Source organism: Nuphar pumila, chromosome 12 (genome assembly GCF_984573655.1).
Source record: "Nuphar pumila chromosome 12, dmNupPumi1.hap1.1, whole genome shotgun sequence".
Lineage (NCBI taxonomy): Eukaryota > Viridiplantae > Streptophyta > Magnoliopsida > Nymphaeales > Nymphaeaceae > Nuphar > Nuphar pumila.
The window spans coordinates 12,033,663-12,105,751 of record NC_143260.1 but is presented as its reverse complement, the minus strand read 5'-3'; the positions used below and the strand labels follow the sequence as shown (position 1 = coordinate 12,105,751).

Genomic DNA, 72,089 nt, shown 5'->3' with positions numbered 1-72,089 from the left:
GACCACGAGAAAGCTTCACCAACATGGGGAACGCGATACAACCGGTTCATCTGAATAAAGTTTTGGAAGCCCCTCATTGAAGCCGAGTAATTAACTGGAATGCTAGAATCGATAGGAGACATAAGGCAGTTGAAATCTTCCATGATAATATGCTGGTCCCCGAATGAAGCAATTACACGATTTAAGTCCAACCAAAACTCCTCCCGACGGCTTTGACGGTGGGGACCATACACCATAGTGACCACTGCTGGAATAGTCTGAGGAGGTAAGGGAAGAGTGATGGATATGGAAAAGGATGCCTCCCGCATATTGAGTCGCAGGCTTGAAGACGAAATTTGCACCACGCCAGATTTCGGAGACGACGGAGCTCGAGATATCTGCCATCTTCGTTTCACAAATTGCAATAAGGTCGGGCTTTTCTTGACGGATCCAACTCGCCAGGAAAAGACGTTTGGTGGGGCAATTCAGTCCCCGAATATTCCAACACAAGATCTTCATAACTGAAAGTCCAGAAATACCCAAGGAGTGCAGATCCTCACAGACCGCCTAGGAGAGACCCCAGACTCGTCGGAAGGAGATAGCGAAGGTCGACGACGACTCCTAATTGGGGGACCACCCCACCCAGGAAGAGTTAACCCCTCGACCGAAGGAGATGTGGAGTTGATGGATGAGATACGCCCATCATCCGCGACCAAGGTTGGTAAACGATCTGCGATCGCGGCAAAGGACTCACACATAACAGAATCGACGCTGAGTAGCTGGGCTTGGGAAAGCGCAAGCTTGAGCCGCCGAGCTGCATCGTCCACAGACAGACCCAAAAAGGATGAGAGTTGACCACTCATAGATGACGAACCCGCAATTGACGGATAGACCAAGTTTGGGGAGCCCTCCAGGCCTGCGAAGTCGCCCTCCCGAATGAAAGAGGAGGTGTTCAATGCAAACGGAGCCCTGCAATACCCGGCTAACAGAGGGGCACTTACCAAACTGATGGAGACCAGGCGAATCGGACAGACGATGCACTCGATGGAGATAGACGAAACCAAGACTGAAAGGCTATCAACCAGCTTGAAGAAAAAATACTGTCGGATCGGGACTCCGAAAGTAGGCGACCTGTGGGCCCGAGCAAGGAGAGAGTCCTCCAAGAGATGAGACCTCTTTCGCGAGAAAGGCCAAAGCTCAGATGCCCCATAGGTCGAAGCAAACGAAATATAGGATAATGCACCTGCCGAGAGGCATAGAGTATCCTTAGACGCCAAGGCGACACCTAACGGTTCCTGATCCCCAACAAGCTCGAAGAAATGATCCACCAACAGGATCCGCAACAACATAGCCCAAGACTTAGACCATCCGGGAAGCCACGACAGCCAACATCTTTCTGATCGAGGCCAAGATGCCTCGTCACACCTGCCATTCCACCTGAAAACCTGCCCCACTTCGAACAACGAGCCCAGAACGGAAGATACAACAGATGATGATGATGATGCCAGCAGACTCGCACCCCGAGGCTGCAAAAAGCCCCTTGCCGACACAGATGCACAAACACAGCCAAGGAGCCGCGGTGGCCCAAACCCCAACGCCCCCGAAGGAGAGCAAGATGACGACAACGGACGAAGAAAATCCCTGCTCACCCAAGAAGACCTCGCAACGTCGATAAAGGGCCCCACGCTATCCACCGATCTCTGTACAACTTGAAAACCGAGTGGCCAGCACGACCACCAAGACAAGGAGAGGCGAGATCTCGATAAATGAATCGGGGAGAGCCTGCTTGCCTCACATCTGGCCTTAACAACTCTTCGCACATCAAAAAGAGCGAAAGAAGAGAAATAGTACCTTCGTCGAACAGAAAAAGGAGAATAAATCGAAGGCACCCCAGAGCGCGCGACATGCATCCCCGATCTACGCCGAGGAGAGAAGGACGGATAAAACACAAGCACCCCAGAGCATGCCGCCTGCACCCCCGAGCATGTCGCAAGCACTCCCTGGCTGCAAAAGTCACCGGACGCAGAGCCCTCAGAGACGGTGGCAACACAATAGACAGGCGGGCCCGACACAGCAGAGCAGAAACTGTCCCGACCCAAGATGGCAGGCGAGCCACAAGTACGGTCACGACAAAGATGGTTGAGATTGAAATGCTTCCCTGCGAAAGACATCGGAGCAGCCGTTGACGGACGCATCGACACCCAAACGGAGCCGATCTTGAATCCCAAAAATGACGACGAAGGATCTTCCAAGATACCGATTTGGACCCAAGGCACGAATGAAGCTTTGCGAGGGCGATGCATACCTCGCGAAGAGGCTCGTCCGATGGAGGGAGGAGGGACTACCGCCCACGAGTGCCTGAGCACTGGGTGCTGCCGAGACTTAAACAACGAGGCACAATGGAGGCAAGCACGACGCCTGCGAAAGTTGAGCGAAAGGTAACCCGCGCACCACCAGTCACCCGGCTTCGCCTTTGATAGATGAGAACGAGAAAGCGTTTTTAGGAAAGACCGCTGCCAGGTAGCTTTCACCTCCTGCCAGCCCCGACCGACAATCGAGCTGGGCGGCCTACGAAAGAAAAACGGAGCCCAAAGAGTGGCGCCAACCGAGCATGCCTGAAGGGATTCCACCCTAACAGCTCTAAGGAATCACCCGACATCACGAGCCAGCAGTGATCCGGCGGTGAGACAGGACGCGAAGGCCTCCGATAAAGAGAAGACCACACGAAAAGATAAGCGAAAAGGCAGGGCAACAGAGGCACCTTGGCAACGAAGGGCGAAAGCGAGCCCCCAATCGTTCAAAGCCACTAGGATAGAGGATAAAGCATGTTGGTTGACCTGCAGGGAGTTGGAGGCTCCTAGGCCCCAGAAGAAGAGGGATGAGGGAGGCATGGGTCACACCCAAAAGACAGAGAGACGCGGATGGAGCTGGCGCTAAAAGCCTGCAGAAGCTAAGTTGGAGAAGGAACAGGGTGGGTGGGGTCACGAGTGGAACCTCACAGAGTGAGGAAGAGGTAGGGTGGGAATCAGGAGAGGAGGCCAAACCAAGAGGAGTCCGCCCTGCAATGGCAGATCAAAAGACAGCGAAGTAAGAGTGATCGTTCTTGGGTGGGTTGGGTCAGTGGTGGAGCCTCAAGGATAGAGGAACATGGTGGGTGGGGTCCAGGGCAGAGGCAGATGGGATCCTTCCGGCAGGCCATACCCGCAGTTGATAGTCGGTGGAGATCGGCAAAGTCACGAAGGCACCACAAAAGGGGATAAGGGTATTGGGAGGGACAGAGGAGAAGCCTTCGATGAGCAACAAAGAGGATGCATTCAAAGAGAGAGAGAGAGAGAGATAAAACATGGAGCATCAGCCTTCTACACCGCCGGGAACGCCCTCCCCATATGCGGCAACACCTTCCCCCTTTGCACTGACGAGTGCTTGCCCTCTGTTCCTGAGAGAGAGAGAGAGAGAGACGAAAAGCGATCAACATTACTTAAAAATGAGAGAGAGAGAGTAGGGATGGCAGTGGGGCGGGGGACAAGGTTTCCACCCCCGCCCCACCTCAAAATTTTATCCTCCACCCCCGCCCCGCCTCCGCGGCGGGGATGGATTTTATCCTCCACCCTCGCCTCCATCCCCGTTTCATACCCTTCATCCCCGGTCCAAACGGGGATGAGGTGGGGCGGAGCGGGGATATTGCAGGGAAAAGTGGTCGGGGCGGGGTTGGGGCGGGGATTAGGCGGGGATCATGGCGGGGACGGGGCGGGGCGGGGAAAAGTGCACGTCCACCCCCGCCCCGCCTCCGCGGCGGGGATGGATTTTATCCTCCACCCCCGCCTCCATCCCCGTTTCATACCCTTCATCCCCGGTCCAAACAGGGCGAGGCGGAGCGGGGCCCCGCTTTCCCCCGGTCCACTGCCATCCCTAAGAGAGAGAGAGAGAGAGAGAGAGATGAAAGTAATTCAACATTACCACTCATGAAGATCAACAAAATGTTGAACCCATGAACTGAACAAGAACAAAAGCCAAAACAAATAAAGAAAGCACAAGAGAAAAGAACATCAGACATATAAAATGGGCTCACGCCGGAGCCGCTTGCCCAGATTGCGACAAAGGATAGGTAGCATCAGCAGGAGGGAGTGGAAGATCACTAAGATGCATACGCAAGATCGCATAAACATCTACCAAGATTTTATGCACCAGGTTTTGAATGTTAACTGGAATATGACGAAAATGAGCATCGTATGAGATGGCGATGGTGGTGGTGTTGGTCTGGTAAAAAAGACTCAAAAGTTGCAGAGAGGTGTTTGGAGGTTAGAACAAGTGGAGTGAGCAACAGTGATACAGGGAGACATCTTGATATCTTAAGATGAATATATATATATATATATATAAAGAGAGAGAGAGAGAGAGAGAGAGAGAGAGAGCAAAGGGTTATACCAGCGAGAGAGGCACAATCAATGCCTGCTGCAAAAAACAGAGGATGGCAGCAGAGAGAGAGAGAGAGAGGTCACTCCTTCGTCCTTTTTAGCTTCGAGTATGGTCGTGCTTTTTCTTGGTAATTTCCCAAACATGCACTTAAGTTTCCAGCATATTTAAAGAAGGCAACCCATTTAATAAACGGGTCGTGTCGGGTTGTCCGTTTAATAAATGAGTCATATTCGTGTTTGCCACATCTGACCCGTTTAGTTTAATAAATGGGTCATGTTCGTGTTGAGGTATTCTGACCAACCAACCCATCGACCCGACCTGATTGCCACCCCGAGGACTAGGACTGGGTGATGGTGTCCTCAGCTCTCGGAGTTTTACTTTTACCTAAGCAGCAGGCCATCAAGTGAACCGACTCTCTATCAATGTTCCTCCGTCATAAAAAAAAGTACATGGTTATTTTTTTCTTAGCTAATCACTAGCCTACATAGTTTGTATGTAGCCGCCTCTTAATTGTCCGGAAAACTAAAAATAAATTGCTATTCTAACCTTTACCAGATTTAAATTGAGGGCCTGCAAAGAAAGTTCTGACGAGATATGATGGCAGTGTATAATTCTTGGGTGAAGGGATACGCATAACGGCTAAGTGCCATGGCTATTTGGCACAGGCAATCACATGACAGTATTTCATGGTGAAAAGATCAGGTGTAATATGATTGCACAAATATTTGTGCATTAAGCACCTTATCACCCTCCATCTTGGGACATGACCGTCAGTTGTGAAGCCCAAGGACTGATGGAGGGCAATCAGGTGCTTAATGCACAAATTTTGTGCCATGTGATTGCATCCGGACTCCCTTTCATGTGAGCCAGGATCTGGTGTCATCACATGGCACATTTTGGCCTTCATCTGTTTGTGGGCGCCATAACGGACAGACTGTCAGCCGAAGATGGAGGGCACCAGCTGGTGCAGCGGCACACTCAAAGTGTGTGTCATGTGATGCACCTGACCCTGGTTTATTTCATGTGGGGCCTGAACTATGTAGCTGCGAGCCCCATGCAATACTGTCATGTGATTAGCCGCTCCTTTGATCTCAAGGACTACTTTTCAGCTAGACCATTTTAAATAAAACAAAAGGACAACATGAAAATTTGGCATATTTTTCATCACTCACAACAGGAAGAAGTAGGAAACAACATAACCGAAGGTTAAATGCAAACTATTGGTCAATATTATTTTATGGGCCTGTTCGCAAATTGAAGGGTTTAAATGTAGACCTAACGAAATTCTAGTCTAGTTATTGGCACAATGTCAAGTTGACAACATTCTAAAATATGAATAGTCCATAATTAATATGTGAAAAGCAATCAATGCATCATCTTTTGCTTGACTGCTTGAGGAAATGCTGAGGACGATCCAAGAGTGGCCTTTTAATTTGTGCCAATGCAACAGTCCAATAAAATGCCATGATCCTAGACTGGCCCTTCTCGTTAGGGCTGGTAAAAGAACTGAGCAGCTCACAACTCGGCTCGGTTAGGCTTGTCCATAGCTCATCCATGTTAGTCAAATGGACTCCGCAAAAATATAAATGACCCAACTACAAACAATGGGTGTTCATCTCGATTGAGCTCATTTAGGCTCGTATAAAGAGTATATATATATATATATATGATATATGTGTAAAATATGCCATAAAAAGTGCCTTAAGATAGGTGGTTGGTTGCATGGCTGTCTTAGAGAAGGTTGAGGTTTGATTCTTGCAGTTGACATTTGCTTTAAAAAGCAATTAATCATTTATTTTAGACGAGCCTGCTCGATTTCGAACTCGGATCGCCTAGATCGGAGCATTAGCATGAGCCTGAGCTGGGTCCACTGGTAAACGAGCTAATCCATGGCATGTTCTTGATGGTGAATGAAAAGTGGAAAAAAAAATAGCCCGTATACAGGGTTGCTAGCACTTTCCTCGTCTTTGCAAAGGCATTCATAGGCTGTTGGATTTGCAAACATTTAATGCATTTGGTAACTCAATAAATAGAGGGACTGTTGAGAGAGAAAGTAGGCCTTCTTGCAAGATAGCTATGCTCATATCTTGCTTCCACATTTCTTCTCATTTCCATGTCCTCCTATTACTGCTAATGCATGGACTTCCCTTGTCACACTGTACGGCAGTTCCACGTCTGGCCAATGTCTCTGCATTCTTTGTGTTGGGTGACTCAAGTGCAGATACTGGCAATAACAACTACGTACCAACTGTATTAAGGAGCAATTTCCCACCATATGGAAGGGATTTTGTGAACCACAGGCCAACTGGAAGGTTTGCAAATGGAAAAGTTGGTGCTGATTTTCTTAGTAAGTTTTTTATTTGTTCTTGCATTTTATGCTCATATTTTTTATGTTGAAGTTTCCTGCCGAAGCCGGTAATCTCCGTGTGGCGTCACTGACACCCAAGCCCTTGCGGAGCTCGCCACTGAAAGGCACCCGCAGACCTGGTGGGAGTCGAACCTGAGAGGAAGGGGTCAGCACCTTCTCCCCAGGCCCGCTACCACTCAGGCAACCTAGGCAGGTGTATTTTATGCTCATATTTCAACCTAAAAAACAAATACATGAGCATAGTATGTTTGGTCTTTTTTTCCGTTTGAGTTTTTGTTGACCCTCTTATCTGCAGTTTCATACTTGGGACTCAAGGAAACTATTCCTCCTTACTTGGATCCCACACTTAGCGAGGATGAGTTGCTAACAGGAGTAAACTTTGCCTCTGCTGGTTCTGGATATGACCCCCTTACATCAGAGCTAAGTGTAAAGCTCTCTCTCTCTCCTTTTCTCTCTCTATAACTGTGGTTTCTTCTAATCCAGCGGATCCTGGTTGAGCTGGCTTTGTTGTTTGTTGCTATCTGTTTGTAGCTTCTTTTTCTTTAGCTTTTGTTTTTTCTATATTTTAGTTTTGTTTTCTATTTTGCTCGGTTCATGGTATATATATATATATATATATATATATATATATATATATATATATATATATATATATATATATATATATATATAGTGCACTACCTGGTGCTGCTAACAGAACCATTAGGATTAGATCAGGAACCTTTCAGACCTGAACAAATCCAGTTATTAAGTTTTTTTTGAATTATACGCCGTCGCGCTGACTTAGCCTGCCATACCTACAGTCGTCATGCCGGTGGCATAAAACTCAAGGGCTATGACCCCTGCGCCCGGATCCTATGTTGGGCGTCAGCTTGGTGCAGAGGGGTGATACCAATGAAAATCGAACCTTGACTGCCCGTCTAGCAGTAAGGCTCCACACCACTATGCCAAGCCCTCTTGGGGCAATCCCGTTATTAAGTTGTTTATGGGAATATTAAGGTAGAGCTGTCATGGGTCAGGTTTGTCTCAAGTACCCAACCCGAACCCGATATCCAGGTACTGGGTTGTTATTTGTGTCGAACCAAACACAACTCAGGTAAAATGTGGGTTGGGTTTGGCTTATGATTTTTGCCAGATATTTGACCTGACCCGGCTGACCCATCTTATATATTTTGGGTGTTTGGTTGCGCGTGAAAAATAGTCACTGACCATTTGTCTCGGGGCAAAAAGTTGGGGCTCCTTACAAAACATAAACATGGACTACTTTTTCCATATTTGCTTGTAAGGTGAGTTGAAAATCGGAAAAATTGTCCGGTAGACTATTTGTCAGTGCAATCAAACACACCCTTTATGTGAAAAAAATTCTACATACCTCTAAATTATGTGAGTGGAGTTGGGGATTCGATTTCTCGTTTGGTCATCGACCCGAAGCAGAAGCTGATTGTCAGTGCTTGTGTGTCGAATCAGAACAATCCACACTGTAAATTCGATTTAAACCAATGGATCATTAAATGAATTCCCAACAGTGTCCAATTTGAAGCTGAGAACCGGTACCTGCATTACATAAATATGGAAGAAAAGTTCCAGTCAGTGGCTTTATATCATAGAGCTGGGCGATTGGTCAGTCACAGTACAGTACACAGGCATGATAAGAATTGGACCATCACTGCGCGTATCGTCAGAGATTCGATACGCATGATCCTTGAATCGGTTATTTTTTGGCCGATACAGAACAGAACGATTCACTTGAGTATCAGTATCGGCCCATATAGCTGAATTGTTGGCCAAACGATTCAGGGCCAATACCGATACTGACAACATTGATATATAGAGCCGATGATAAGGATCATTCTATGAGACTTACCGCACTTTCTAGTTGGGATGGGTTCGGATATACAATTATTGATCTGAACACACATCTAAGACTCCTAGCTAATCTGTGTTTTAAATCCATCCCAACTAGCAAGAACCCAATAGATGCAAATGGTTTGGATCGGTAGATCCAAATACATAGGTGTGTGTGTGTGTGAATTGACAGACGTGCATTGTTGTAGGGTGTGATTCCTGTATACCAGCAACTTGAGTACATGGAAGAATACATCTCCAGAATAGAAAAGATTGTGGGAAAGCAAAGTGCTGCAAAGCTTATAAAAGACTCGGTGGTGATGGTCATTGCTGGGGCTAACGACTTCATTGCAAACTACTATGTGCTGCCTCTTAGGAGTCTAAGCTTCAGTGTGGAGGAATACCAAGATTTTGTACTGGACTTGCTTGGCCAGTGCCTTAGGGTAAGTGCATGTGTGTGATGCATACCAAACATTGTTGCTGTTATTATTATTATTTATTTATCACACCTAGAAACCCAGGCTCGGGTATCTGCTAGATCTTAGATCAATCCTTCAATAAGTAAAACCCTGTGGCTATAGACGTTGCTGTTATTATTGCATGTTAAAAGTTGCATTTAATTTTACTGAGCAATGATAGCCAACTAGCTCAGACTTGAATGGTCACAACAACCCTATGCTGAAGGCATATAGGTGCAACTTACACCCGTAACTAATATGCAGTCCTGGGAGTATAGGTAAAGGTAAATGCAAAGACTGAATCAACCACATGTATGATGTACGTAGGGGTGTCAAAGGGTTTGGTTTGGACTCAGGTGGAACCAGACTTGGCCTCTATTTTTGGATATGGTATCGGGTCTGGACCCAAGTCTAATCAGACCCACCATAAGAGAAACCATATCCGGGCTAGATAAGAACTACATGAACCATACCTGGGTGACATACCCGGTAAAACAAATTTTTTTATCATTTTTTTATTAACAAATTTGCAAGTCTTAATCCGAACTACTCCGGTCAGGCCTGGGTCTGGTATAAAATTTCACAAACTATACCCGGGTCCATGTACTAATCGGACCTTTGAGTCAGGACCCAGGTCTTAATCGAGCCTTCTTATTTATCATCATACCAGGACCCTCTAGGGTTTGGTCCGGGTAAACCCGACCCGTTGACACCCCTACATGTGTGCAACCAAAGTGGTTGTTAGGTAATTAACAATGAGGACTTATGAGATTTCTGAAGTACACTGCAACCTCATGAGTGTCTGCAAGAAAATTTATTTAGAACCATAATGCATGGACATGATCTTGTTTGCATGGATCTAGCGAGAAGTATTGTTCGCCCCTTTTTAAGAGGGGGGCAGTATAGTGAGCACCCTTTTTCTAATAGGGGGCAGTATAGTGTTCTCCCTGATTGGGCAGATATAAAGTGTTCAGACCCGAACACTGGATCTGCTCCGAGATCTAGTTACCAAATGCCAAATCAAATCAGGGGTGTCAGCTGATCAGGTAAGACCCTATCCCAACTAGTATCGGATCCCATACAATCTTGATTTGATAAAAAAACAAAGAAGTCTATCACCTGGGACTCTGCTTGTCTGGTAGGTGTCTGCCTAACCCCAGCTTGCCTTTCATAAAAGAAAAAACATAAAGAAGTCTGATTAAAATTTCAGGTCGAACCCATGGACTTCAATTAGTATACGGTGTTAGGTATGGTTTATGAAATTTGATATTAGGCCTTGTTCTAACCTGAATTCCTATTATTATCTACACTTTGTGAATGTAAAAAGCATAAAAAAATACTGAGATTGGCTGCTAATTAGAAAATATGTCAAATTTGGCTAATTGATTTTTTTTATGATTTTGCCCTTTTGTCATCTGAAAAATTAGGCACCTTGGTTTAAACCACTTTTCTATGTTCTTGCCAGAAGAAATGAAATGAAGTGCATTGTTTGGAAAAATCAGCTGACATATAAGTTCTCTTCACAATCTTGAACGCACCTATGCCTCCTATTGGATCGATTCTAACTTACACTTATGATTTTCAGTTCAACAGCTCCATACTTTCATTAGTACCAAATGTTTATATATCCTGCTAGTAACTATAACATAGGGATAGTTCAATCCAGGCTCATGTCTTGTCCCTTATAATTATATAATATTCTTAAGAAGAAACTGCATAGAGATAGCATGCCTTGTAAGCTTTTAGGTGTGTCCATGTGACATAGGATCATGATAGCAGTTGAATCACGCTCTTACTTGAGCTTCTAACTCACCTTTATAAAGATTCACAGTTCAATAGGACTATAATTTGGGTCTCATCTGTATTAGGGTTGTCGATGGTTCAGCTTTGACACAGACTCGACCCTTAGGGTCAGGGTTTGGTGACAAAAAAGGTCAGATTAGAATCCGGGTTGGACCCAAAGGGTCCGATTAGTATATGGAGCCAGGTATGGTTTGTAAAATTTCATACCAGACTTGGTTCCGACCTGAGTTTCAATTAAGATCTGTGATTTTTTAATGTAAAAGAAATAAAGAATATTATTTTACAGGGGTATGGTCCGGGTCTGGTTAATGTAATCCTTATATGACCCAAGTATGGTTTTTCTTATGGTAGATCCGATCAGACCTAAGTCCAGACCAAGTACCCAGACCTCAAAATCAGATCCAAGTTCTACCCCACCTGGGTCTGAACCAGATCCGACCCGTTAACACCCTAAATCTGTATCCTAAGCTCAGCCTTATAGAAACAGAGTTCTGCACCCCACTTGTACTGGCCCACTTTTCTTGCCACAATGGATTTTCTCCTAAAAGCTGGATCATACCAAATATTAAAAAAACTTGGTTTTTGCACTTTGTAAAATTTTTGCAATCAATATTGATATGGAAAACATCATATGTTGCAGAGATTGCGTGATCTTGGAGTGGGAAGAATGGTGGTCACAGGGCTTCCCCCAATGGGCTGCTTGCCGGCAGAGATAGTTCTACATGGGGATGGCATCAGTCAAGCTTGCATCGAGAGCATCAATCTGGTAGCAATTCAGTACAACACTAAGCTGCAATCCATGTTGGGGAGGATGGCCCAAAAGGAACTAGCTGGTGCAAAGATTGCTTACGGAGATGTTTACAGCCAGTTCCTTGAGTTGGTTGAAAATCCTGGCAAATACGGTCAGCTTTCCAAACGATATATATATATATATATATATATATATATATATATATATATATATATATATATATATATATATATATATATATATATATATATATTTGTGCTTAACATTAGATGAATTCAACCATGTTAAAATGAATAAAATATTATTAAAAATGGCAATTTTGAAAATATATGGTTACATTTTTAGGTCAAAAAGGTAAATTTGATAAATTGATAAAGTTATTTTTTTGAAAAAGGTGTTTGATTTTCAAAGGTAAAATGGCGAAGCATTTCCAAGAGTATTATTCTTTTAAAAGTATTTTAATCATTTTTATAAGATTGAATCCATCTAATATTAAGCACAGCTAGTTTAACGATAGATTAACCCATATATATATATATATATATATATATATATATATATATATATATATATATATATATTGATGCAAACATGCTAAATGGATTTTTTGGTTTTTTCGGATGTTTTCTCGTGATTCTTACCATATGGATGTCTTCCACATGGTTAATTTGCTAGGAATCAAAACCTGGATAATGTGTTTTGATGAAAAAATGATATTTGGAGCCTAAAAAATTCATGCTGTTGATCTTTAATTAGAACCTTATAAAAACCCACCCTTGTGTCGGAGTCAAATGTCTCAAGTGCTGTCCCTATATAGTCAAGTACATAGATCACATTTGTACAGTTAGGATTTAAAAAAAAAAAAAAAACCTAAAACCCCATCAGTGATTTTTTTTTCAATAATGAGGAAAAACCATTGTTATGGTTCAGACATCCCATACACGGTGCACATTGTTGGTTCATGACTACATGAACAAGATTCCCCTGATTGTGTTTTGTTTAGTGTGCTTGGAATATATATATATATATATATATATATATATATATATATATATATATATACAGTATGTTTTATTCATATAATTGCACTGATGGATGGATTTTTCCACATTTTAAAAAATGATGCAGGTTTTCAGGAGTCGAGGAGAGGATGTTGTGGATCTGGTCTTTTTGAAATAGGCCCTTTATGCAATTTAATGTCTCCCACTTGCCCTGATGCATCACCATATGTATTTTGGGATTCCATTCATTGCACCTCAAAGGCAGCTCAGCTCCTATCAGACTCTATGTTTCAGACGTTCCTCCATGTATTGCGATAGAAAATCAAATCACCCATGAAATTGAGAATTTGATCCATCTTCCAAGTATTTGTTGGATTCAATAACGTATAAATAGGATTCTTGTGACAACTACTCAGGAAATGGAAAAAAAAAAATCAAAATACTTTAATATTGAAACCCAAAGTTGTTTTGAGCTGCATGTGATATTGATGCAGGAGCGGTCTGCATGACATTGGGGTTCAAGGGATCCATTTGGATCTAGTTTTTCTTATTTAGATTTGGTTTTTTATTTTTATGTTGTAGATCTATCTCAGATCCAATTAAGAATTAAGAGTTTACCCTATAAATACTCATTATAGAAATTGTTAGAGGATAGTTGGATGATTGAACCTTGGATGATTGAACCCTTATATTTTCTCTAAATTTTCTGTATTTGTAATTGATATTTTTCATTATTCCGTTTTCCAAAGCTTTCTTTCATAAAAGTAGGCGTAACTTAGTCTTGTTACCGTAAATTTGACCTCGGATTTACATAAGATATATAGCTAATTGGAAGACCGAAAAATGATAGCCATGGCACTTAGGGATGTGAACGGTTTGGATTCGGATTGGATGTGGCCAACACCATATTCAACTAATAGGGCGTTGGCTAAACAAATTCAAACTCAGATTCAGATTTGGATGGTGAAGATCTCATACTAGATCTGCTCTTTACACGTAAATGGATTCGGATGTCTGCCAAATTTGGATATTTGTTTCGGTAGATAGAATTCAAAACCATATCGGCATCCAATTATGATCAGATATGGTTTTGGCTCACCAAATGTGACTAAATGGAACCGAATTTAGTGGAATATGGTTTTCAATTCATCATTGATTTCATCCAAATTTTGAATAATAGTTCCATTGCCCTATTATCATTTATAACTAAAAAGTTCCATTTGTTTCAATTTATTTCAACATCATAAAACCACCCACGGTTAAATCATCGGGGGGTGGGGGGAGGAATTTAAAAAAAAAAGGGATAAAGGAGACGGTTACCAATTTGGGGGAACCACCAGTGAGGGCTATAAAAACCCTCACCCACCACCGATCGAGCAAAGAAAAAAAAATCGAGAGGAGAGCGAAAGAGAAAAAATGGGTTGCTGGGAGAGGAGGAGCTTACCAGAAATTCGACCGACGATGCAGGTAAGGTTCTTCCCCTTCTTTCTTTTTTCGATTGAACAGAGGGTCAACAAACATGGATGGCGACGGGTTGCAGGTGCAGAAAAAAATAGGGAAAATCAAGGCTGTTGAGAGGGGGGGGGGGGGGACCGGCCGATCGGCCAGTGCTTGTGGTTGGTCCCTCTGCAACAAAGAGAAATAGAGAGAGGGCCAGCTCTGGCGGCCGGCCCCCTCTATGTTTGAGAAGAGGAAAGACGAAAGGGACAATACCCCTTTTGCCTTTTTTTTTATTATTTATATGGGACGAGACCGAACATGGTAAGAAAAAAAAATATCAAGTCAAACCGGTTCAGATTTAGTCAGTTCAAACCGAACTAGTTCAAATTGAGTCAGCTTAGACCGAACCGGTTTGAACCAAACCGGTTTGAACCAAACCGGTTTAGACCGAACTAGCCTCAATCAAACCAGTTCAGACCGACTCAGTCAAACCAAATCGGTCTGTGTGTGAACCAAGGGTCTCAATTCTCAGCTTGGATCCGGTCTGATCAGGATCAGACTAAATCTAGATCCAGTTTGATCTAGTTAGTTTGGATCGATCCAAATGAAACTGAATCTAGATAGATCTGGGTCTGGATCTTGTCTAACCGATCTAGATCCAGAAGAGAACTTGATCTGGTTTGGATGAGTATTTGATCCAAATCAAAAGTGAGTTTGGATCTAGTCTGGCAATTCTGAATCCAAATCAAAAGTGAGTTTAGATGATTAGGATCCAACTTATAATTGGATGGACTAGTTCTGAATCCAGATCAAAAGTAGGTTTGGATTGTGTCTGACAGTTTTTTATTCAGATCATAAATGGATCTAGATCCAGTTTGTGATTAAATTTTAAAATTTGAGAATAATTGTTTAAATGACCAAAGTATCCTTGTATGTATACCCAAGATCCATTTAGGTAAAATGGCCAAAACTTTACACTCTTAAGTCAAAATTGAGTGAGGTTTGGTGTGTTAGACTCGTAAATCTTTTTGTTGGTTCTGATCAAATCAAGAGCATAAAAATCAAGGTCTGATGAGTTAACTCGAGAGGGGTATTTTGATAATTTTGTCAAAACATAAAAAGTTATGTGTATTGATATGAGCGTGCATGTGTGATGATTAGATAATACTATTAGAGCCTCTTGAGACTCGATTGCGTCTAGAGCATATCATTCATATTCGAGGTAAAGGATTTTATAAGTAATTTTAGTTGTGAAAAAACTTTCTTGCATTGCATGTTATTGTTGATGTTGTGTATTAGCATGATTAGAAAGATAGCTTTTGAGTGTTAACATGATATGCATAAAATAATCATGCATAAAATTATGATATGATTGCATACACATGTTAGTCGTGATATGTCATGCATGTTAGAAATATATTATTTTTGTATTATCATATCTATATTAAAATTTAAAAATAACATGCATTGTGATTAGACTTGAGTCTCTTTATTCTAGTCATGTCATGTGATTTTTATATTGAGATTAACATACATAACTCCTTAAATCTTGAAAGTGGTGACCTGTGAAAAAGGTTATCTGGTTCACAGTCAAAGTACAACCACCATGAAGAGTGGGTTGTCAGTGATTTAACGATATAAAAACTCTATATTATTGCGTGTTTAATATGAGAAAAATATGAACCCTAATGTCATTATAAGATTGAGAGTGAGATTTGTCATGATCATTTCATGATATTACTCATAAGAGGACGAGTAAAACACGAGCTTGAGAATATAGTTCAATGCAATGAGCTTAAAATATGACTTAAGGTTATATTCACACAGTGTTTAAGACTTTAGATAACTATAGATGGTTGAAAGTCATCATGGTTAGGATATAACATGAACCATGTCGAGATTAAGATTAATCATGACCTCCCAGCTAGCTACTGGTAGAGTCTCATTTTTGTTTCACTGTAGTGCCTGGTGGTTTGGAGATCACTGGGAGTATATGATTCATAGTCTGGCCAACATGTAGAATTGGAGTGTTCTGCGCGAGTTGCTACGCCCATAGAGAGTCATGACCAGTATAACCGACTTACTGTTTTAGTTTGGTTTGAGTGAGCATTTGAGAAAGTCAAATGGGGGATAATTAAAACATACAAACTTATGTGGTGTGTCAAAAACTAAACTCAGACTAGGAGCACAGAGTCTCACTACAGTTGTAAGTTAAAGTTTTTATTTGCTTATAATTATTTTTTACTAGGTTGTAGACTCACTCCCTATATAATTACAACTATCGGTTTTTTAAGCACACTAGTACACGCAGGACGTACTCCTACTTCAGCAGAGTACTCAATAGTTTTATTTTTTTTTGTCATTGAACATTCATGTACTTATTATTTTCTTATGTTATGAATGATGAACTTTGTGAAAGAAAGTGAGTTATTAGAAAAAAAAAATTAGCTATATTTTCTCTATGTAAACTTTGTATGTTTTCTCTCTGAAAAGTAATATCAACCGAACTCGAACTCTCGATGTCTCAAATTAGAATGTTACGTCTATAACTTTTAAAACCTTGCCCACATAGACTCACACACCGAGCTAGGTGGGCCGGCTTAAGGCATTCAAGTTGAAGGAAGTCAAATGATCGATACTTGGTGTACATGTCAGTTGTCTTAGGGGTCGGGATGCTACTTTCCCCAAGACAAAGGATGCTACTTTCCCTTTAGAGAGGCATATAAGAGGTAAAGTGCTTCCCCATGGAGAGGTGTGAACTCATTTTAATAGAAAATTTGTTTTTTTGCATTTATTATAGGGGCTCACCACATTTTCTTATGAAGATGTTTGTTTCACTCTTGACAGGAAAGAGGACCACTTTAGTGTGAAAGGGAATGCAATTTACATCAAAGAGCATGAAACAAATGCCCTCTTAAAGTTTAAGCGGCAAGGTTTTAACTACTTGGAGTTAGGGGTGGGAATCAGGTCGGGTTGGCGTGTCGGGTCAGCGGGTCAACATAACTCAACACGAACCTGACCCGTTTATTAAACGGGTCAGCTATGGCAAACATGAACCCAACCCATTTACTAAACGGGTAATCCGACACGACACGGTTAACCCGTTTAATAAACAGGTCGGGTCGGGTAAACGGGTTGGCGGGTTAGCGGGCGGGTTGGCGGGTCGGGTTTGGGTAACCAGGTTGACCCGCCCGCCTAACTACTCCCCCCAACCAAAACCCTAACCCCTAGGGAGAGTGAAAATGGGGTGGTGCCGGTGGTTCTCCATAAGGAAGGGTGATGCGCCGCAATCCAAGGACGACAAGGGGAAGGAAGGGCGGAAAACGGAGAAGCCGACGACAGACGCAGTGGTCGGAGAGCAGAAGGTCCCAGAGATGAATGGCGCCATGGAGGTGCTGAGGCCAGACGTCGTTACCGTCTTTGAGTTTGGCTCCGTCGCCGCCTCCGACGACAAGATCACGCTCGCCGGCTACTGCCCCGTCTCCGACGAGCTCGAGGCGTGACAGTGGGAGATCCTGTCTTCTGCGGGGTCGAACGCTCCGCAGTTCCGGGTGGTCTTCTAAACGGTCGGTGTCGCTTTGGGGTGGGTTATTGGTTTTGTACTCTTTTGTATGAAGGAGATTTTGGGGGTTTCTAGGGTTTTCCGGTAAGGATTTTGGCTGGAGAGCAGGAGGTCTCGAGGATGAATGGCGCCATGGAGGTGCCGAGAGCCGACGTCGTTACCGTCTTCGAGTTTAGCTCCGTCGTCGCCTCCGACCACAAGATCACGATCGTCGGCTACTGCCCCATCAAAGACGAGCTCGAGGCGTGTCAGTGGGAGATCAAGAGAGTTGAGGACGATGAGGAGGGGCTGCTTCTGACAGGGTTGATGCCGATTGCTGATGGAGAACGCCAACCCGTGACTAAAATATTGCGATATACCGGTCGGGTTGGTGGGTCGGGTTCGGGTAAACGGGTTGACCCGCCCGCCTAACCCATTTATTAAATAGGTCAGACGGGTTGGCATGCCCCTAACACGAACCCGGCCCGTTTAATAAACTGGTTAAGTGGGTCGACATGTTTACGACACAAACCCGTTTAAGCCATACCCGAACCCGGCTAAGAAGCGGGTTGGCGGGTCGTGTCAGATTTTGCCACCCCTACTTGGAGTGGGCCATACAGCAGAGTATCAATCTCTCACTTGTACCCCACTACTTAAACTGGGTTTTTTCCCTCTATAAATATTAAAAAAAGAATAAAACCTTATCCCTTGTCAAATTTCAGATAGGAAAACCTATTCACAAATAGAGCAGATTTGGAAGCAAGAAAATAGTAGGAAAGAAAAATTTGTAATTTTTCCATTCTTTCCAATAAAGGGAAAAAATCTGAAAGAAAAGTTTTTCTAAAAACTCAGTTTTTTTATAGGAAAAATTCCTCCACCTAGAAGGGTAGAGGATTTTTTTTTATTGAATTTTTCTTTTTGCATTATGGCAACAGCTACACTTAAAGCATCTCATTCCATTAGCTGCCAGCCTGCCACTCTGCTGCCTTCTTCCATTTTCATCTCTCTCTCTCTCATGTTTCTCACATTTTTCCAGTCTATTTTTCTCGTGCCACACAAACAAATAAAACAATTTCATTTAGAAAAGTTCTCATATCAAAACTTGTGATAGGAAAAATTATTTTTCTAGGATATTTTTCCTCGCTTTCAAACATGTCTTTAGTAAAGTGACCACAAGAATTGGAAAAATAAAAACCAAAAAAAGAATGATAATCTAGAGTCATTGCAACCACAAGGATTGGTGAAAAAAAGCTGAAAAATGATAATTCAAAGGCAGTAGCTTAAAGGTTTTTAAAGCAGCAAAAATAGACATAGCCATGGAAATCTCTCTCTCTCTCTCTCTCTCTCTCTCTCTTGCTTGAACACCATACTTGTAAAAGGTCAACGAGTTCATTGCTTGTCATCCCCTCCACATGAATAGTGAACAACTCCATGTCAGCGATGACTTAGCTCTCTGCGTAGCGTCATTAACACGCCCTTATGTGATTATAAAATCCCAAACATTCTCAATCCTGGTTGCATCACCAAATGACCCACATTCATCAAACACAAACATTTCACACGTATTATTCATTTTCCACCCTTGATTTAGTAATTTCCAAGATCTTTTTCACATACCCTTTCCCAATATATGACATGTAATTTCTTAGAAGCAAACAAGTAGCAGTTAACTTCAAGGAAATTGGGTTCCCCCTGAAGTGCAAATGCATCTTTGTTGAGGAGTATCAATAAAGAATGATATCCAAAAGTTTTAATCAATCTCATATTTGAAGTTTCAAGGAACCTGCAGAGACCTTCTTGGGTGTCCTCCTTGGCATTGACTGACTACAAGCCAGATATATATTGGTTGAAAATGGCTCCAATCAAAGAAAACAATGCATGTAACAAACCAATTTTTGCTTAATTGTTGGTTGTATATGAAGTAATAGCCCTCACATTCCTAGGATTGAAGTTCAACCGGTCAAAGCACCACTCTGTCAAGGTGGAAGCTGTGGATTACTGCCTTACAATCGTATGAATCGATTGATTCTTCTATTCATCTGCTGAAAAGGGAATATCAAGAGTAGGATTCTAATTGCCCCAAAGGGGGTTGGCTTAGTGGGGGTGGAGCCCTTGCCACTAGGCGCGTGGTCAAGGATCGATAGACGTCTCCTCTCTTTGCAAGCTGACACCCAGCATAGGTCCTGGGGTTGGGGGGTCCTAGCCTCGGAGTTTTACATCGATGGCAGGATGACTGTAGGTATGGCAGGCTGAGCCAACATGGTCAGGTCTTCATGCTGTGTTTATAATTCCAAAAGAAAGAGTATGATCTAATTCCTGGTGGAAGGGCCCTTACTTCATGTATACGAAACTCAGACACATACACATTGTGTTTGTACATGCAATCTAGTAGAAAGTGCTATTTTTTTCACACTTTCACCACTTTTTTTTAGATCTAACCTTATAAATGTGATATACATAGTTTCTTTAGTAGAAAACAGGTTCTCAATCATGTTTTCACAACATGGAAGTTGGCTATCGAAGGGCTTCAAAAATCAATCACTATATAATGTACTAAATTTCATGACTCAAATTATATTTTTCATTGAAAAAAAAGTTTATCCAAAAGTATGATCCCTAGCAAACAAATCATAAGGAATACATCTATGAGGTCAGATTGAGTGGACAAATATTGCACCTATGATTTTCAATTAGAATGTACATACAATAAACAATAGCATATTAATTAAAAATATGTGAAATTGAGTATAAAGAGAGATTTTCATGTTTTTTTTTTTTTTAAATTTCACCATGCACATGTGATCTAAATGCATTGTTTATAGAACCTGACTCTTAGATCATCCGATTATAATGCAAACGAAGGATCTTTTAAGACTAGAAAATCATAAGTTCAAAATTTTTATAAATATTCAATCATCCAAAAATGATATTTTTTCATCAAAAATACATTAACCAACAGTTAAACAAATGGACCATGCCGAATACATTTGCAGGGTTGGATTGCAAAAATAGTGTGAGAAATGCCTAGTTTGCACTCCAATTTACATATTTCTAGTTAACATATTCTAGTAGCCCTATATATATAGGAAAAGTAGTAACTGCCTACAACTTTTCTAGACTACTATGAGTGAACAAGTGTTTTCAGGTTGTGTTTCACAAGTCCGACCCTGTAGATGTGTCCGTCATGGTCAATTTACTAGAAAACAACACTTGGATCATTTTTATTGATAAAAAATTAACGAGTTTTAAAACCATAAATATTTATAATAACCTTAGACCGTTAAACGATCCAAGAGTCAATTCCTATGAAATCAAGCATGTATAACACATCTGTCCAGTCAGATTTAAAGAAAACATGAGAAACCCCTTAAAAAGCTGAGTAGGCTAGCAAGAAAAGTGGTAGAAAGCTACCACCTAATATATATATATATATATATATATATATATATATATATATATATATATATATATATATATATATATATATATAGAGAGAGAGAGAGAGAGAGAGAGAGAGAGAGCACTACAAGAAACCTGTGGATTAGCGACGACCTAAATTCGACGCTAATCCGTCGCTAAACTGTTTAGCAACGGATTAGCGTCGGATTAGCGACTGAAAACTTTCATCGCGAATTTTTCGACGCTAATCCATGCCAGAACTTATCCGCCGCTAAGTCCGTCGCTAATTTGTGACGGATTAGCGACGGATATGATCCATCGCGAGTCCTTCGCTATTTTAAATTAGCGATGGATAATATCCGTCGCTAATCCGACGTTAAATTTAAAAAAAAAATTGCTCGCTGCCGGCGCGTTCTCCGGCAAGGAGCAATTTTTTTTTCACAGAACCGACGCGTTTCGGCAGGCTGCGACTCCGTGCGGATCCGGGGGAAGCTCCTCTTCAAGTTCCAGGTCTGCCACGAGAACCAGCCGAAGAGCTTCACGGCAGTGGCGCGTTCCGGAGGGAGCTCCTCTCTTCAAGTTCCAGGTCTGCCATGAGAACCAGCCGAAGAGCTTCACGGCGGGGGCACTCAGCTTCAGCTGAGACTCTGCGCGGATCTTCGCGAGTTGCAGGGGGAGGATCAACGAGTACGACATCTTCGCAACTCCGGCAGGCTCTTCGCGACTTCGCGCGGATCTTCGCGACTCCGGCAGGCTCCAGTGGCTCCCCAACAACAGCCACCTCTTTGTCGCCCCCTTGACGTCTCGGCTCCGATGGCTCCATCTGCGACTTCTCGTGGGGATCAACTCTTTGTGCGTGTGTCGTCAGCGGAGCTTCGGGGATGGTTTAAATTGAACAGGGGGGGAACAAAGGGCGGAAAATTTTTGAACGGAGGGAGGAAAAATTTCGTGCCTCAGGTGGGACGAAAATTAGCGACAGAATTAGCGAGGGAATATTTCCGTCGCTAATTAGCGATGGATTAGGGACGGAAAAATTCCCTCGCTAATTTCGTCGCTAATTAGCATTTTTTTGTAGTATTTTGGCGACGAAAAAATGTTGTCGCTAATCCCTCGCTAATTAGCGACGGAGATATTTCTGTCGCTAATTTTGCAAATATTTCAAATGTTAGCGACAAATAGATTTTGCTCGCTAATCCGTCGCTAATTGGCGACGGAAAAAATTCGTCGCAAATTTCCGTCGCTAAGTAGCATTTTTCTTGTAGTGGAGAGAGAGAGAGAGATCAAAATCTTGGCGTGAATGGACAATTTTGCTGCATGAGTGTTTCACAATATTTGATCTCTCATGTGTATGGCATGGTCTACTTTCTAGGAATTGATAGTTAGCTAGATCATCTTATCTAGAAAATGAACTTTTCTTTTGAGTAAAAAACTTTTATGAGAAGAACAAAAACGACCATGGCGATTACACCAAAGACATGATTTTTGAGCTCGAAGAAAACAAAAATCATGAGTAATTGATTTTTTAAGACTTAAAAAACCTGCTCCTGATCTGACGATCCAAGTGGTTGAATTCGAGAAAAAATACCAATTAAACCATCTCTCTCTCTCTCTTGCAGAAGAAACCGTTTGCCATCTTGCCCATTGATTGGATCTCTCTCTCTCTCTTGCAGAAGAAACCGTCTGCGAGGCAGCCCATCGATTGGATTTTCAAGAAAGCTTGCAGCTTAAGCATTTTGTTAGGCATTTGAATGGTCCACGCATGGCTGTCTTGCTGATCACGTTATCATTCTAGCAAATGCATTAATATGAATAACTAAAACTAAACAAGTCTGCCATCAGGTTTGAGGCCGGGTGCCTTTAACTGCTGGGCTCCGTGAAGGCGAGAACTGATGCATCATCCAAAAAAAGGAAGGCTGAAGCTTATACATCTGCATGTGGGGTTGTAACTGTGTTGGTAGTCATTCCATTCATTAATGCTCCTTAACTAATTAACCTGAAAGTGGATACAGTAATATGTATTTGGCTCTGATAAATGTTCAGCTTTTGATTTTTTTGGTTTTATTTTTTCCTCTCTGAACTTAAATATCCAAACAAACTATTTGGCATGAATTGTTTGTAAATTGAAATCTTTACCAACAAGGTGGACCTTGTGGAAGCCTTCTGATCTGTCCTCCCATTTTTGAAACGTTATTGCCTTCCTCGGCCCTCACACTCCCGTCACCCATGAGGTCATCCACGTGGGGGCACTAGCTTGGGGAACTTTAAAGTGTCAAAAGAATGTGATTGATTCTCTTACCTTCTTAACAAACTCTTTCTCTTTCTTCCCTCTTAAAGTCATCTCTGGTTCATTGTTACCAAGAAACAAAATGCATACGAAAAGCAATGAATGAAACAGAAGGGAAAAGTAGCATGAAGTGCAAAGCGGGATAAGGTTGTAAAGTGAGTCTGCAAATGCATGAAAAAATGAAAAGAAAACATATAAAAAGCAATATCAAGCACAGACAAAAGCTGATAAAAAATAACCAAAGCATAAATATAAAATAGAGATAAAACCAATATGCAAGCTTGCTATAAAAATTACAACGTTTTAATATAAAAAACTTAGAAAGTGAGGTGGATAAAGCGAGGAGTTTCTCATTTCCCAAGCGAACTTCTAGTTAACGAGCTTCCCAATGTATCAAGAAGCTTTTGTTAACTATGATCTCGTTAACAAGCCGTTACATGTTGAGGTTATGTTCAATATGCACCAAAATTTTAGAAATGAAAACCTATTTTTCATTAAATTAATACACTGGTAAGCTTCTGTAGCTTTTATATATATATATACACACATACACATTTTTCTGCTGAGCCAATATGCAAAGCTTTATAATACAATAGTTAACTAGAAAAGTAAAACACACAGAAAAACTGGAATCTGTAAACCAACAAAATATGAATATGCACACTAGTGTGAATCGAGATTTTCATAGTGTTTATTACAAATCTAACCCTGCTGATGCATTCGGCGTGGTTCATTTGCTTGGAATCGATTATTGGATCATCTTAATCGGATCAAGAAATGTGATTTTGTATGCCTGAATATTTACGAAAACTCTGAATCATTGATTTTCAAGCCTTAAAAGGTCCTTCTTATATATGGTAATCCGATGATCTAAGAGTCTGTTTTTATAAAATCAAGCCTCTAGATCGCATCTCTATGATAAAATTTTTAAAAAAAAAACTAAAAAAATCTCCAGTTTATATATTTTGCTGGTTTACATATTTCCCTTTACACACACATTTAGTAAGTCTCTACTTATCTGCCCCAAAGGGGTTTGGCGTAGTGGGGCGAGGAGTAGGCTGCTAGGCAGGTAGTCTGGGTTCAAATCTCATAGGCGTTTGCCCCTTTTGCAAGCCGAAGCATAGCGACTCCCCAGGGAAGGGGTAAGCCTAGGATATTTTATGCTGCCAAGACCGTAACCAAAAGTACAACAGGCAGAGCCATCATGGCTAGGTCTCGGAAGAACGATTTTTCTGTGTAAATATAAAAAAAAAAGTCTCTACTTATCTTTCTCTCAGAAAAAAATCTCTACTTATCCGTACCATCTTTGCACGTGTAAAAACAATATTGAGAGAAAAGAGAGAATAGGCATCGGCCCAATGACTTTTGTTACTAATTCACCGATTAATTTGCCACCTTGAAGCTATGCCTTTTAACCATGGTTTGTATTTTCTGTTACCTGCCATCCAGTTTCGGTAACATTAGTTAATTGCTTGTAATGGGTGATTAAGGGGCATAAATATCAACTTATCATCAATTAACTGTTTTCAATTTTAAGTGCCTGTTGAAGATGACATAGGGAGGAATTTGGAACCAAGAAAATTTTAAAAAATGGGCAATTGGCATCAGTCAACCCCAAAGGGAGGAGGTTGAAGTAATTTGCTGAAATAATAAAGAGGAAGATCTAATCTTCCTCAAAGCAGTCCAATCCTTGTGATTCATCATTATTTACTTGAGTTCACCACAATCAACTCAACCCCAAAATTCTTCATCATTGTCAAATAAAGAAATAGAGAACCATGAACCCCGCCTGTTTCATCAACACAAATTTGTGTTTGAAGTATCCTCTAATCCCCAAATCAAGAAAAAGATCAGAGCTTGAGCTGTGGTCCTGAAATTCCACCATGGACTCACATATAATACTCAATATGCCAAGTCAATCACAATATATAAATCTCATGTGCCCTACTCAGATTTCTTTTAGTTCCTACAACCCAAATGGCCATTGGCTTGGAGAGATGCCCTTCATCATCAGACATGCTCCTAGAGAATGTCTGGGCCAGCTACATTGCTTGCCCCACCCCCCAACAGTTGCATGACCCCAAGGGCACACAGTGGCAAGACCTCCCTCCTTTAGACCAAACTAATGACTCACATCAGCTCCTTCAAAGGCTCCCTAGCCTTGGAAGTTGGGTATCCATGGGTGAAGAAACATGGTTGGAATTGCTCAATGGGATCATAGTGGATGATCCATCAGTATCCACTTCTTCGACTTCGAATTCTACGGCTGCACCCACGAAGTGCTTCTCGTCGATGTGGGAGAAGGCATCGGACGAGAAGGTTCCGGCGACTATGATAAAGGCAAAGAAGAACTTCAGAGGCGTGAGGAAGAGGCCCTGGGGAAAATTTGCAGCGGAGATCAGAGACTCGAGCAGACATGGAGCAAGAGTTTGGCTTGGGACTTTTGATACAGCAGAGGAAGCTGCACTGGCATATGATAAAGCTGCACTCAGCATGAGAGGGCCCAGCACTTTTCTCAATTTCCCATTGCACATTGTGAGCCAAGCATTAGAAGGCAGCTGCACCAAGAAAAGAACGAAAAGTTCGTGTGAGCCAAGCTTTCACGAACAGATGAATATGGATCAAGAAAAGCGAAGGAAAGTGATGTTTGGGATGGAGAACGTGGAGGAAAGGGATGTCCTGGAATTGGAGGATCTGGGAAATGATTACTTGGAAAGCTTGCTTTCTTGTTTGTGATTCCTGTCTAATTTTTTTTTCATTGGTGTAACGTACGTGTAAATATATATAAGAGTTTGTCCAGTTGTATTCATTCGAACGGTCTTCACCAGTGCATAGTGTGGTCTTTTGTGATATACAGATGTTAAGCAGACGAATTGTTATGTTGGTATATATGTTACTGAATTTTGTCAAGGGTGTAGGGAAACAGTATTTATTGTTTTTTTTGGAATTTGTAAAATAATGAGATGAAGTAACTACTTTTAAGGTTTGAACAAAGATTTATTCCCCTCTCTCTCTCTCTCTCTATATATATATATATATATATATATTCACTAAAATATATAAACCACTGTAAGTTTTTTGTTCTTTTAAATCTAACCATTCTACATGCTTGGTTTTCTAAGGACCGGCTCTTAAATCATCTTGTTATAATGCATAAACAAGATTTTGTAAGGTACTATTTGGATGACACCGGGCGAAAACCTGGTTTGGTGGCACCCAAAAACTTGGTTTGGTGGCTGCTTTGGTGCCACTAAACCTTGGTTTTTAATAAAACTGGATTTTTAACCTAGTTTTGCAAAACCACTTCCTCACCCAGTTTTTCCAACCCAGTTGATCGTGGGGAGTGGTTCCAACACCCCCACCACCCTTGCCTCTCCATTGTTTTGGTACTCCCTCTCATATCATTCAATAGTTTGGCAATTTCTTGCTAGGCATTGGCTGGAAAATGGCTGGATTGGGACCACGTGGTGTTGCCCTACCATTTCTGTCTAGTGCCCATTCAAAAATGACCGAAAAAGGTTTACTTTTTTTTAACACATGTTGTCCGGCCTTTTTTCGACCACTACAAAAAAAATGCTAATTAGCGACGGCAATTTGCGACGGATTAGCGAGAGAAAACTATTTGACGCTAACATTTGAAATATTTGTAAAATTAGCGACAAAAATATCTCCATCGTTAATTAGCGATGGATTAACGACAACATTTTTTCGTCGCCAAAACACTACAAAAAATGCTAATTAGCGACGAAATTAGCGAGGGAATTTTTTTGGCGCTAATTAGTGACGGAGTAGCGATGACAAAATTTCGTCGCTAATTTTCAATTTAAACCGTCCCACCTAAGGCGCAAAATTTTCCCTCCCCCCGTTCAAAATTTTCCCTCCCCCCGTTCGATTTAAACAGTCCCCACCTGAGGCGCTTCTCAGGATTCCAGAAGCCCCGCCCTTCCTCTGACGACGCGCAGCGGCCTCTCGCACCACGGATGGCAGTTAGAAGAGGGCGTTGAGCCGGCTGAACCACGGCATGGGCAGAAGTAGGGTGGGCTGCTACTTCAAGCTCAAGGAGCGCAAGTCCAGTTTTACCACCGAGATCAGGGAGGGGACGACCACATTCCTCACTATGGCCTACATCCTCGCTGTTAATGCCAGCATCCTTACCGACTCCGGTGGGCCCTGCTTTATCTCAGATAATGTGCCACTCTGCAGCGATCCCTCCATCCCTGTCTCCTCCTGCTCGGGCACCAACGACACCTCCATCCTCCGTGTCGTCGTCCGGCCCGACGCCTCTTGCAAGTTCTCCCCCGTCAACCCTGGCTACGTCGCCTGCCTTGACCACATAAGGAAGGACCTCATCGTCGCCACCGTCGCTCGTCGGTTGCCTCATCATGGGGACGCTCGCCAACCTCCCCCTGGCCCTCGCACCCGGCATGGACACCAACGCCTACTTCGCCTACACCGTCGTCGGGTTCCACGACTCCGGTAACATCCCCTACAAGAGCACCCTGGTCGCCGTCTTCGTCGAGGGCCTGCTCTTCCTCCTCATCTCCGTTGTGGGCCTCTGTGCGAGGCTCGCCAAGCTCGTGCCCAGGCCCGTTCGCGTCTCCTCCTCTGCGGGGATCAGCCTCTTCTGGTGTGACAATGCCGTCATCCCCCGGAGATCAACTCCCGTCCACATCCGTTGTGACTGGCTCGCTGCGGAAGAGCGTCTTGACGCGAGAACACGTCGGTTCTGTGCAAAAAAAATTGCTCCCTGCCGGAGAACGCGTCGGCAGAGAGCAATTTTATTTTATTTTTTTTTTTAAAATTTAACAATGGATTAGCGGCGGATATTATCCATCGCTAATTTAAAATAGCGAAGGACTTGCGATGGATCATGTATGTCGCAAATTAGCGACGAAAGTAGCGGCGGATAAGTTCTGGCACTACTTAGCGTCGAAAAATCTGCGATGAATTTATCCATCGCTAAACTGTTTAGCGACGGATTAGCATCTGATTAATGATGGATTTAGGTCATCGCTAATCCACAGGTTTCTTGTAGTGGACCAGCTATTGGCCAAGAAATGGCTAAGATGGTGTTGTCGACACTAGACAACACTATCTAGGCCATTTCATGATTGTTGGCTAGTCAAAAATGGTTGATGATAAAATAAGAAAAATAAAAGAAGAGAAGATACACAACATACATCCATGGGAGAGAATGCACATGGTCATACTATTTCGATCATGCATTATCGTCGGTTACAACACAAAAATAAATAAGAGCAAAGATGATAACAGTATTGTCCTTGATAAGGATAATGTTGCATGATATCAAGGAACGACTATAGAGGGGACAATCGCGTAATCCTTATCAGCGATATGTGAGGATAACCGACTGATAAGGATATGCAAGGGGGAAAAATGCTAAGTTGTAAACAACAACAAATATGTAACCAAATTGGCGGGAGAGACCTTATCGGGTCCAGGAAGGATCATGATGTGATCGCATGACCTGATCACATCATGATCATGTTATCCTTTTCAACACTCTCCCTCAAGTCGGGACTCAATGTTGACTAGTCTCAACTTGACTCTGATGTCTTGAAGTTTGTCACTACTGAAAACTTTAGTGAGGGTATCGGTCAACTTGTCTGTGCTCTTGATGTGCATGGTGGATATGATCCCTGCTTGAATCTTCTCTCTCACGAAGTGGCTGTTAACTTCAATGTGTTTTGTTCGCTTATAAAAAACTGGGTTTGCCCCGATATGGATGGTCGCTTGATTATCGCATCTTAGTTTCATAGGCTCGATATTAGAAAAACCCATATCACGTAGGAGAGCTTTAACCCATATAAGCTCACAAGATGTAGAGGTCATTGCCTGGTACTCAACTTTCGCGTTGGATCTAGACACAATATTGTATTTTTTACTTCTCCATGTAACCAAATTTTCTTCAACGAACATGCAATACCTTGATGTGGACCTTCTGTCATTTGGATCTTCTGCCCATTCGGTATTCGAGTATCCTATAACTTTGGTGTGATCGTACCTATGCATGAGGATTCCTCTGCTTGGTGATGACTTGATGTATCTTAGGATCCTGTGAGCGATGGCTAGGTGAGGAACCCTTGGGTATATGGAAAGGAAAAGAAAACTTAAAGGTAAGATAATAAAGGAATTCATGCATTGAAAATAGTATCATGCATTTTCCTGCTATGCATTAGATCATGCATATGTTATCTGCTCTCTTAATTGTTATCTGTTTGGTGGATGCACGATGTTTAATTTCTAGTGCATGTTAAATGTCATGTTCTACTTGAACTGTAATTCATGGTATTGATTTATGTTCTTTGTGGCATAATGGATGCACCATGTTGTAAGAATGCTTACCTGAATTATGTAATAGTCTTAATTGCATTCCTCTGAATCATTGTATGAATTTGTATCTGTGGTTATGGGATATTTAAATGATTGTTATTGATGATACTTGTCAGATTGCTTCTGATAAATTGTTGACTGTTGTAGCGTAGTTCTTTACTTATTCTTGTATGGGTTAAAATTCACATTCGGCACCCATATCATATACTTGACACATGATATACCTGAAAGAAGAATTACAGTAATTCCTACTTAGACAGTTGTAGTCTAATTCCTATAAATTTTCAGGTGAAGAGTTGGAGTTAGGAGCTACTGCGGGATGAGGCTTCGATCGGGATCCCTAAAGTTGTTATAAAGGAACTTGAATCTATTATAAGGAGTTTTTTGTGGTTTTATTCCAACCAAGTTAGACAGTCGGTTTATTATGTTGGAGTTCAGTTTGGAAACTTTATAAGGAGGGGTCTGGGATCAAGGCACTAGACTATATGAATCAGACAAGCTTGGACAATAGCCACACAAGAGTTGTCCACCTCATAGTTGGCAAACTCGTGACTCAAGCTCGGATTGGACCTCTACTGGGTTACCGAGTCAGCGGATTGACTGGGTCATTTGGATGAGTCAGGACTCTATATTTTATAGTGTAAACACATATTTAAGATATGAAAAAAACTAAACTTCAAACTAATATGTCAATAGATAAGTTAAAAAACATATAATTATACATGATTATTAACTTTTTTCATTGAACAATATTAGATTCTTCATAACAAGTGACTTTATATAATAATTATGCATTAAAATAATCAAATACATGATAAAAAATATATTTAATGGGTTGGATCAGCAGTCTTGAATCATGACCCAGGGTTCGATTAGGGTGAACTCGGGCAATTCCAGAGTCGACTTGCCCGGTTTGCCAACTATGGCCCACATGAGAGGTCAAGAGAAACCTATCTTTGCTTAGATTTGGGGGAGAGGTCACTACCCAAGAGCTACTTTGGTCCTTGGTTTTGTTGTAGAAGGTAGGCTACTCACTTGGGACCCTATTAAGAGATTTGGTTTCCAAGTTTTAAACAGATGCTACTTTTGCAAAAAACAAGAGGAAACAATAGCCCATTTCATTCCTTTAGTGTGGCTGGATAAAGAAAGTTTGGAGACAAGTGTTTGCTGTCTATGGGAAGAAATGGCCAGCTAGGGGAAATATTACATTCAGTGGTACTCGATGAGGATGGAAGGCAAGAAACTACATATGAGCCATTCTGACCATCCTAAATAAGGATCAATCTCAGATAACTTGGTGATGGAAGGAGCTCATGAACTCATGGGCTCCACCAAAAAAAGGATCGATTAAAAGTGAACATTCATGTTGAATTTAATCGGAAATGGTATATGGGATTCACCACAAGAGACAACCAAGGGAATTTCTTAGAGTCTGGATGTTTCTAGAAGGATGGTAAACTTGAAGACAAGGAATGGGGTGGGTTGTTAGAAATCTTGCAGAAGATAAACCCTAAACCCTGAATCCAAAGTGATTATTGAGAGTTGTAGATCGAACCTGTCCTCCAAAGTAATGGTGGTGATAGAGGGCAAGGATTTTGGGAATGATATTTCTAACAAACTAATAGACATGTTGTACAGTTGTGACAGTTACAGGTTAATAAAGTATACAGGCACTCTCATTTTTGGGCCTGACAACTTGTTAATGTAGCTAAAGGTGGGATTAGTCACTCATGGAAGGACCACCCCCGGACGAGTCCGGGTGCAATTACATGGTACAAAATTAATTTGTGCATTAAACACTTGATTGCCCTCCATCTGGCCTTGGGCCCCACAATTGACAGGCATGTCCCCAAGATAGAGGGTGATTAGGTGCTTAATGCACAAATATTTGTGCAATCATATTGCACCTGATCTTTTCACACCCCCAGACTGGCAACCTCTCATGGAAGCCTAATTTTGTTTGGGTGTTCATATATTCTATTTGATTGTCTATAATTCAGTAAACACGTAGGGATCAGCCAAACCCTAGCTTAATCACTATATGACATGTAACTTTTTTTTCTAAACTACAAAAAGAATGACCAAAAAAACATTTAAGTACACTATCACAAGACATGAGAAGCATGTCATTAAAAAAAAAGTAATGAAGCATCAAATTTTTGCCACCTATTACTCTTCCTTCTGCTTTTATAATGTTTATGATTTAAGATAAGGATTAGGAAATGTATAAATGCTCAACCAAATTTGTAATTGCATTCCCCAAACATATGACATCAATGTCATTTATGAAAAGGTAATAAAGATTCAAATTTTTGGCACCCATTACCCATATATACTTCTGCTTTTATAATATTTAGGATTAGGATAAATGGAGGAGATGGTCTCACTTACTCTCCCAAACGCGTAAATTCCCATCTCAGTTACCACTTGCCAAACACCTTTTACCAAGTTAATTAGACCATGAATTTACCAAATGCACAAACTCTCATTCCAGCTATTATTTCCAAAACAAAGACTTGGTTTTTTAAAAAGTAATTTCTTCACATTGTTGTCAAAATAAAACCAAATGAGCTCCTTTTTTATTCAATAAAAGGCTGATTTTGTCACGGGCCTATTTCCTTCAATGGGCCAGCGCGGTGCGACAATCCTTCCTCACCGCCGCAAGCCTACTCGTCAGCTCGCTTGCCGATCGCGGATGCTTGTAATCAGAGTGCAAGAGAGTAAGAGAGAATAGAGGGAGAGAAATTGCAATCACAAGAAGCAATCACAACGAGGGTGAACAAAAGAAAGCTCAACGCATTTACTTCATTCACAATTTTGCCCGCAGGCTATTACAGTTCAAGTATACGGGCTGCCCCTTCGGAGTATTGATTCACCTGAACTGGGTAGCTTACATCAGACTCAACAAAAGCAAAACAGACTATAAGCGCAACTGTACACTGTAAGTCGCAAAAGAACATGCTCCCTCCTTCAAATCATGTGCCGTCCTCGGCGCCATCTGTTTCGTGGTAAGCCCTGACTTAAGCCGGGTAGCGGCTATTCATTTGAAATGCAGGCTCTCATGTTGGTTCTGTTGTTTCCTCCCACTGCACCAAGTATTTCTTCGCTTGTCCCAAGTAGTTGACCTTATGGCGAAGGATCTGACTGAGGTGCTTCTCGGCCCGTTGTGCTGCCGGAGCCCTCTGCATGATGGAAGCGCGTTGTGGCACACTGTGTTTCGGGTCTCCATCATCTGGATGTAACTGCTTTAGGTTGCACACGTGGAACACTGGGTGCACCTTGAAGTCTGGGGCAACTCCAGCTTGTATGCCAACTTGCCCACCTTCTTTGTGATGGTGAAGGGTCCCTCATACTTTCTGAGTAGTCCGCGGTGCCCCCCGCGGAAGATGCTTGTGCGACCATGATATAACTTCACCAACACTTGGTCCCCAACTTGGAACCCTGCGGGCCGACGGTGTTTGTCCGCCCACTTCTTCATTATCTTTGCCGCTTTGTGTAAGAATGCCTTCGCCAACTCATTTTGCTTATGTCAGTCGCGAACAAACTGATAGGCGAATGATGGCCTTCCATTTTCTTGTGTGGCAAGATTGTGCGGGGTCAGTGGCTACTGCCCCGTGGCTATCTCAAATGGACTGTGGCCTGAAGACTCTCTCTTCTGCAGATTATAACAAAACTATGCCACATCAAGAAGCTTCACCCAATTTTTCTGATTGGCACTAACAAAGTGCCTAAGGTAGTGCTCCAGTATCCCATTGATCCGCTATGTCTGCCCATCTGTCTGTGGATGGAAGCTTGTTGAAAACAACAACTCAGAGCCAAGTAGCCGAAATACTTCACGCCAGAACTTGCGATAATCAAAATGAGTTGGGATGCCCCAGTGCTTCACCACATGCTTTACGAACAACTCTGCTGTCTTCTCTGCAGGGCACTCCTTGGAAGCTGGGATGAAGGTGGCATACTTTGAGAAACGATCCACCACAACCAAAATAGAACTGAGGCCCTCTACCTTCGATAGACTAACAATAAAATCCATGGATATGCTATCCCAAGGACGTTCTGGAATTGGTAGAGGCTCAAGGAGACCGACAACCTTATGGTTTGTCCCCTTATCTTGCTGGCAGATGAGACATGTCCGCACATACCCCTCAATGTCGTCTCTCATCTGCAGCCAATAGTAGCCATGCTCAAGGAGTGCTAAGGTCTGCTCCTGACCAGGATGGCCAGCCCATAGTGTATCATGGCACTCCTTGAGTAGCTCTCGGCGAAGGCTTCCCCACCGTGGTACAAAGATGCGTCCCCCTTTTGTTACGAGGAGGCCATCCTGTAGCCAAAATCGTCGAGTCTTCCCTGCCTACGCCAGAGAAACAAGGTGTTGTGCGGTCGGATCCTGCTGCGTACCCTCGCAGATGCGGCTCAACAATGCACCCTCCAAATGCACTTCAGAAGACTCCGCACGCGCAACTGCTAGTTTAGCCCTACGGCTCAGAACATCCACCACAACATTGGTCTTTCCAACCTTGTACTCCAAGGCAAAGTCGAACTCAGCCAAAAACATCTGCCATCGAGCTTGTTTAGGCGTTAACTTCTTCTGCGTCTGAAAATAACTCGTGGCCACGTTGTCCGTCTTGACGACGAACTCAGCACCCAAAAGGTAGTGCCGTCAGGTCCTGAGGCAATACACAATGGCGGTCATCTCACGTTCATGCACTATGTAACGCCTCTCTGCATCTTTCAGCTTGCGACTCTCATATGTGATCGGATGACCATCTTGCATAATAACTCCGCCAATGGCAAAGTCTGAGGCATCTGTGTGGACTTCAAAGGGTCTCGAATGATTAGGCAGTCGCAACACTGGCTCCCTCACTAAGGCTTTTTTCAAGCCATCGAAGGCATCTTGGCACACTCCTGTCCAGAGCCATACCCGATTCTTCTTTAACAAATCTGTGAGGGCCGCAACAATGAGGGAATAACCTTCGATGAAACGCTGATAATAGTTTGCCAAACCGAAGAATGACCGCAATTCTGGCACTTTGCTTGGCGAAACCCATTCATGGATGGCCCTTATCTTCTGCCCATCCATACGCAGTACACCACGCCCCACAACGTAGCCAAGGAAGCTGATCTCCTCATGCCCGAAGAGACACTTCTCTCGTTTGACACAGAGGTCATTCTCCTTCAGCACCTGAAACACTGTTCGCAAGTGCCCGACATGTTCCTCCATGTTACTGTTGTAGATCACGATATCATCCAGGTAGACTACCGCAATTTTTTCTAAGTAAGGGTAGAAGATCTGGTTCATTAAAGTCGTGAACGTGGCTGGAGCATTTGTCAACCCGAATGACATTACTAGAAATTTTTAAGCACCATAGCGGGTGACACAAGTTGTTTTCGGCTCATCACCTTCGGCAATCCTCACCTGCCAGTAACCCGATCGCAGATCTAGCTTAGAAAAGATATGGGCACTGCCTAGCTGATCGAACAAGTCCGCTATCAATGGCAATGAGTACTTGTTCTTCATCGTGACCTTGTTCAAAGCACGATAATTCACACATAACTGTTTAGAGCCATCATGTTTCATCTGGAAAAGGACTGGGGCACCAAACGGGGCTTTTGATGGACGAACAATGCCTGCGCAGCTCCTTCAGTTCAGCTGACCCCATACGGTATGAAACCATTGCGGGAGGCTTTGCTCCCGGGGTCAACTCAATCTTGTGGTTGACCTCACATCTCGGCAGAAGACGCTTTGGCAATTTCGGAGGCATCACCCCCTGAAACTCCTCCAATAGTGGGGCTAGGGTCGGCGGCACTGATGTTTCTACCTTCCCTTCATCTGCTCGCACTGCAACTAAGATTGTCTGCTCCCCATGCTTGGCACTCTTCTTCAGTTGCATTGCCGATAACACTGAAGACTTGCATTTCTGCGTAAGGCACTGCACTGTGTGGGACAGGTCTGACCCCATGATCGTCAACGTGTTAAACTTTGGCATCATCATCACATTCTGGCTTCACAGAAACTCCATACCCAGAATCACCTTGAAATCGTCCAGGGGCACCACAGAGAAGTTGGCTTTGCCGACCCAACTCCCCACTTGAGTAGCCACATCTCTTGCTTCACTAAGGATGGGCTTGGCCTCAAAGTTTACTGTTTTGATAGTCCTCTGTTTTGGCCCAGTTTTCAAGCCCAACCGCTCTGCCCCTTCCCGCGAGACAAAGTTGTGTGTGGCTCCGGAGTCTATCATTGCTGAGGTAGACTTTTCATTCATAATGACTTCTACGTACATAAGTTCCTTACTGACCTGCATGTTCTTAGTTGCACAACTTCTAGCTGCGTTAATCGATCGCATGGCCCCCATCCTTGGTTACATGGTCTCAGTGTCATTGCATTCAATATCGCTGCATTCTTCTTCTGCAGCATTGGCTTGCCCATCGTCCTTTACAAGGTGCTTTGGGCACTGCCTGACGATATGTCTATCGCCGCAGAACCAACATGTCATAACCGCACCCTTGTTGCTGTTGTTATGCTTTGTGAAGTTCTGTTTCTTTTCGGATTGATGGCGTGTCGACGCCTCACCTTTATCATTGCGCTACTCATTCTTCTTGCCTCCGTGGTCAGGCTTCTTCCCAACTTTGGTTCATGGGGTGAAAAGCTTGCGCTGAGTGTCAACTAAGCGCTCTGCCGCCACATATGCATCTTCCAAAATACGGGGGTTGCTCATTTCTACTTCAGACTGTGCCCATGGCTGAAGTCCCACAATGAACCAGTTGAGCATGTCATCTTCTAGCATGTTAGGTATCTCCAACATAAGCTTCTGGAATGTTCTGACATAGTCTTGCAACGAACCAGTGTGTTTGAGCTCATGAATCATCCGGTAAGCCTGTCTCTGCGCATTTCTTGGCATGAAGTAGTTGCGCAACTCTACTTTGAAATCATCAAAGGTGTCTATCACACATTGACTCATCTGCATGTCATTGCGCTTTCGCCTCCACCAAGCGATGGCATCACCATCAAGTAAGGCCGCTGCAACCTCAATCCTTAGATCTTCAAGGGTCACATTTTGGATATCCAAGTAGTCTTCTACTTGGAACAAGAAGTTCTCAATGGCCTTGCTGTCACGAGAACCATTGAATTTTGCGGGTCTTGGCACATCAATTCTTGATGGCCTCTCACCATTTCTGTCATTTAGAGTCACTGTCCGCTGCAATGTACTGTTCTTCAACTGAAACTCCCCTACTTCAGTCTGCAAGTCTGTCACTGTAGTCGTCAACGAAGTGACCTGCCCCATTAATAATGGTTATCTGCTCTTGCAGGCTCGCCATCACATTATTCAGTCCATTGAATGATTCACATGCGCGTGAAATCGCTTCCTCATGTGAAGTCACCTTTTCCACAAGCTTGTTAACAGTTGCAGCCAACTCTTCTTGGCCCCGAGGTGAACCCATCTTCTCAACTTCAGCAACTGCCTTGCCTTTGGTGTTGCACAAGTTTTGATAAGGCGCCACGATGTCTTGCTCACAAATCGCAGCCTGTCGGTGTGTCTGTCGACACCGACTCCGGAGTCCCTTTCCCAGCACAAGAACGAGCTCTGGTACCACTTGTCACCGACCTATTTCCTTCAATGGGCCAGCACGGCACGACGGTCCTTCCTCACCGCCGCAAGCCTACTCGTCAGCTTGCTTGCCGATCGCGGAAGCTTGTAATCAGAGTGCAAGAGAACAAGAGAGAATAGAGGGAGAGAAATTGCAATCACAAGAAGCAATCACAACGAGGGTGAACAAAAGAAAGCTCAACGCATTTACTTCATTCACAATTTTGCCCGCAGGCTATTACAGTTCAAGTATACGGGCTGCCCCTTCGGGGTATTGATTCACCTGAACCGAGCAGCTTACATCAGACTCAACAAAAGCAAAACAGACTCTAAGTGCAACTGTACACTGTAAGTCGTAAGGGAACAACTTTAGACCCCTTATAAAATCAGCTGATCTTGCCAAATTAACCCAATTAGGCCTGAATCAGGTCTAGATGGGCCTATACATATAAGTGCTTGAAATTTTTATTTTTGGTTACTTTTTTCTCAGTAGATCGATTCAAACCAATTCAACTGTATTTGATTCAGACCTATTCCGTTTAAAAAACTGAAATAATTCAAAATGAAATAAAGACATAGCGAATTGCTTGAAGAATCTGCACAGTAGCCTTACTTTTGTGCATGGCTGACAGCATGATTGGAGTGGTAGTTGGAGATGAATTTATATTCCATATCACCAACTTGGATGACCGTGCAATAAAAGCAGAGAAAGCCAAACCAAACTCTGGCTGTTTTTTTCCTGAAAAATGAGAGATCTTCAATTCTTTACAGCTGACCACCTTATCCTGACTGGTGCCTGAACATTTAATTTAAACAATATCTTATTAATGCATTTTTTTTTGTTCGCCTTCTTTTCAATCAAGTTGTCCAGAAGGCTTTGCTCATTTGATAGAGATGACTCGTCAACATCGCCAAGTTGACAGGAGAAATGCTCGTAAACCACATGTGCACATCCTCAACCACAAGGACTACACCTTAGGTATTTATGCCAATGAACTTGGTCCACAAGGTGAATCTTTTATATATGAGTAATGTGTAGCTTCCGGAATGACTTTTTTAAAAAAACATACCTGCATATATTTTTTGTTTAATCTAAAGCCTTAGATGTGATCTCTATAATTTATTTAGTAAAAAATATGTACTAGTTTAAATATTTTTTATATTTAGATGTGCTTTTAGCTCAACAAAAAAATCAACGGTATATATTACACCAAAAACTTCTAATCTTGTTTCAAGATTTACATTAACCTGTCGCCATTATAACAGTGTGCCTTTCAATCTTATGTGCTCATGTTGTTCAAAGTCTTAATGGGTTGGACCGTCTTAACTGATTGGATAAAGTAATAATTTAACCCATACCCATTCATGTCCATAAACCTTGATTGAAACTGAAACTGAAACTAATTGGATACAAAATTAAGTTGTATCACCCACGTTGGCTCAATAGTAATATAGATGTAGACCTAACAATTCATCTTGATGATTCACACAATGAGGGCCCTAATAAATATGGACCATATGCAAACCAGTATAGGTTTAACATAAAATTTCGAAATAGATTTGAAATAAGAGCAAAAAATGTAGAACCACGTGACATGTTTCAAGTTCTTTTTCAATATTATCCGGGCTGATTCCATCGCTTAAGATCTATGTCACAAGGACACGCTATTTGGGAGCATGCCCCTGATGACACAAGTGGACATGCCGACACGGACACCAACACCTACAACATTAATTTAATAATATTTTGATATTTTTTCAATAATATATGTTTTTATTGATTAAAATTTTTAAAAATTTGTGTACTTGTGTCGTATTTTCTGATTTTTTTTTTAACTTGCGAGTTTTACTCGCGTCACGCACCCTCCTATCGACGAATCTTTGTGACTTTGCTTAATATGGTTCTCTAGTTTTAACCCATAAGTAAATTTAGGGGGGGAAAAGTTCAAAAAAAAAATATTCCTATGTAATTAAACTTGAGACACCATTCAAAAATAATTGTATAAATTTCTTTCAAAATTATTTATTGGACAATGAACCCCCAACAGTAAGGTTCTTTTTTTTTTGAAAATTTTCTTTTAGGACATGTTTTTTACTAATAAGTCTAAAAAACAACCCAAGAGTTTTGAAACTCATGATATGAAATAAACTCTTCTTCCAAAATGGACCGGCAGTTGTGACCGGATTTACCAGAAAGATTCTACCAACTACAGCTACTCTCACGATTAATCTAAAAATTATCTAAGAATTAAAGCTGTAAATAACAGAAAATTTTAAATAAACTGAAATTCATTCTCATCTCAAAAACTGATTAACCTCCTAGATCCTCCATCTACTTATAGACATAGGTTTCTTAACACTAAAGAAACAAACTATCTGTTTTTGATAACTTTGTAAAAAGTAAAACCATATCTTAAAAAAGTAGATCGAATACAATTAATGATCTGAATACAAAAATCCAAACTAAAATAAGTTGATCTAAAATGGTCCAATGGATCCCAGGTCGCTCGGCTTCGCTCCTGCATCAACTTGCCTGGACCCACTCAAGTGAGGTTTACCTTTGAGTTAAATAAATTAAAATTAGAATCTTGTCATTGCTAGCGGTTCATTGTGTTAAATTGACATTAATGCCAATTCAGGTTAGTATCGTATCGATTTTCTGCCGATACAATAAGTATGGGCCGCACTGATGCTGACAAAACTGAGATGTACACTCACATATCAACTTAATTATATGCCACACCCATAGCCCAACATGACATGATTCAGTCAAGGATAACCAAATGGAAGATGAATTTCCATTTTTTTAGTGAGAAATTACCATTGTTATTTAGACATCCTGTTATGTATGGATGCAAACTGGTCGAGTTTCGGATCTCAAAATACATTGGAAAGTCGGATCGGTTCATATCCAGGACAGCCAAATTTTGCAAACTTCTCTTTCTGAATCTGACCCATTTGCAACCCTACCGTTATGGGCGAACACAGTGAACCTGTTTCGTTAGCCACAGTATAAACCTCCATGAGTACTCCCCCTCTACCCACCAGTAATAGTAACTTTTTTTAATAGAAACCAAACATTCATGCATCACCCTATGCATGCGAACCGGCCGGTGGTAGTATTCCTAAGAAAATAACATCCTAGGTTTTAGTTGGCCTTTTGCCTAACCATGGGAAAGCAATTTCCAAAACTAGGTGTGTCAATGCTCCAACTAGGGGTGTCAACGGGTTGGGTTTACCCGGACTAAACCCTATAGTGTCCGGGTATTGTGATAAATAAGAATACCCGATTAAGATTCAGGTCCAAACTTGAAGGTCTGATTAATACATGTATCCAGGTATAGTTTGTGAAATTCTATACCAGACATGGGCCGACCGGGATTAAGACCTACAATTTTTAATGTAAAAATGATACAAAATATTATTTTATCATTTTTACATTGAATATCGGGTCATTACATTGAATTGGGTCCTTAAATTTAAAATAATAAGTTTTCCGTATTATGGTAGATATCTAATTAATGCACATGTCACACGTACATAGCTTCAACAAAAGATTAATATGCAGCACAGCTAATCCAAAATAGTAACACTAAATTGATGCAAGAACATAAGCGAAATATGTTCGGGACTAGGATCCATTCCAATTCATTTGATTTTTTTTTTTGTTTTTTAGTTATACTTAATTGAATATTTGGTATTGGATAGGATTTTGAGTTCTTGTTAGGATTTTGAATACATGGTGTCGTTTATCTTCAAGACAAATGGTGAACAATGACCAAAAGAAAATGTCAGCTCCTGGCTTCTTTTGTTTTTTTAAGACAAAAGACAAATTTTATTTATTCATTTTTATGATGAGTAATGCGTTCCTTAGGCCCCTTTTTTGTTAGGTCTGATTAAGCTCCATAAAAAGTCATAGTTTTAAGTATTTTTTCTCACATCTAGCACGGTAGATATGATCTATAGGTTTTTTTTTAGTGAGAACCAACTTTTAGATCGCCGGAATCTGACCTGTATATAGGTTTTTCCGGTGATCCAAAATCAATGGCTATGAATGTACCAGTTTTTCCCGGCTCATAAAAATATGTTTTTCCTCAAAAAAAAACATGATCCAAGAATCGATTCCTACTAAATTGAGCATGCTAAACACATCTAATGGTTCAGATCTATCATAAAACACTTAAAACCTATGGGCGGAAAGGAAAAAAAAATGAGGCCTAATATGTTTAGTTCTCTTTTATGATACAGATATATGTCATTACATTGTATATATGTTACAAAATTCAAGGGAAAACAAGTTAGCCTTCCCAAGTCTGCAACCAAACGCGACACACGCACACACACGGATAAGTGCTGTACCACCCATCCAAATAACGAGGATCTTGGGGGCAATCCTTTCCCCCAAAGGCTTTTCTTGTTCAGCCATGTGACAAAAGGCATACCATGAACCTCATGACATGACACTACCGAGAACACGACGCCTTAGTCATCGTTGAGCTGCACTCCTACTAACAAATTCATCAAGTCTTTCGATTGTCAACCAGTGGTACTGTTGTGCTCTTGTCCTATGCTCAGAGGTGACTCCCATTCCTCTAACCAAAAGTCCCCGACCATGCCACTCGTCCCTCTACATATGTTGAAAAAAATACAGAAACTTATGCCTAAGTGAAATTTTCGCAATCCAGATATCCTGCAAAAATTCTCCTGCTCCTTCTGTTCTTCATCTCCACTCGCACACTTTGTAAGAAGATCTCCAATACCTTCATCAACCCTTTTTTCGAAAACCAGACCCCAACTTCACTTGGTATTTTCACACTACAACAGAGCAGTAGATTAGCGACGACCACCTTTCGTCGTTAATCCGTCGCTAATCCGTCGCTAACCATGTTAGCGACGGATTAGCGACAACGCGGCGACAGTATGCTTACGTCGCGAATATTTCGACGCTAACTGGCGACGGAATTATTCCGTCGCCAAGTCCGTCGCTAATTGCGACGGAATAACGAGCGCTATATTCCGTCGCCAATCCGCCGGTACTAAACGGCGACCACGGCGTGGCGACGGATTTAATTCCGTCGCTAGATTAATATGAATAGCGACGGAATCATCCGTCGCTAATCCGTCGCAAAAACGAAAAAAAATCAAAAAAAAATTATTTAAAAATTAATTACGGAGAACTGTACAATTTATATTTCCTGTACAATTTATATTTCCTGTAAATAAAAAACAAACCACACAAAAAAATTCATATAACAAATATCTATAATAATTAATCGTTCCACCTTAAAACTAAGAAGTTTAATTATTTACAATTCAACAATTACAATTAGGAAAAATAAAAAAAATAGAACTTCTTCAACACAGTCCTCTAATCATCGCCAAGATTTTGTGCGTCTTCTTGTTCATTGTCTTTATCTGTCCCTTCAGCTCCACTACCCTGATTATCGCTAGCAGCCTACACAAGAAAAGAATAGTCAGTATTGATAAACAAAATATAATGAAATAAATTACACACTATATGTGATTCTATCATGTGCTCATGTGTGATCTAAGGCAATAAAAAAACTCTATATGTGATTCTATCATGCTCATATGTGTGCTAAGGCAGTCAAAAAATTGAATATGTGATTATAGCATGTTCATATGTGTTCTAAGGCATATAAAAAAACTCTATATGTGATTCTACCATGCTCAGATGTGCTTTAAGGCAAGCAAAAAACTATATATGTGATTCGATCATGCTCGTATGTGTGCTAAGGCAGTAAAAAAATTGAATATGTGAATATAGCATGCTCATATGTGCTCTAAGGCAGGCAAAGCCAAAAATTTTATATGTGATTCTATCATAAATGATATATAACATGTTCATATGTGTTCTAAGGCAGTTAAAAAACTCTATATGTTATTATAGCATGTTCATATGTGTGCTAAGGCAGTCAAAAACAGAATATGTGATTATAATATGCTCATATGTGTTCTTAGGCAGTAAAAAAACTGAATATGTGATTATAGCATGCTTATGTGTTCTAATGCAATCAAAAAAACTTTATATGTGATTCTATCATGCTCATATGTGCTCTAAGACAGACAAAAAGTTAAATATATATATATGTGATTCTATCATGCTCATATGTGTGCTAAGGCAGTAAAAAAATTGAATATGTGATTATAGCATGTTCATATGTGTTCTAAGGCATCTAGAAAAACTCTATATGTGATTCTACCATGCTCAGATGTGCTTTAAGATAGTAAAAAAAACTATATATGTGATTATACCTGAGAGGGACCTGGAATCGAAGATCCCCTATCCTGAACAGCGGCCTTGATCTCATTTCGGAGAAAGGGGGCGACGGTGTATTGGAAGTAGTTATTCAGTGATTCATTAATGATCTCGCGTACATCATCACCGGAAAGAATAGTCGGCTGCTTGGAGCTTATGTCGGCGCAAGAAGTTGGTGAGCCGTAACTGGAAGAACCAATAACTGGTGAAGTGTTCATATTACTCCCAAACCCGAACACGCGACCTTTTTTGGGTTCACCTGCTGCAGTCACCCATGCTGTAGGATCAAATGATGGATGCTGAGTAGCGTCTTCACCATATCGCTCTACCATTTGTTGCTCATATGCCTCCTACAAAATAATGTTTAAAGTATTCATTAATAATTAATGATAACATTATGATGACTTGCATATATATTGCAATGATTATTAATAGAATTAATACATACCGTTGTCGTTCTCGCCTTCTCTGATACGAAGACTCCCGTGGTCTTCCGTTTATGTGTTTCTACAAACACATCCTTATATGGTACACTGCCTCCTTTTTCTGCTTCCTGCGAAGTTAAATGACAAAAGATTTAGTACACAAATTTGCAACTATACTTATAAAATTAATATTATATATTAATGAGTTACCATTTTCTTTAGGTGGCTCCCAAATGTCTTAGATCCACCTGTGTGTAGATGGGCTTCGGGCATCTTCGATCGATTTTGTGAAGCCTTCGCAGAGCGATTTTTAAATGCATCTCCCGCCCACATATCGCACATTTCATCCCAGTAATCTCTCCTGATAGTAATAGGACCATGGCCCTTCCACAGTAATGGATCATCTACTACGCCAGATGCTTTTTTTGCTGCAGTCTTCATAGTGTGCAGCATGTCTGCAAATCGATTGGCAGCCACCTTCTGCCACACCTTCCTTGCATCATTTTCTTCCACCGTAGTTGCAAAGCGATTCGAAGCCTACAAATATTTTCAGAAAGTTAGTAGACATTGCTTAAATAAATTAAATATGAAACACATTAACTATGAGGAACAACTGTATACCATGAATGAGGACCACAATCTGTCTAATACCTCCTTTGGGTACTCTTTCCATTGAGCAACTGGTCCTGGTAGATGTTGAAGAAGTGAATTCCTAATCTCCCGTACTACTTCTTGTGGCTCAAACCTCGTGCTGCACATGAATTGTTACACAGTAAATATCAATATAAAATATTTAAAAGATATGCAATAATTGAAAACAAAATACTTACGGTCGATTATCGATATACACTATTCGAATGAGTCTTCTTGTGCCAGCCTGTGAAGACCCTGTTTCCTGTGTTGGCTGTTGACTTGTGCGATCAACTGGTGTAGGTGGGTCGTATACAGGCGCAACATCATCTGTAAAAAAATACACACCAAGTTCTCAGAATGTGCATTTGAACTAATCAAGCATCTAATTAGTTATATGATATACCTATCACAGGAGCCCGTGAAGATGAAGGTTGAGCCTGGCTACTACTGGATGAGCGACCACTATAACCTCCACGAACCATATTCTAACAAATAACATATGTCATACAATACATTCAAATAATTCACATCAAGTATTACAATGCATTCAAGTCATTCACATCAAGCATTGCAATGCATTCAAATAATTCAAATCATTGACATCAAGTATTGCACTAATTCAAATCATTCGTTAATTGCATAAATTATAATACATTCAGATAAATTACAATGCATTCGAATCATTCGTATCAAGTATTACAATACATTGAAATAAAATTTTTAATCATTCACACCAAGTATTGCAATACAACTCACATCAAGTATTACAATGCATTTAAATAGAGGTTTGTAGTATAAGATTTTTTTCACTAGCTTGAGAATTCTTCCTCGTCACTAGTTTGACTTTCTTCTTCTTCTTCTTCTTCTTCTTCTTCTTCTTCTTCTTCTTCTTCTTCTTCTTCATTGTTTGCCCATCCACTTGGTACATCATTTGGATCACATTCCTCTATGAATGTTTCATCAGCCAATGGAGATATGACATGCATATCATGCGCAACATCGTGACCATAAGCGAAGTCACAGACATCATCTGATTGATAGTAATCACTGCCTTCAGCTAACTCATCTTCTTGTAACTGATCATACTCGGGGTATAGTTTGGATTTCACCTTGCAAACTGCCCACCATTCATTTCTATCTGACTTTTTTATACTCGGATATGAAGTATAATAAACTTGTTGAGCTTGCGAGGCTAATATGAATGGTTCATATGTTCCAAACCTGGATTTATGATTCACCTCCACAATGCCTGAAGCTTTGTCGAGTCTTGTTGCAGTTGGATCAAACCAATGACACTTGAATACCGTAACCCTGTTATTCATGCCTAAGTAAGTCAACTCCATTATTTCCTCTATAACACCGTAGTAATCATGTTCATTTTCACCGTAGCTGCTACCCTTGACACACACGCCACTATTTATCGTTGATTTGTTTATACCGTAGTCTTTTGTATGGAATCGATAACCATTTACGATATACCCGTTGTAGCATTGCACAACTTTGGTCGGACCATTTTCTAAATCACATATTCCTTGATCTTTAACATCACCATGGCGAACCTACGCACAGACATAAACAATTATTGTGATCACGATCAATTAAGTAACTTAGTGTTGTTTATAAGTACAAAATTTATGTTAGCTTCTTTACCAACTGTTTCAACCACTCCACAAACTTAGTTTCACGTTCTTTTTGTACTTCTGCATTAGTGAGATGTGAAACTTTGCTTTGCAACTCCAGATCAAATCGTCTGCAAACCACAAATACTTATATTACCGAGCCATGTATCCACATATAGAACATAAAAGGATTTATAATTGAGTTGCATATACATATACTTACTCGATGTATGGGTCGATCGCTGAACAATTAAAAAGAATATAGATGTGTGCTGCATCTTGCTCTCGATCTGTCAATAGCCTTGATCGGCAACTACCAAATGCATGCCCAAGTCGTTGAAATATCGACAGCATGTCAGCTACAGTTACTTGTTCTCCATCATCGTTACGGGGCGGGCATGTGTAACGTGTTGAAATATGAGGTTCGAAGTACATAGATGAGAAATTTGAAATCTCTTCTAAAGTGTACGCCTCACAAATAGAGCCTTCTACTCTTGCTTTATTACGAACCTTTTTTTTTAGGTCGAACATGCATCTGACAAGAATATACATTTCAAATTTTAAATATCTGTCATTAAAGAGACAAATATAAAAAAACATATACCTTTCAAATGGGTACATCCATCGATATTGCACAGGGCCACCAACCCTTAGTTCATATGGCAGATGTATGATCAAATGTTCCATAACATCGAAAAATGCTGGCGTAAATATCTTTTCTAACAGACAAACAGTGGTGATGACAGAGTCCTCGAGATTCTTTACATCTGATACAATGACCTCCGATGCGCACAATGTTCTGAAAAATCCGCTCAACTCAGACAATACCCCCCATATAGGTTTGTCTAACATATCATGGAATGCTAGGGGTATCAATCGTTGCATAAAGATATGACAATCATGGCTCTTCAACCCATATAACTGTCCATCGTCAATCTTCACAGCCCGAGCAATGTTAGAGACATATCCATCTGGAAATCTCAGTTGTCTCAACCATTGACATACATGTTTTATTTGATCAGGTTCGAGCACGTACTTCGCCTTTGGTTTCAGTACTTTGCCATTATACTCTTTGAGTTCCAATTCTGGTCTTTTACATATTAATTTTAAATCCATACGGGCCTTCGGATTATCCTTCGTTTTTCCTTTAATATTCATTACTGTATTGAACACATTATCAAACACATTTTTCTCTACATGCATCACATCCAAATTATGTCGTATCAATAGGGTCGGCCAATACGGTAGTTCCCAAAAAATAGATTTTTTCGTCCAATTGTGTTCCTTCCCAAATCCACGGAAGGGTGTAGGACTGCGGGCATCTGTTAATACATTTGGAAAGTATCGCAATCTTCTTAAAATCTCTATGCCAGACAATCTTGAGGATGGACCTTCCATTTCAGTTGTGCCTGCTGTAAATGCATTCTTTTGACGTCGGAACGGATGATCGCTGGGTAGAAATCGACGATGGCAATCAAACCAGCAAGGCTTCCTTCCATGCCTCAATCTAAAAGCTTTGGAATCCTCCATGCAGTACGGACAAACCAACCTCCCATGTGTGCTCCAACCAGATAACATACCATATGCAGGGAAGTCACTGATTGTCCATAGAACAGCGGCCTTCATGTTGAAATTTTGTTTTTTGTGGGCATCATACGTGGTAACACCGTCATCCCACAGTACTTTTAATTCATCAATCAATGGCCTTAGATATACATCAAGATTTTGGCCAGGTGAGGTCGGACCACGGATCAACAGAGACAAGAAAAGATTTGGACGTTTCATACACAAGCTTGGTGGAAGGTTGTATGGAGTTACAAATACTGGCCAGCATGAGTATGGAGTTGATCTACCCCCAAATGGATTAAATCCATCTGTACATAGACCGAGTCTAACATTTCGCACTTCCATTGCGAAGTTCTGATGAGTACGATCAAAGTGCTTCCAAGCTTCAGCGTCAACAGGATGCGTGATCTTGTTTTCATCGTGTCGAACTTTATTTGCATGCCATCTCATGTGTTTAGCTGTCTTTGAAGACATATACAATCACTGCAATCTAGGAGTGATAGGAAAGTAGCGGAGCGACTTGTATGAAACTTCCTTTGATCTCGTGCTACCATTGCCTCTTGTCTTTGGCTTGAACCGAGGATGCTCACATGACGGGCATGATATGTCGTTTTCCTGCTCCTTGAAATACAACATGCAGTGATTTGGACAAGCATCAATCTTTTTGTAACCCATACCTAGAGCGTTGACCATAACTTTCGCACGATAGAAATTTTGTGGCAATTTCTCATCTTTAGGCAACATACTCTTCACAATCATGCACAAACGGTCAAAACATGATTGACTCAAATTATACTCGGACTTCAAATTCATTAGTTGAAGAACTGCAGACAAGATAGTGTGACTCTCACAACCGTTTCAAAGTGGCTCATCAGCATCTTTAAGTAAATCATAAAATCTACTAGCTGCATCGTTTGGTGATTCTTCATCTACGACAGTTCTTACATCACTAGAACTCATAGCAGAACCCAGTTCTGTTCCTGCAGCATCAAATATCAAATTCGTATATGGATTATCGTGCACCACATTCACCCGTGCATCAAAATCGTTTCTAAATTCTTCTCCATGAAACGCCCAGTTCTGATAATCACTCACAAAACCCTTCCTGTATAGGTGATGTCTAACGCCATGAGGTTCTACAAATCGATTATTCTTACAAATCTTGCAGGGACACCTAATCCGACCTGTGGGATCTACCGTACTGACACTCGCCGTTGCAAATTCAATAAAACTATCGACACCATCCATATATTCATGCGATAACTCATTGTCCACTATCCTACGGTACATCCATTCACGGTTTGTAGTCATTCTGTCGTATGATGTTACGAATAGTATCCTAACGAATTAAGAAAAAAACAATCAGAATGCGACGATGAAGAAAATATCAAATTTATCATGCAATATACTATGTCAAACAATAACAAGAATTTTGATGCATGCATTGATAACTTAATATTTTCATGTGCAAACTATTAATGACATGATACAATCATTTGAAGCATGCTTTTATTATAAAATTTAACATGGAAGTCAAAATCAAATTGAAAGTAACTACATGCAAGCATGGATACAATTACATCAAATATTGCAATACATCATAATCATTCATATCAAATAAATGGCAAACATGTACCTGCAGCAAACACACTTCAATATCTCACTAACTACTACCATGCTTAGCATGGACTCCGTACTCCAAAAATAAGAACACTTCCATATTTCTACATTAAAATCATGCTCAGCATGATCTCCGAACTCCAACAAAGCAGTCCTAGATATCAACAACTAAGTGAGTGTGTGAACAATAAAGTGCTGCATTCAATAAATTAAATAACATGTGATACGTTTGCATCACTTACTCACCACGGGTATTTACCCGATTTGCATTGTTTTTGTCATTTACTTACCACAGGTGGCCGAGCACGAGTTGGTTCCGTTGAGAAATCTGCACAAAAAAACAATTTTTTAAAATGAAGTCACCATGGAAAAAAAACTGTTCTGACAAGGGGTCGACTCCCCTGCTGTTCCGACAGGGGGTCGACCCCCTGCCCGGGTCGACCCCCTACCGGAAAGGCAAGGGGCAAGGGTCCTCTGCCGAAAAATGCAGGGGGTTAACCCCCTTCCGGAAAACGCGGGGGTTAACCCTCTGCCGAAAAACGCGGGGGTTAACCCCCTCCGTTTTCCGGAAGGGGGTTAACCCCCTGCCGGAAACGGGAGGGGGTTAACCCCCTGTGAACCGGGAGGGGGTTAACCCCCTGCCGGAAACGGGAGGGGGTTAACCCCCTGTGAACCGGGAGGGGGTTAACCCCCTGCCGGAAATGGCAGGGGGTTAACCCCCTGCGTGAAAATGGGGGTTAACCCCCTGCGTGAACCGGAAGGGGGTTAACCCCCTGCCGAAAACGGCAGGGGGTTAACCCCTTACGTCAAAACGGGGGTTAACCCCCTGCCGGAAACGACAGGGGGTTAACCCCCTGTGTGAACCGGGAGGAGGTTAACCCCCAGCCAGAAACGGCAGGGGGTTAACCCTCTGCATGAAAATGGGGGTTAACCCCCTGCCGGAAACGGCAGGGGGTTAACCCCCTATGTGAACCGGGAGGGGGTTAACCCCCTGCCAGAAACGGTAGGGGGTTAACCCCCTGTGTGAAAACGGGGGTTAACCCCCTGCCGGAAACGGCAGGGGGTTAACCCCCTGTGTGAACCGGGAGGGGGTTAACCCCCTGTGTGAACCGGGAGGGGGTTAACCTCCTGCCGGAAACGGCACGCAGGGGGTTAACCCCCTGCCGTTTCCGGCAGGGGGTTAACCCCCTGCGTTTTCCGGCAGGGGGTTAACCCCTTGCCGGAAACGGGAGGGGGAGGGCGTTACCTTTCTCCGGGCGGCGAACGGTGGGACCAGCGGACGGTGGGACCGGCGGACGGTGGGACCGGCGAACGGCGGGACCGGCGAACGGCGGGAGCGGGACCGGCGAACGGCGGGAGCGGGACCGGCGTAGGAGCAGCGAAAGAAGAAAAGGAAAACCTGGTTGGGATTAGGGTTATTCGAAAGTTAGCGACGGCTTAGCGACGAATTAATTCCGTCGCTAAGCCAACGTAAAATCAAATTCACGAAAATAGCGACGGATTATATTTTATCGCCACATCCGTCGCTAGTTAGCGACGGACTAGTTTCCGTCGCTAACGTCGTCGGTAAATGGTGCGATCGTACCGACAAAACAATCTGTCGCAACATCCGTCGCTAATTAGCGACGGACTAGGCGACGGACTATCTTCCGTCGCTACTTTCTTAAGATTCAGTGATAATAGCGACGAATATTTGTCGCTCGCCAATCCGTCGCTAACTAGCGACGGAATCTTTCCGTCGCTAACGTCCGTCGCTAACAACCTATTTTCTTGTAGTGTCAATCCATTGCCAAGGCCACCGGAGAAGATCGTATTTACGTCGTATCACTCTCTTAACCGGCCTATCTTCTATAGATATCGGCCACCACCATTCGATCAAAAAAGTATTGTTAAAACGTTGTAGATCCTTAATCCCAAAGCCCCCTTACGAAAGTGGCATAGTGTTCATCTCTCAACATATAGGTGCTATAGCCGATTTATCCACATTGCCACCCCATAAAAACTTTTTTAAAACCTGGTTTATCTTCTTTAAAACGAAAATGGGCATGGAGAAGAGGCCCATAAAATGTTGAGCAATTGTGACTAGGGTGTGTTTTACCGAGATTTTCCTCTAGAGTAGTGATAGCACTTTAGCCTTTCATGACTCAATCTTCTTATTTTATCTTCCACCACGGTCCATAGATTAGCTTTTGTGATCCCCCTATGCAAAGTCCTTAAATACCTCATAAGAAACTCCTACTTCTCCCATTGAAAAACACTCCTTGCAATGACTTCCAAGTTTTTATTTTTATCATTAAACAAAAATGAAGCTATTCTTTCCCAAGTTGATTTGCAACTCAAAATTTTCAGTAAAAATTTTGAGCATCTATAAATGTTCATGTTTTCATAAAAACTATCGCACGAGATTCTGACCACACACCTTTATATATTTTGTCCTGACATGCATTACCAAATTCTTATAACGAGGATGTTTGAACTTAAGTGCTAGTATATATATTTTATATATATATATATATATATAAAATGTGTATTTTTAAAATTTTAGTATTTATTCATTCAACTATAGGTAAATACGTATATTGTTATTGCAAAAAAAGTTTGACATTTCTTAGATGATGAAAGCATAGCTATTGAAGAAATATGAAAAAGCTTGAAGAAACTTTAGATGTGAGCTTAAAAATATCTTTAAGCACCATATTCACCTTACATCTATTCTTATCAGTGGTTACAATTGATGTGTTATTTTACATTATAAAATTTAGGTTATGAGATGTCATACTTTACTTATTTCATAAACTATAAAACAGTTTGTACATATTTGAAACAAAATTTGTTTCATGTTTTATTAGTTGACATTGTCTAACATATAAATTCTTGAATTTTCTTTAATACTCTAAGTTTTTAAATTTAAAATGTGAATGTTGGAGTTATGAAGGGTTAAAAAAAATATAGTCATATATATATATATATATATATATATATATATATATATATATATATATGTGTGTGTGTGTGTGTGTGTGTGTGTGTGTGTGTGTGTGTGTGTGTGTGTGTGTGTGTGCGCACGCGCATATATGTATGTTTTAAATATTGTGTTTGTTATAAGGCTTCAAATGATAATGTTGAAGTTATGAAGATTAGAGTTACGAAGGGTTGAAGAAGAAAAAATATATAGTTGTGTATGAATATTGAAGTTATGGAGGTTAGAGTTATAGAAGGTTGAATGAAGAAATATATATAGTTAGTTGTATGTGTGCTTTAAATATTGTGTTTCTTATAAATCTTCAAATGTCAATGTTGGAGTTATGGAGGATCATTATTAAATGAATTAGAAATATGATTTAGAATGAATGAAATGAATGAAAAGTATAATTTAGAATATATGTATAAACTACTTTATTTTTCAATAAATGAATGTATAAGCATGTTCATTTGGTAATGAATAAATGATAGTAAGAGTTGGCTTATATTGTATACAAAAAATGAATGTATGTATGAGCAGGTTCATATATGAATGAATATATAAACTAGTTCATTTTTAAATGAATGAATGAATGAATGGATATACATATGAGTTGCATATCATTTGAAAAAAAATTAGTTTCATTGTCGGATTTAATGCTCAAAATGTTGTTTTAAAATTTATTTTGAACCAACACAATAAATTTTTTTATAATATTGAATGTCTCAAACTTATACCTCATAAGATGGTCAAGAAAATGAGCTCCTGACATAGAAGGAGTTTGATATGCTTTCTATATGTCGCAATGTAGTAACTCGAATGGTTTAAAAGAGGATATGATCACATGAGAAAACACCAACCTAGTTTGTTTGGCCTTATGACAAATGAAACAATATTCATGAGAATTTTTTTTATTAACTTTATTAGAATTAATAAAAATTTAATGTCGGGAATTTGATAAATGTCCAAGTCTAAGGTACCAAATGAAAGGAGATAAAGCATTCAAGGCATGGTTATCACCATTCTCAAGTATATAAAGATTCTCTTGCAGCCTACCCATTCCAATCGTCATCTTTGAGTGTGGGTCTTAAAAAACACAATGATTTTATTTAAACACATTATCATATTTCAAATCATGAATTAATTTACTAATTGAGATGAGGTTGAATTTAAAATAAGAAACATACAAGACATTGTGTAAAGTAATTATGGAATTCAATATGACATTGCCAGTGTGAGTGACAGAGGCGGACGTCCCATCAGGGAGGCCGATGGGTGGGAAGGGGATCGACACTGGGGATGAAAGGTTGGATATTGAGTTTGTGATGTAATATGTGGCTCCTGAATCTATAATCTAACATTGAGATACAAATAAACAAACTGATGGTTTTAGTATATTACCTACAAAGTTGGCCATATATAGAGTATTTTGGTTACTTAGATTGACAATGGCTATGATCTTATCATATTGTTCTTGGGTAAATTTGGGAAAAGAAGATTTAAAAATTGGTTTTTCGGGTTCAGTTGTAAAAGAACATGCATTCACAGGAGCCTGGCTAGTGAAGCGATCATTGGAAGAATCCCTTGATCGGTTAGGAAAACTATAAAAGTAATAGCATTTTAGCTTGATGTGACCCAGATGGCTATAATGTTCGCATTTTGGTCTAGAACACATCCGGTCTATCTTCGATATGTCTGCTTTGATAAGCACATTGCCTCGATCGATTATCACGACAGTTGGTTCATGAAATAACGTGAGACAAAGGTCACATTGTCGTTCTTCTTGAATGATCAATGAATTGGCCTTGAATATATTTAGTAAGGGTGTCATGAGGAGTAATTGATTCTGAATGACACTAAAATTGTCATTAATACTCATAAAAAATTGAATGAGCCTTTCTCATTATTAGAGTTCTGGAATGATCTTCATGGCCCTACACGAGCAAGGTGGAATCTCAATGTATGTGAACATTTTGTCCTATAACCTCTTCAACTTAGTGAAATATATTGTTGCTGAAGATTGTTCTTGCTTGAGATTGATTATCTCTTGTTGAATTTGATATATTTTGGGAGTGTTTGATTGGGAGAACCTCTCATGAAGCTCTACTCAAACCTCAACCACAGTTTGAGCATAATTGACGCTAGCTGCTAAATCCTTGTGAATGGAGTTGAACAACTAGGATAACACCATATTGTTGCATCACTCCTATATAGCAACATTTGGTGATAATGGTTCATGTTTCGTGATCGATCCGTCGATGAAATCTAATTTATTTTTGGCACTTAGTGCCATAACCATAACTCTACTCCACATCGAGTAGTTATCTCCAACAAGTTATTGCTACACTAAGGATATCCCTAGGTTATCGAAGTGATGAAGAAAGAAAGGATTGATTGTAGATTCATTAGTGTTCTCAGATGAAGCAACACCATTCTTGATGCTATTAGAAGCCATTGAGAAAAGCTCGAAGATGGATGATAAGAAGACGAGAATCATCGACAGTAGCTTGGAAATTGCGATGACCAAACTGCGGGTCTGGCAAGAAAAATGAAGTGTGCAGGATCAATGTCTCGGCTCTAATACCATGAAGAAAACTGAAAAATTGAAGAAGATTAAAAAACAAAAATCTGATTAAATTTTCTTGATTACATCAAAATTAAAAAAAGTTTACATAAACTTGTATTGGTCGGCTGCCTTGGTTGATCCTTACTCCTCAAATGTAGGTCACAACTCGTTATCAATAAGCCCACAAATGTAGTAATTGATAAGATCTCATCTTAGCCGAATGCTACAAAAGTAGGTGATAACGTACGAGTTTATCGTAACTAGATGCCACAAATTTTGGGATAACTCGTTATCTAAATCAACTAATATTGGGTGACAGAGCGGACACACAGAGTTCTGGCTTGACTGGTGGGCTAAAGTGAATCCCATCAGCAGTCAACTTCCCTGTAGCTCGCAAGAGATTCTGTTTGCATCCCTTCATTTCAAGATGGTTAATTAACCACATGGACAACCCTAATATTTTTATTTCTTAAAAAAGTTTCAAAAACTTTGGGTTGACTAACGAAACAGCAATGTTGGTAGAATAAAACTCTTGGTTTGATTAATCAACCATTTTAGGTGTATTTCTAACAATATCAAATTCTTTGGTTTTCATTTATTATGTCCCAAACTTCACGTGCATTTTTGAAGATTTCCCAAAAAAAAAAAAATCAGAGAAGTTCTCACGTTATTCGAAAGGCAATTTCTTTTATTTTTAGATTGACAAATTAACTTTAAAAAAAAAAAAACTGCTGTTTTTTCATTTCAAACAGGCATGTATTAATTTCCATATCAAATTTACAAAAATTTAGCTGAAATGTCACTTCTAAGCTACCTTCCAAATAAGTTCCATAACTTTCTTACTTTTAAAAATAAGAGAAGGTTACATTGTGGCCCATCTGGCATTAATCATTAGAAACTTCCAACACCAACCTGCCATCTTCCAACCATTATGGAGAAATCAAAGTTGACACAACCACGAAATGATTGAAGTGTTTGATTTGCCAAAATGAACCAAATTTAACAAGAATTGTCTCTTTTTCGGCTGTTGATGGAAGTGGGTTCCAAATTCGCCCATAAGAATCAAACCTTGACTATCCTTCTAGCAGCCAAGGCCCCACCACACTGCGCCAACCACCCCTGGGGCTATGTAAGGCGGTTCCTAATTCACCTAATTCCATCATTGTGAAATGTTTTATTGATGAAGTGGACGTACGATGGCATATTTTCAAAAAAGTTAGGCCGTAGGCGTTCAACCCTCTTGTTTACTCATTTGGTTAGTGTCCGACAGCAGAAACCTCATATGGCAATTGGCAAATGTGAATTTGCATTCTCTCTCTCTCTCTCTCTCTCTGTTGCTGTGTATTGCTTATGTGGATACATAATAACTCTGGTGCAATGTGCATGTCGTGTCTAATGTGTGCAATCATGTTTTTAATCCACAATTTGGATGTAAAAGGTTTTATTTTTATTATTTCATCTTTGCAAAATCTGGACTGGTGTTTTTTAATATTTAAATTTATTGGTTCCAAGTATGTTTCAAACAGGTGAACTTTATACGATAAATCTTTGCATATATATTATTCACTGATATATCTATATCTATATCTATTTATCTATCTATCTATCTATCTATATATATATATATATATATGTGTGTGTGTGTGTGTGTGTGTGTCGGATTCTGGCTATCAAAAGCTGGTTCTTACTGAAAACAGCATGTAAATCACATCCATGCGGTCATTTAGATAGAAAACAATATATAAAAATATAGACTTCTAAGTTGTTTGTTCGTGCAAGTGATTGAGGAAACTTTATATATATATATATATATATATAGAGAGAGAGAGAGAGAGAGAGAGAGAGAGAGAGAGAGAGAGAGAGAGAGAGAGAGATGCTAGATGGGTTTTTGTGATTTTTTTTTTTTTGTTTTTAGATTCTGGATGTGTAGATGTGATATATGCACTAGATTTTATGGGGATCAGCTCTAGGAGTGTTTGATTCCAATACATGGGTGTGTTTTGTTTGAAAAATTAAGGGTTTAAGATCTTTGTAAATTTTAAAGGCACTAAATATTATTTTTTCATCAAAAACACATGATTAGAGTGTTGATTCTTAGTAATTCGACATGCTGAACATATCTACATGACCAAAATTGAAAAAACAAACACTGAAAAAGCTGGGAGAGAGAGAGAGAGAGTAATGATAGGGAATTCTAGAAGCATCTTCTCAATCAAAACTTGTAGATGTGATTAGCATAGCACATTATGATTTTTAATCTAAAAGTACACATTTTTAAGTTATGAAATGTTCGGTCATTATGGGACATTGATTGTTCAAGATTGTAAAAAACCTATATGCACATCATATCTGATGATTCGAAATCTGTTTTATACTAAAAATTGTATGTAGATCATGTGTAAGTTTTTTTATACAAAATTGTGGCATGGATGTAGGAGATAGATCAAAGGAGCCGCTAAGTGTTGTTAACAATATGGCTCTATAACGACTGAGCCTGATATCTCGTGATTCATGGTGGTTGTTATGATAAGATTTGTAAATCCAGCAAGATATCCTTATCTTGCTGGTCTTACCTTTCTTAGGAGTGTCTATCCTCTCCTCTCGGCATCTCTATAAAAACCGTGTATCTCTGGCTATAAAGCTTATCAATAAACACTTTGAGAGTGGCTTAGCCCTTTCGTGGATGTAGGTCATATCCCACATAAAATTCCTATGTTGATCGTGTCTTCTCTTCTGTGGATGTCTACAAATCGTAACAATCCCTACAGCTACATCAGGTAAATCAAAACCTATTTTTGCCTATAAATCATGATATGACAAGACTGCAAATCGTGGCATGAATTTGCCTGTAAATTATGGTATGACGATTTCTACAAATCGTATCAAGGTAGTAGTCGCACCACACAAATTGCTACACAAGATTATCACAAATCGTAACATAGTATCAAAGGCAGGGTGTTGAGGGCGCAGAACAGACGACTCCATGGCAGATGCAAGCAACAGTGGAAGCCAGATTGATCCTCAGAAAATCATGATTCAAGAACAGGTCAGTCAAAATCTCAAAATCACGAATGTGCCTCTCAATGGTTTCAATCACTTACAATGGTCCAAAGCTACTACTTTATTTCTGAGCAGCAAAATGAAATTGGGTTATGTGACCAGGAAGAAAATGAGACCCGATGTAAGTGACCCGACACGTGAAGAATGTGAATCAAACAACCATCTTGTAATGTCATGGTTACTTAATTCCATAGAGCCTAAGATCACAAATGGTTTTTTGTTCTTAAATACGGCTGAAGAAATATGGGAGGCTGCTAAATGAATGTTCGGAGAACAATATAATATTGTCAGAATGTTTCAAATAACCCAAGAATTACGCAGCCTTAAAAAAATCAGTCAGACCACATTTAGTGAATTCTATGCAAAAATCAAAGGTTTATGGGATGAGTTGGACTCATACACCATAAGTTTTAGTAATCCGTTAGACGCTCAAAAACAAAGAGAACAGGAACGAATCTTCCAAATGTTGGCCTGCTTGTGACCCGAGTATGAAAATTTGAGGAGTCAAATTTTGATGACTCAATTATTACCGTCGTTAAACACGGTTTGCTCATTAATTATCAGAGAAGAAGCTTGGAGGCATGTAATGAACTCAGAAGACAATACGGATAGTTCTGAAGCACAGAAAAAAAATGCCTTTACTATAAGTAAGAATGAATCGAGGCAACAGTTTCCCAACAACAAAAACCGGGGGAAAGGAGTTAAGTGCACTCATTGTAAAAAAATGGGGCATACCCACGAAAGTTGTTGGTTCTGTGTCAAAAAGCTAGAAAATATGAAAAATAAAAATCATGAGGCTTATCAGGTGTCAGTTGAGAAACAGGGGACCAAAAATCAAGATGATCTCATAGCTGGGTGGAAAGAAAAAGAACCCAGTGGAACCCTGCTTACTATTGAGAGTTTGACGCATTTGCTTCAATCTCTTGCAAAAAATGGCAACAATATGGCAGCATCAGTGACCATTGAGAATGTCTCTCAATCTGCTCCTTCAGGTATGACATCTAACTCTCAATGGATTATAGATTCTGGAGCTTTCCAACATATGATGAATGATAAGTCCGGTTTATATAACAAAAATTTCATAAGCGACAATTTTGTTTCCTTAGCTGATGGTTCCAAAATCAAAATCAGCGGCTTTGGGCTTAAAGATTTTTTCGGTAACAGTTTTAGCAAAGCTCTTATTATACCCACATTAGCCTTTAATCTCTTGTCAGTATCTCAAATCACCAAGGCTATAGATTGCAATGTGGTCTTCTCTCCAACTAATACTGTTTTTCAGGATCGGCAGACAAGAGGACGATTGGTGAAGGAAAGTGTGTTAATGCTCTTTATTTTTTGAGTGAAAATCAGAATCATAAAGCCTTCATAACCACAGAAAAGTATAAAGGGGAATTATGACACCATCATCTTGGGCATCCATCGAAAAAGGCGTTAAAGTCTCTTATCCCCGAGGCTGAATTTGACACTACCTTATGTGATGCTTGTCGATATGCAAAACTTAGTAGATTACCTTTTTCATTAGCTGAAAAACTCTCTAATAAATCGTTTCAATTAGTTCATTCTAATGTTTGGGGACCAACCCCTATAGTCTCTAATGGTGGTTACAAATACTGCATTACTTTCATTGATGATTTTTTAAAATGCACATGGATCTACCTCATGAAATCTAAAGATGAAGCATTAACTATCTTTAAAGATTTTTACAAGTTTATGAAAACTCAATTTGACGTCCAAATCAAGGCTCTTTAAACAAATAATGGGAAAGAATACAAAAATCAAGCCTTTGATGAATTTGAAAAATCTCATGGCATTGATCATCAAACCACGTGTGTTGAAACACCTCAACAAAACAGGGTTGCTGAAAGAAAAAATGGGCACCTCCTTGAAGTCACTCGTGCTATTATGATTGAAAGTAATGTCCCTAAACTTTTTTGGAACGAAGCCATCTTGACAACCTGCTACTTGATAAATAGACTCCCCTCAAAAAACCTTCAAGGAAAGTCTCCTCTAGAGATTTTAAAGGTAAGGAAAATCAAAATGGAACACTTATGCACTTTTGGATGCGAAGTGTTTGTGTGGATTTCACTCTGTCACCATGATAACTTCAGTCCTCGTGCAAAAAAATGTGTATTTCTTGGTTACCCGATAACCCAAAAAGGATATAAATGTTTTGATGTTGAAGATTCAAAAATGCTTATTTCAAGGGACCTCAGCTTCAATGAAAAAGTGTCATACTTCTCACAACAAAATTATGAAAATGTAATAGAGGTTAGAAACCCGATTTTGCCCAACTTGGGAAGTATGGATGATTTCATTGGCATGCATAGATCTTCTGAAGACTCTCATGAGATTGCAGAATCCAATCTAGAAGACAACTTTGTCCCCATTCATGAACCATATCTTCGAAGGTCTGAGAGGACTTCAAGACCTCCTTCTCATTTTCAAGACTTTATTACATATTAAGTTGCTCACCCTTTAGAAAAACACATATCCTATGACAAATTGTCACAAAGGTATGTTGCATATCTGAGTCAAATTAAATCAGCATGAACCCACGACCTTTAAAGAGGCCAAAACTCAAAAAACATGGGCAAGAGCTATGGAAGAAGAGTTGGATGCTCTTCACAAAAGTCAAACCTGGGTGATTGTCTCTCGACCTATTGGACAAAAAATTGTTGGATGTCGGTGGGTCTTCAAAATCAAATATAAGAGTGATGGGACAGTTGAAAGGTATAAGGCTCGTTTGGTAGCCAAGGGATATACCCAAACACAAGGAATCGACTACACTGAGACCTTTGCTCCTGTGGCAAAAATGAATACCCTTAGAATCCTCCTCACGGTGGCGTGTAACCTTGAATGGGATATGTTCCAACTTGACGTCAAAAATGTTTTTCTTCAAGAAGAGCTTGAAGAAGAAGTATATATGGAATTACCTATAGGGCACCGTGATGAAGGAAAACCCAATGTTGTGTGCAAGTTAAAGAAAGCCATTTATGGTCTAAAACAATCACCATGGGCATGGTACTCTAAGCTGAGCTCAGCTCTTGAAGAAAAGGGTTTTCTTCGAAGCGCTGGTGACAACACTTTATTTATTAAAAAATTTGGTCCTAACATCACTGTAGTCTTGATCTATGTGGATGATAGTGTTCTAACTGGGACTCACATGGAAGAAATTGCTAGTACTAAGAAATACCTACATAGAGTGTTTAACATCAAAGACCTGGGGAAGCTTAAATACTTTCTCGGAATTGAGTTGGCATACTAAAAAAGGGGCATTTTCTTATCTCAAAGAAAATACACATTAGATATCCTCAAGAAAACAGGAAAGCTTGGAGCCAAAGCCATTGAAACTCCATGTGAAACAGGAAAAAGAGCAGACAAGCTTAAGGGGGAGTTTATTGAGGACAATGACAGATATTAGCGACTTGTGGGAAGACTTATCGACCTTACGATCACTTGCTCTGAGATATAGCCTATGCAGTCAACCAAGCAAGTCAAGCTATGCATGCTCCTACTCACAATGATCTTCAAGCTATAGAGAGAATTTTGAAATATCTTAAACGGGCGCCTGATCAAGGTTTATGGTACAAGAAATTCGGGTATTGTGATATAGTTGGGTACTTTGATGTAGACTAGGCAGGGGATGTTCAAGATAGACGATCTACTACACACTTTTGTATTTTTGTAGGAGGGAATATGATATCCTGGAAAAGAAAAAAACAAAACGTGGTTTCTCGATCCAGCGCAAAGGCAGAATACTGAGCTATGTCTTCAACAACAAGTGAAATCACATGGACAAAAAATGTTGCTAAAGGATCTGGGAATTCAGAATAAGCTTCCAATATCTATGTACTACGATAATCAAGTTGTGATTCATATAGTTGTAAATCATGTCTTTCACAAACAAACAAAACACATTGAAATTGATTGCCATTATGTTCGTGAGAAGGTTCAGAATTGTGAAATTTGAACTCCATTTACACAAAGTTCGAATCAGCTAGCTGATGCATTGACTAAAGGATTATCTCGCGATCAGTTTTTAAGCATCATAAGCAAGTGGGGCTGCTATGACGTCTTAGCCCCACTTGAGGGGGAGTGTTAAAAATATGGCTCTATAATGGTTGAGCCTGATATCTCGTGATTCATGGTGGTTGTTATGATAAGCCCTGTAAATCCAGTAAGATATCTTTATCTTGCTGGTCTTACCTTTCTTAGGAGTGTCTATCCTCTTCTCTCGGCATCTCTATAAAAATCGTGTATCTCTGGCTATAAAGATTATCAATAAATACTTTGAGGGTGGCTTAGCCGTTTTGTTGATGTAGGTTATATCGATCGAACCACATAAAATTTTTGTGTTGATCGTGTCTTCTCTCATGCGGATGTCTATAAATAGTAACAATCCCTACAGCTACATCAAATAAATCGTAACCTGTTTTTGCCTGTAAATTGTGACATGATAGTTTGCAAATCGTGGCATGAATTGCCAGTAAATCATGGTAAGACCATTTTTACAAATCGTATCATGGTAGTAGTCGCACCACACAAATAGCTACACAAAATTGTTATAAATCGTAACAAGTGTCATGACTTGACACTAGCCTATCACATCACAATATTATATGGGGCACAAAGCTACAGAGTGCAGGCCCCACATGAAATCCTGTCATGTGATTTCTCTGTGAAATATCCACGGCACTTGGCCTCTCTCTGGACATCTCTCAAATAATTGTTCTTGACGAGTATTGACAGCTAGAATCAATAAATAACACGATTTATCCGTGGTGGTAGACGATTGCTGAGGCTTCTTTTACCGGATTACAGCAGGTAATTACAAACTGTATGCCAGTGCCCTCCCTTTATATATATATGAGGAATACCGGTGCAAGAAGTTGACAGAGAAAGAGTAAGGAAAAATGAGAACCCTTACTGTGGTTGTAACAAAGTCCTTTATGATGGTGGTGGTGGTGGTGGTGGTGATGTGTGAGCATGTTATGGTAGCGGAAGCCAACCTGCTGCGGGATCCCAAGCTGATGGAGAGGGCACAACGAGCCAACGTGAGCTGCTTGCTCGTCTTTGGGGACTCTAGCGTCGACCCCGGCAACAACAATGTCCTCAACACCACCTTCAAGGGCAACTTCTTGCCTTACGGCATCGATTTCATTGGGCACAGATCCACCGGAAGGTTCAGTAATGGCAAACTCACCACTGACTTCATAGGTACCATTATCCTCTTTTCTTCCATTTTCCTTTTCTTTGCTTATATATCTTTGCCTTCTTAGCAGTGTGGTTGGTCTGCTTCATATAGTTAATCAATTGGTCATCCTTTTAATATGGTTATCATTCACTACTCATCATCATGATGTGAGTGGTTTATTATCCTAGATTTTTTCAGTTTAATTTCTTCACTTTTAGTCCTTCTTGGATGGTTTTCTCTGATTTCCTGAAAATCTTTCTTTTTAGTTTTCTTGGAGTGTGAAATTTAGGCGACTTGCATTCATGCTAGAAAATTATCAAAGATGAATTTAGGTAATTTTTATTTTTTTTCCTTTACTTTGTTCCAATTCTTGATGAATGAGACAGTAGCCAGTAGGTGTTGCGTGGTCGGTGGAAGGTCTTTTTGTTGCAGAAATTGCCTTAAAAAAGTTACTCCCATCATTATTTTCACCCTGATGGCAAGTCAGTACCACGATCATCATTTCATTCAAGATCGTAGGAAAACTACATCCCTTCTTCACCATCGCCATCTCGAGCATCTTTTCCCCACGTTTAATTATAGCTGGCGGGTTGTTAAAGTGTGCCAATTTGAATCAATTTTGGTTTTTTATGACGAAGAACCCTCGCTGAAAGTGAGGAAAAAAACCCCGATCGGGTGTGGACTCTCATGATCACCTTGCCTTACGTGGTCCACCTCTGAATTCTACTGACACAACCTTGCGCCAGCCAAGTTTGATCCGGTGTCTTCAACTCAGCACCTTCACAACCACCCCGCTAGCCACATAGGCAACTCCAGTGGTGGTAATTTGAATAAAATTTGTTATTCCCTAGAAACTTGCTTCTCAAGTTTCTGGGCCATTTGAATCGTAGGTATTAATAAGTCCGATTCAGAAACATGTTTTTCCAAATAAAACAAATTGGTTTCTGAATGTGGCCATTAAACTTTATGTACTTGCCCATGAGGGCTCCACTCATTTAGTATGGCCTGCAGGAAAATGTTACCAATTGACGGGACATCACCAGTTCTAAACCCATCCATACACAAGAGCTGTAATTGTTTCGGGGTCTGCCTAACTCCAGCTTGCTAATAGAGAAAAAAAAAAACACGAGGTTTTAAGCCAATGAACTCGATGCGGCCTTAATCGAAGATTAGGTGATCCGCCAAATCACTTTAAGTGATTTGAAATCCTCACTCTCCACAAATTGCATAAAGACCAGTGGGGTCCTCGTGAGATGATGCAATGGACGGTGAAGATGTCAAATCACTTTCACCTGATCTCTCTGGTTTCATATTAAATAGGAAACCAACTTGAAGATAGTCTAGGACAAATTACTCCATTAGAAGCTTTGGTTGAGGGTGAACAGGTACAAAACATGACAGAGACTAGAGAGTGGGTTTTGTACCATGGAATGACTCCATTTAAACTACTAAAGCTAAAAAAAGGCTGAGTAGTAGGTAACCGATCCTGACTTAGGGGTGGTTTCAATGGAGTCAGTGAGCTGCTGTGCATCAAGTGAGACCGTTTTGCAGACCAATGAGAGTGATTTGTATGTGTTTAATTTATGGCTTGTTTCTAAGCCTACTTTCCCATGAGGACAGGTACTTTCAGTCGGATACATTTATGGAGTCATTCATGGATGGCCATTTTTGGTTGGGATGTGTGAAGAAGATGCCTGCAGTTCTTAGAAAGAATGGTTGGCATTTAGTAGCACTGCAGTAAAAAAACAAAAGGGGTGTTGCAAAATGCCCATCACACGATTGATCTTAACTAATACACCACAATGGTTTTCAAATTTTCCCAAAGAACCTCAAGCTTTTGATATCTACAAGCAAATAACCTCACTTCTTTACCATCCTCGGTTCACCCTAAGGGTGTCAACGGGTTGGGTTGGGTTTGGTTCAGCCCCAGGTAGAACCAGATTTTCGGGTATGGTATCAGGTATGGACTCAGGTCTAATGGGGTCTATTATAAGAGAAACCATATCCGGACCTGATAAGAACTACATGAACCAGACCCAGACCCAGACCCAGACCATACCTGATAAAATAATATTTTTATCATTTTTATATTGAAAAATTGCAGGTCTTAATCCAAACTTGGGTCAGGCCTCCGTCTGGTATAAAATTTCACAAACTATACCCAGCTCCTTGTAGTAATTGGACCTTCGGGTTTAGACCCAGATCTTAATCAAGTCTTCTTATTTGTCACTATACTCGGACCCTATAGGGTTTGGTCTGTGTCGGGTCCGGGTCAACCCAATCCGTTGACACCATTGTTCACCCTGGGGTTTATGATTACTAGAGAGCTAAAATTATCATGTTACCCGTATGAAATATATCTACATGTTTATCTTAAAAGTAGATAAACCAAGTGCTCATGGTTGTAGGACTTTGAAAACTACTAGGGATACAATATTTTTGTTTAATTCTTTATTTGAAACAAACAAGTCAGTTGAAGGATGAGGTAAAAGTTATCAGTAAAATTGGCTTTTTGTGACTTTGTAAGGGAAAATCTAGTTATTTCCACTTGTAAATTTAATGGTGCTACTCGTTTGCTTGTTTGCTTATCTTAGGTTAAAAGTCTGAGGGGTGTTTGGAGAATAAGAAAATTTTGGTGGACATATTAATTAAATGTAGTGCTCCTTTGAAAATTACCCTAAACAATGAAGCATAGGATCCCGATAGTCATGTAACTTGAAGGACTGCACATCGAGGCTTTCAACCTTGAAGCGGTCCAAAGCAATGTTGTCAGTATCGATAAGTTTCACTCCTGAAAAGGCTATTTTTTCACACTCATGAATGGAACTGAGTTTATGGAAATTGTGATTTGCAGCTGAGGCCCTTGGCCTTAATGATGCAATCCCTGCTTTCCTACAGCACAACCTTAGCAAGCAACAGCTTCCACATGGAGTCAGCTTTGCATCTGCTGCATCCGGTTATGACAACCTCACAGCCAAGTTCACCGTATGCATCTCTCTCTCTCTCTCTCTCTCTCTCTCTCTCTCATATGCACCAAAATGGAGGACAGATCAGGTGACTTGACAAAACACAATTTTTTGTGTTTTGAAATCGCCACCGGTTCTCACCAAGAGCATATCACCTCAAATCACATCTTTACCGTTCATTGTTTCGTCCTCGGTCCTTGTACATTGTGAACGGTGAGGATGCTAAATCACCTTTTTAAAAGTGATTTGACAGATCACTTGATCTGCTCTCGTCATGAGTACCTTTCGGTGAGTCTCACCGATGATTGAAGTGATGGACGGTAGTGATTTCAAAACACAAAAAGATTGTGTTATGTCAAATCACTTGATCTCTCCTTGCCAAGATGCAACAAAGAACATCGTTTGCTTTGCTTAGGCTGCAATACAATGGTAAATGGCAATGTGTGACAGGACGTTCTGCCCATGTGGAAACAAATACAGTACCTTAAGCACTACATGGTCCAACTAAGAGAATTGGTAGGAGAGGAGAAGGAAAAGGAGATAATGAGAAATGCCATAATCGTATTGAGTGCAGGGACCAATGACTTCATTCAGAACTACTATCTTGATCCACAACGTTCCAAGCAATTCACAATCAACCAGTACATTGACTTCCTGATTGCGTGCATGACCAGGGATCTGCAGGTAAGTGTGTTTTCCCTTTCCCTGCTCAAAATCCACATATATAACTACTCTCTTTTGCCTCAGAAACCCAAACCGGGTCTGTTTGTTTCAACGGACCCCGCAGAAACACAGGAAAGCCCTTTTGTAGGAAAAGGCACCCCAGTTCGAGATTTTCTCATGCATGCCCTTTCTCACAGACTTGGGGTTTCCCCTCCTGATTCTAAGGGAAGGATTTTTCACAAGAAATGATGAGACCTGCAGGAAAATATGGGGCCCAATGTGGCGCTACGTGGATTGACTGCTTTCCTAGGAAACGTCCTCCCCCCATGCCCCACCTTCCCAAGGGTTCAATTTTTTATGCTAGTGAAAGCACCGAACTATTGAGCTGGAAATCGTAGGTTCAAGCTTTATCAACTCATGCTGACCACATATATGTGTTCGGCGTGGTTTGTTTGCTAAGGACCAATCGTTGGATAGTGTTATTTTGATCTAAAAATATGAGTTTTTGGGGCATAAAAATTTAATGCATTATGGACCATTGATTTTTCAAGTCCTGTAACGATCGCATGATTTAAAAGTGATAAACAAACCTTCCATCTAGAAGGTCCGATTTACAAAAAAGCAAAAAATACAAAAATAAGGTTATTATAGTCTATAGTTCATTGTCTACAATATCACTAAATATTAACCTTATATATATAGTAACATCGAACGCCCAATCCATCGAACAGCAGTCGGACGCGCAGGCATGTCTGCCTGCTGTAGCCAAAAAAAAAAACCATTTAATGGCATGCAAAAAGCACCAGTAAAGGTTGGGGCCCATAGTGGCGCTTTTCACGCGCCACTAATGACCTTAGTGGCACTGCTAAAATAGCCTGTGATTGTGATTTAAGAAATAGAAGGCATTAATCATTCTTCTTTTTCTTCACTTATGTTGTACAAAACTACGCTTCTAGTCTTCATATGCCACACTTTGTTATATATAAACCAATGCATCGTGCAACAGGAGATCCATGGGTTAGGACCAAGAAAGTTTGTGGTGGTTAGTGTACCTCCATTAGGGTGCATGCCCCTTGTCAAAGCACTGCGTGGAGAGACTGGATGCGTTACTGAACTTAACAAGGTGGTCACGACATTCAACTACAAGGTCAAGACAAAGTTAGACACCATAAATCAATGGCTTGGTGGACAGGTTATAGCTGCATTTATTGATGACTATACCGTCATTCTAGATGCTGTTCAAAGTCCCACTAAATATGGTGAGCAAATTTGTTTTAGGGTCTCTTTCTATGACTTTTTTTTTGTCACCATCGCTACCATACAGCTTTGATAACAGCAAATCATACGTGAATGCTTTGGTGGAGAGAGAGAGAGAGAGAGAGAGAGAGAGAGAGAGAGAGAGAGAGAGAGAGAGAGAGATTCTTGCTTCAAGTGTTGAGCATCAATATCGTCAATTCTAGTTCTAATTGGTTTTCTAAAGCCTGCTTAGATCTTCTTATGGATGATTCAACTAGCCTTATTGAATGGATTATTTGCTTTTTTCAGGTTTCTTGGTGTCATCAAAGGGTTGTTGTGGAAGTGGTATGATAGAGTTTGGTGAGACGTGCAAGGGACTGAGTACATGCAGTGATCCTTCTAAATACGTATTCTGGGATGCTGTGCATCCAACTGAGAGCATGTACCGCATTATAGCAATTGAGGCAATAAAACAGGTCCAAAAGCTCTTGGTCTAGAGTTTTCAGTTCCCTGTTTGTTATTGTTGGGGGTTTGCTCCATGAGTTTCCACTGTAATGTCCAATATTGGTATGTATTTTTTGCCAATTTGTAAAATTGTGGCAGAAGGAAAGCAAGTCAGGTTTCATGTAAAGTACCACAAGACTCATAATGATTCATATTGGCGCAGAATTGAATTGTTCAATTTGACTGCCTACACTATTGAGCGACAAGATACAGTTCATGCAATTCAGCTTTGCTCCAGCTCAGGATGTCAATTCTCTCTGACTGAATATCTGTCAAAGTTCATGGTTATGAATGAACCAAGACTTTTAACCATCTTTTTGAACTCTTTTCCTTTTCTTTTAATGAAAAAATAACCATATGGTTAAAAGCAACTGCAAATTTAACAAAATTCTTTGCATGGCCAAAATTTTGATCAGTGACCTTTTTTTAACAGTTTTGCGCTTCATTATAAATGACAGAAAACATGCAAGTAGCAAGTGCAAGAAGATAGATACTGGGCAATGATGACGTATGTTGTGATGAAAAGCTAATAGAATGACAAATCTATGAACACTAGAAGATGCTGGGGGTAACACATATAGGGAAAAAACCAATAGACGCAACCTACGGAAGACTCCCAGAGCCAGATATGACTTTGAAAAGTAAGCTTTGACAGAAAATTAAGATTTTCTTTTTTTGGCACTTATATTTTTTAAGGTGGACATGGATCTATATCATTAAAAGGGTCATAGTTGCATTGGATGATGTACATTTACTTGAATTAGCATGCCAATAAATACAAGGTATAACCAATTTCTTAATTTTATATTTGTCATTTGTACATGATATTACAATCATTACTATTAGCTGCAAACATATTTACATATCAGCTATTTAAATGACCAAGTAAGCTATCCAAAAATCAGGCAAAAGATGGCATACAAGTTCCACTCAATTATCTCCAATTATATGTGCTGGTAGACACTAGGAAGAATTGCTTCCTTCGGAGTTGAACACGAAGACCAATAATTGATCTCATGTCATTAGCTGAAATTGAAATTTATTAAATTCTAGCCCAATTAGAAACAGTGTCACTGATATCGGAAATATTTCAAAAATATCAGCAAAACCAGTTAAACTGATAATATCGGAAAAATATTGCAATATTTTCAAAATATCACCAAATATGAAAATATCATGATATTTTTGAAAAAAAACTCATTATTCCTATATATTTAAGCAATTTTTTGTATTGTTTTGTTTCTTTTCTATTTTAAATACTTTCCAAACTTATTTTCTTATATTTTTGAAAGAAAAATTGATACAAAACCTATTATTTTTTATCTTTCTTATTATTTTTTTATTTTTAATTGTTAAAACTCCCAAGATTTTCTTAAGAAAACCTAGTTTTTGAAAATCTTTCCCAGAAAAATCCTCGGCGATAAATTACCTTGAACAATGTAGGTGACTATGATTAAAAAAACAGACAGAAACATGCACACACGCACACACAGGTATGCTGAGGATTTTAAACAAGGATGCATGATCCCATACATTTATACACAACACACACGTGCATCATTGCTGAACCTGAGGATTTTTCCTGTATTTGCCAACTAGAGATAAAGATAAATATGATTTATCTAGGCATCACAAATAGTACAAGCTCATTATTGGTGTCTTATGTGTGTATATTCTCTTGTCAAAGGGGGTAATTTGACTTTCTATGATGCTGATTGCTAACCAATGTAAACCAAGGTGACAACACTTATACCTGTGGAACAAATGTTAGTACAGACAACCGAAGCAATGAGAATAGAATAAAAGTAGATTAATTAAAGGATGCATAGCATTACTAAACAAGGGGATTTTAACGACTTTTATCCAATATGTGGTGGGCATGGAAGATGGAGATTTATAGTAGAACTAGTAGAAAGAGGTGACATTATATAGGTTGCAGAAACCAGGACTCTGCCTCCACCATTTGTTTCACCCTTGACAGGATCAAAGGATGCTTTTTATACAACAAAGTTTGAATAGAATTAGGTCGACCCTGGTTGGACCTTACGAATTAAATCTTTGCAAACTTGTATCTAAATTGAAAATCATATGATAAATATGCAGAAACATATATCTTAAATTTTTTTGGAAGTAATAAACCAGTACAACTAGAAACATAGCTTTACCATCCAGTATAGGAAGGGTAATGAATCCCTTCCCATTACATGTACTTGCATCTACAGAAGGTGAGATCAACCCCCATATTGATTATTCTCACTGAAAAAACCAAGACATGGATTTAATCACCATACTTGATCTGAAAAGACCTAGGGTGCATTTTCCTGACAAAAAAGCCACCTTTTCTGGAAAAAAGGTTTCCTTTTCTGTGGTGCCCACAGGCACCTTTTCTAGGTGTTTCAAACATGGGAAAGTTCTAGGGATAGCAGTGGACAGGGGGGAATGGGGCCCCGCCTCGCCCCGTTTGGACCGAGGATGGAGGTTAAAATCAAAACCCAGGTGGGGATGGACTTATGTGTTCCCCTGTCCCGCCCCATCCCCGATCCCTAGTAGTAAAATAATTAAAATATCTTTCAACGGTTCGACCCAGAGTTGTCAGTCGAGGAAGCGATTCGAGAAGCGGAAGCGGGAAGACACTTTCAAAATTTTAGAAAGTGGGAAGCGTGGGACGACTTAGAAGCGAACCAGGAATTGTCTCGGAAGCGAGGGAGAAGCGAAAAAAGAGAAAAATAAAAATAAAAATAAAAATAAAAATAAAAATAAAAATAAATTAAAAAAATTGGGAAGTGTGTTTCCCATTTTTTTTGTGCGCTTCCCAGCACGTTTCGCAGTTTCCAAATGTGCTTCGGGGAAGCGCGCTTCCCCACTCCCTATGGCGCTTTCGGTAACTCTGGTTCGATCTCCTTCTTTAAGGATGACAGTGTATCGGGGAGAAACGGGGCCCCATCCCGCCTCGCTCGTTTGGACCGGGGATGGAGGACATAAAACAGGGATGAAGGCGGGGATGGAGGTTAAAATCAAAACTCGTGCAGGGATGAAGGCAGGGATGGACTGCAAAATTTTGAGACAGGGCAGGGGTCTATGTCACACGGACTTGGCTAGGGGGTCGACGCACCCGCATCGACACGCCTCGACACGAGTGCAGCTTCGGACATGGGGTTGACTTGGTCAACAAGTGTCGAAATCGATCAACGCACCTAGGCAGAGTCTGTCCACTTTATAGACTCGGTCAACTTTGATTGAGTCTATAAAGGTCCATATTTGAAATTCATTTTGGACTCGGGTCGGGTCCAAATCCGGACCCGGATCTAGACCCGACCCAGATCCAAAATGTTATCGACATCGGGGCCGAACCCTAAAGAGGGGCTTGCGACAGGATGAGGGGCTTACGACAAACACCTCCCTACCGATCTTTCCCTCTCCCCCAGCCGTCCAACAGTCCTCATCCCATTCAGTCTCGTCGGCGACCCAGACCTCGGCGACCGTAGCCGCAGGCGATGCCAACCACCCTCTCCCCCAGCCACTGGTCCTCTCAGTCTCAGGTATGCCCTCCTCCCTCTTTCGTTCTTCTTC

At 40.5% G+C, this 72,089-nt stretch overlaps 4 protein-coding genes across 7 annotated transcripts; 3 read left to right on the top strand and 1 right to left on the bottom strand.

Moving 5' to 3' along the window:
- Positions 1-3,126: 3,126 nt before the first annotated feature.
- On the top strand, positions 3,127-16,931 carry LOC149820007 (GDSL esterase/lipase At5g45960-like). Its single transcript, XM_089981722.1, has 6 exons — positions 3,127-3,241; positions 6,563-6,742; positions 7,059-7,189; positions 8,818-9,051; positions 11,510-11,771; positions 16,909-16,931. Exons 1-6 carry the CDS (start codon positions 3,127-3,129, stop codon positions 16,929-16,931), a joined length of 945 nt encoding a protein of 314 aa, XP_089837848.1.
- Positions 16,932-25,262: 8,331 nt separating this feature from the next.
- Positions 25,263-26,021, top strand: LOC149820006 (ethylene-responsive transcription factor 1B-like). The gene has a single exon (XM_089981721.1). It carries the CDS (start codon positions 25,263-25,265, stop codon positions 26,019-26,021), a length of 759 nt encoding a protein of 252 aa, XP_089837847.1.
- A 16,467-nt stretch (positions 26,022-42,488) lies between these two features.
- Positions 42,489-43,820, bottom strand: LOC149820005 (uncharacterized). Its single transcript, XM_089983930.1, has 2 exons — positions 43,502-43,820; positions 42,489-42,680 (listed from the first exon to the last, which is right to left on the bottom strand). Exons 1-2 carry the CDS (start codon positions 43,721-43,723, stop codon positions 42,594-42,596), a joined length of 309 nt encoding a protein of 102 aa, XP_089840056.1. The 5' UTR covers positions 43,724-43,820; the 3' UTR covers positions 42,489-42,593.
- A 19,023-nt stretch (positions 43,821-62,843) lies between these two features.
- Positions 62,844-69,537, top strand: LOC149820004 (GDSL esterase/lipase At5g45950-like). Of its 4 annotated transcripts, none has more exons than XR_016426729.1 (6): positions 62,845-63,173; positions 66,005-66,135; positions 66,567-66,800; positions 67,786-68,038; positions 68,325-68,582; positions 68,978-69,537. XR_016426729.1 is itself a non-coding variant. In XM_089983497.1 (5 exons), exons 1-5 carry the CDS (start codon positions 62,870-62,872, stop codon positions 68,510-68,512), a joined length of 1,110 nt encoding a protein of 369 aa, XP_089839623.1. In that variant the 5' UTR covers positions 62,844-62,869; the 3' UTR covers positions 68,513-68,756. The 4 variants fall into 4 exon arrangements, 2 of the variants coding, with proteins under 2 accessions (XP_089839623.1, XP_089839624.1); XR_016426728.1 differs by lacking the exon at positions 68,978-69,537 and adding an exon at positions 68,683-68,756; XM_089983497.1 differs by lacking the exon at positions 68,978-69,537 and having other exon boundaries at positions 62,844-63,173; positions 68,325-68,756.
- Positions 69,538-72,089: the final 2,552 nt, after the last annotated feature.

What these genes read in the sequence shown, in the direction of transcription:
- LOC149820007 (XM_089981722.1), top strand. Translation starts at nt 3,127, where the DNA reads ATGGTGGGTGGGGTCCAGGGCAGAGGCAGATGGGATCCTTCCGGCAGG. An exon ending in AGTTGGTGCTGATTTTCTTA is followed by an intron (nt 6,743 to 7,058) that starts GTAAGTTTTTTA and finishes TCTTATCTGCAG; the next exon opens with TTTCATACTTGGGACTCAAG. An exon ending in TGAAAATCCTGGCAAATACG is followed by an intron (nt 11,772 to 16,908) that starts GTCAGCTTTCCA and finishes CACTCTTGACAG; the next exon opens with GAAAGAGGACCACTTTAGTG.
- LOC149820004 (XM_089983497.1), top strand. Translation starts at nt 62,870, where the DNA reads ATGAGAACCCTTACTGTGGTTGTAACAAAGTCCTTTATGATGGTGGTG. An exon ending in ACCTCACAGCCAAGTTCACC is followed by an intron (nt 66,136 to 66,566) that starts GTATGCATCTCT and finishes AATGTGTGACAG; the next exon opens with GACGTTCTGCCCATGTGGAA. An exon ending in GCATGACCAGGGATCTGCAG is followed by an intron (nt 66,801 to 67,785) that starts GTAAGTGTGTTT and finishes ATCGTGCAACAG; the next exon opens with GAGATCCATGGGTTAGGACC.
- LOC149820005 (XM_089983930.1), bottom strand. Translation starts at nt 43,723, where the DNA reads ATGAACACTTCACCAGTTATTGGTTCTTCCAGTTACGGCTCACCAACT. An exon ending in CGATTCCAGGTCCCTCTCAG is followed by an intron (nt 42,681 to 43,501) that starts GTATAATCACAT and finishes TTTCTTGTGTAG; the next exon opens with GCTGCTAGCGATAATCAGGG.
- LOC149820006 (XM_089981721.1), top strand. Translation starts at nt 25,263, where the DNA reads ATGGCCATTGGCTTGGAGAGATGCCCTTCATCATCAGACATGCTCCTA.